The sequence below is a fragment of the Columba livia genome, chromosome 13 (genome assembly GCF_036013475.1).
Source record: "Columba livia isolate bColLiv1 breed racing homer chromosome 13, bColLiv1.pat.W.v2, whole genome shotgun sequence".
In the NCBI taxonomy this organism is placed as follows: domain Eukaryota; kingdom Metazoa; phylum Chordata; class Aves; order Columbiformes; family Columbidae; genus Columba; species Columba livia.
Window position 1 is genome coordinate 19177959 of NC_088614.1, and position 60948 is coordinate 19238906.

A 60948-nucleotide genomic window follows, 5' to 3' on the forward strand; every position below is an offset into this window, starting at 1 on the left:
TTTTCAGATACGTTGTTATTTACTTCCGTGAATGTATTTGCATAGCACACCAATTTGACATGTGGATTTGGGGAGTTCACTTTACTGTGCAAACAAAATGCACACGCACCATAAAACCCAGACCTTTTAGAAAGCATGAAAATGAGAGACTTTTCTAAATAATTGATTTCTAAACCAACAGTTGAACTCTCCTAATGATTAATTTGGGTATAGGGGATATGGTTCAGTCACTGTCTGTGCTAGCTGATAATATAAAAAACTTAATGGAAGATGGTCTTTCTAATATGAAAGTGAGACTTATAAGCAATAAAACTCAGCATGGGATGTGATTATCATGAGACAATATCCTTGGGCATTTTGCTATATAAAAGCTGAGTGCTTCCGATAAATAAGTGTGTCTCATAATAACCACACCCCTACAAGTTACCTGATTGATACAGAGTTATGATTTCTTCTTTTTGATTTAAATAGAGATACATCATCTTATTAAATTGCTTTGGGCTTGAATATTGTAGCAGTGAGATTAATAGACTTATGTGTAGGAGATGCTAATTGCTTTTTCTCTGATGGGTGATATTTAGACCTTCCCACCTCCATTTTCAGGGAAGTAAAATGGTGGTGAGCATTACGGTGGGATAAAATGAATCAGTGCCTTCTGAAGAATGAACAATCCATCAGAACTAGAACTGTTAGTGCTGTTGTTGTCTCTCATTTCTTATTTCATTGGTTACATTGTCATTATGAATAATGTAACTTTCTTTGAAACGCTGCAAACAAAGTAGCATTTTTTTCTCAAGTAAGTTCCCAAAATATACCACAATTAGCTGATACCAAAAGCCTTTTTAGGAGGCATAGACCATTATGAAGTCATTTTAGCAGGAATATAGTATAGATGTTATTCTCACATACATCACCCATCATTCTCTCAATCCCTTTCTCATTCAATTTTACATGTTCCTCCAGTTTCACAAACCACGCCAAGCTCTCCCTTCACTTGCATTGGGTGTAAGAGTGGCAGTGAGGAACAGATTGTACATCTTTATCTGTTACATAGTGAGGAGTAGATGGAAATGTGTGGCTTCACAGAGAGAATTTATCACAGCCTTTCTTCTAAGAAAGGTGGTTCTTCAGTCTGAGTAGGGATTATTCAGTCCTTAGACCTGGACATCCTTTCTGTATTAAGAGAAATTTCTATCATTTTGGGCAGAAGTCACCCAAGGCAGGAAGGAGAGGCTGTTCTCTAAAGTTTACTTTGATAGCAGACAAATCATGTGTAGCTCATGAAGCAACATTTCACGGCTTTTGCTGGAGGGGTTTTTATGGTGGAAGTACTAGTGAGCAGCCTGGGAATTTCTTGTCTTCATCTCTCAAACTAGAACAGGCACTTGAGGCAAAGCCAAGCCCTAAATACAGTTATAGGCGCATAGGGCAAGGGCGCTGAATGACATCAGCAAGCATCAGCATTTGGAACAACACTCTTTCCCAGATTACTCCATACAGGACTAAACTAACAACTTGCTCTAGGAGTATACCACGTATTCCACAACACTAGTTTGTTCTCCACTGAGAATCCAACCTGCCAGATCCCCAAAGTCTGCAACTAAGGCACAGAATTCCAACAACATTATGTCACAATAGGTATAATTACAGCTGAGTGTAAGCACTTGCTGTCACGTTTGTTGTTTTGTGCATATTAATTGGTTAACTTACTGGTGGCTGGACAAGTTCTTTGCCTGATCAAAAGGCACACTGAAATGCTGAGGGAGTATTGAAACAATGGACTGTATGAGTACAGCATCAGTAACTCAGCTCTTCTTAGAGAAAACACTAAGCATAAATTCTTACTGGAAATCCTTCTGGAATAACAAAGTATATTGGCGGATACATCAATTATTTTTCCACAAAAGCCTCTTTCTAAATAGAAAGAGAGCATGTTATTAAGTACAAAGAAACAGAACCAGTATTCTGAACAGTGAAGGAAGATGGAAAGTAGACAATTTCACATTTTTAGAATCTTCCTTATCTTTTGATATATTTATTTTACCATTAATTAGAAAATCCTAGACTGACTGGCATCAACTCACATGTAAATTAGCATTTCCCCCACTAAGTATATGTAATATACTTTTAAACTAACAAGGTTTAAAACTTCATTAGCTGTATGTTTTTTGTGCCTTCTTAAAGAGGTCTGGAAGATTAGATCTATATTAGAGGTAGTGGATGTATAAAATTACAGTATGGCAATTTATAGACTTTTTAGCTCATATAGCTTATGTGTTATAAAAGAGCTCAAAATAAAAACTACAAAGAACATTTTATAGATTTTCAAAATGATATACAGTGTGTGAACAAGCTATGTGGAAAATTACATACAGTGGACAACCTCCGGCTTTCATTGTATATCCATAACATCCATAACATTCTCTTAATAAAAGTTGAATGAGAAGTAGATTTAGTCATTCTGGTGGCAACGTTGCTGTGCACAGATGTGCAGTAGCAGGAAGTGGCATCTGGCCAATATATCACCTCAGTCTTTGTCTCTCAAGCTTAACTCTGAAGCTATTCTTGTGTTGTTATTGCTCTTGGGAATTGCTGTTATCTACATAAATATGCTGGGGAGGGGGAATGCTTTAAAATTATTTCCAGACCTCCACTGCTTTTTCTGACACTTTTTTGTGTCATTTCTGAAATGACATTACACCATTTGCACCTTCTTCCCATCAGACACTGGTTTCAGTCCTCATCTCATACCTGTAACTAGTACAAGGTGAAGCATTCAGAGTATTGCAACAGATCCCTAAGTATAATAGTGCTCACCTTAAAAAGAGCAATATTTTCCATTTATGTGTAGCTTTCTAATGCCCAATAAGCTATTTGAGTCCCTAACTTGTTTGTATAACTTCTTAAGTGTAGCAGATAGGTATGTTAATTTCAGTTTTATTTTTAAGGATAAGCCGTAACAGAATAGTATATTAAAGAAAAGCTATATTAAGAAATATTCCCCTTTGCCACTTGAAATGTTTGAGTTGTCACTTTTATTAATACCATTGAAGAAACTATTTCTTGGGTAAGAATGATAGACATAAGTGACTTTATGGGGACTTTGCTTTATCCATGGGAAATTACATTTGCACTCTGGGGTTTCTACACTGATGGAATATGTTCATTTCCAAGTAGAAAACAAAAATTCTAAAGGGAAACGAAAAAAAAGTTCAGTCTTTGAGGACAACACGTATTTGTTCTGTCTGTGTCTGTTTCCAATCTATCAGCTTCGAAATTACACAGCTGTGAACAAAGCCAACCATTTCTCAACGGTGACATTCTCCTATTGTCTCCCAGCAACTTCCCCCAAGCACACACTTCAAAATAAAGCAATAGCACATTGCTCATACACTTTTTGCTTTCTGTGACAAACTTTGTATCATGTTTAATGGCAAAATATACATGTAAACATGTATAAAAGATTGTCAGTTGCTTTCTTTGTTTAAAGATTAGGTAGTTTGTACTTGTCAGGGGTTTCTGCTGTTAGCTTCAATCATGTCCTTCCCACCTTGGCAGATTTAACTTAGTGGTATGCCTGGGCTAGATAATAGGAGCCATGGGAGTAACTTTATATAGCCAGGAAATCAAAGGCAGATGTTAAATACAAATTGTACCAATCAAATGGAGCTTACAAAAGAGCAGAATTCACTCCTGTAATTCTGTTTGAACAAACATGTCAAATACAGAATCCGGTAGAAATACCGTCTTCATCAGGTCCCACTCTCATCAGCTGCCCTGCATTTAATCCTTTCCCTGCTTATCAGTGATATTTCTCTGTTGTAAAATCACCTCTGAAGACACAATCAAGTTTAATGATCCTTTGCAAAGGGACAGCAAGCTCTGAACTGCCCACCAACAGCTTTACTGTGGCAATTTCCCTGATGACACCTTCCTGACAGATGACCTTAGTAGCACATTCTGAGTTGCCTATGTCCTCTTCTTCATGCCGCTCTAATCATCCAGTCAAAACTATGAAACATTCTGTGCTTTATAGCTGAAAATACTAAAGAGAGTGGACATGCTCCAGATGGGTCCCCAAACCTTCTTGCTAAGGCGACACTTGTATTAGTCTGGCAGAAGAGATTCTGGGAGTCAAGGCTGTATAGAAACCGTACACATACACATATATGTGCAGATTTTCCGGACAGGCTTTCACAAGCCCTACAACCCGCTGTCTTGCAGGCTGCAAACAATGTCGGCGACTTCCATTTCTAAACACGTGTCCTGTCTTCTGGGGCGAGATGGAGGGCTCTGCCTACTCAACATCCAATCCAGCCTGCAACCCGGCATTTACCAATTTGCTAGTTTGTCTTCTATTGTTCTAATAATGTTGGGTTTGTAGCAGGTTATTTATAATGGGAATATTATTTCCCAATAAATCTTAATTTAATAGCTTATTCCAGCAAAGGGTCATAGCTGAACTGACTTAGCTGGCTTTTTCCACAGTGATTGAATTAGTGTAGTCTTTAAAAGGCTGGTTTAAAGGCTACTGAAGTCAACAGAAAAATGGGCATTGAGTGTAAACAAAGCCAAGCACTGAACTGTGCAAACATCTAAATATTACAAAAGAGTTCTGTGTTTGGGTCACTCCACCTGCTACATTTACAGCATTTCTGAGGATTGTAATTGGGCCTGAGAAAGCTGGATAAAGCAGCACCAGCTTTTTGCCTGAAATGCATTCAAAATACAGGGGTTTTGCTTAACCTGAAGAACTGGCATAATATTGAACAAAAGTACTTGTGTTTAGAAACATGGAGACAACAGAAAGACAAATAATTTCCCGAGTATAATGCCACTTGGGCACTATGTAATAGAAGAAAACCTAAGCTATTCTGCATGTGTAGGGCTATAAAAATGAGAATACTGTTGTTTCATGGTATTACAGTGCACCCAAAACTTGAATTAGTATTCCTTTAGTGGTAATAAAAAGAAATTGTAAATCCAATTGGTTTTGGTAATATGAATGTTGCCTGTAAAACACTTTTGCTCTATTAAAAACATTTAGTAAAACAAACAAAAGGAAAATGCTTTCTCCAGAAAGACCTTGATAGGAATCTGATTTTGCACTCTCTTACACTGGCATTGCCAAACATGTAATTTCAGTTATTCCAGTTGTGATTCTACCTTGACTCTCTACAAGTGTAGCTCCTTTTATTTCGGTGGAACCATCTTGTTTTGTCCTCATTGTACAAAATCAAGTGAGGCAGATAATTTTAGAGCTTTATTTAAAGCTCATAGAAGTCAATAAGATACTAACCCTTGACATAAAGCAACCCAAATAATTCCAAAATTTGTTCTTATAGGTGATACTAGTTACAGCAGCTGTATATCTGCTTAACTTCATTGATTTCAAATCAATTTCTGACGATTAGGCTAATTATTTTTAGTGTGAGGCAAAGCTTTCAAAATCACCATGGGAAAGATAAGTTCAAATGTAATAGAAAACTGTAGTTAAAGAACAGATTTCTCAATTTTCTTCAGTTTTGCATCAGTCCTCATGTGACCTGCTCCTAGCACTTAATGCACTTAAAAGCCCACCTGGTTTCCCAGTGATGAAAGCAAAACAAAATAGCATAGAATAGATTTGCTTGAGCTCTGAGAAAAGGAAATAGGTAGTTTTAAAAACTCTGAGTGTGTTGTGTTGAACACATTGCATTTGGCTTTTTACCTCATCATTTTTTTCAAACTTAATAATGCTTATAAACTAAATCAATGATAGCTCTTCACTTTTAAACCTTTTAAAAGAAGTAATGTCTGTATGAGAAGCACTGCTTCTCAGAATAAGAATGTTTAGCTTAAGGCAGATATCAGCAATCTGATTTTTTAGGTATCTGTAATAGTGGAAAGGTGTCCCAAATACTAGAAATGATTAACAGTCACACCAGGATGAATTAATGATATTCGTGGTATAACAGGAGTAGGACATGGACCTGTTGGAGTGAGTCCAGAGGAGGCCATGGAGATGATCAGAGGGCTGTGAAGACAGGCTGAGAGAGCTGGGCTTGTTCAGCCTGGAGAAGAGAAGGCTCCAAGGAGACCTTGTAGCAGCCTTCCAGTACCTAAAGGGGACCTACAAAAGAGCTGGAAAGGGAATTTTCAACAGGGGCATGTAGTGGTAGGACAAGGGGTAATGGCTTTACATTGAAAGAGGGTAGATTTTGATTAGATATAAGGAAGACGTTCTTCCCCATGAGGGTGGTGAGGCCCTGGCACAGGCTGCCCAGAGAAGCTGTGCATGTCCCATCGCTGGGAGTGTTCAACGCCAGATTTGATGGAGCTTCGAGCAACCTGGTCTAGTGGAAGGTGTCGCTGCCCGTGGCAGGGGGGTTGGAAATATTAATAAATTATCTTTAAGGTCCCTTCCAAGCCAAACTATTCTATGGTTCTATGATATGCATAGTAACAGCCATATAGAGCCTGATCCTGCGGTTATGCTGGAAGTACATTCCATAGTCTCATTAGTTCATGTCATATGAGCTAAGGAGTGTACCTAAGGTACTGATCAACATTTTCAAAGACAGTATATCTGCAGGGTAGAGTCCACTCATCTATACATCACCCATTCTCACTTTACACCTGTGCAAAACTTGCATAGATGGATGCATCTGCACAGCTGCTCATCATAATGCTCTGGTTGTTTCAGTCAGATATGTAGAAAATAAGTCTGAATTTTGCTGTTAGATTTGATGAAAGTTTGTTTGAAAAATAACATTGCAGAAAATCTCCCTGAACAATAGGACACGGTCTCCCCACTTAAAATCCTTTCCTGCCCACCCCCTGCCTCATCCTCCTGTGTTCTTACTCTGGTATTTGTGTTCCTAAAAGTACATAGTGTTCTTAAAAGGAAAAGGTTATGTGTCAGAATCTGAACAGTATACATTGAAAACTAAAGATTTTGATCAATTCTGAATATGCCAGGCTACATTCAGAGTGAAGTTGTTCTCAGAATCGCAAAGCATTGACTCAGCTTCAGAAGAAGGCGAGGAGGGCCAGTGGTGTGCATTTTTACAGCTTCTGCAAACAGCACATATGCATCTCATCTTGATTCTCTGGGCAACTGCATATCTTACCTTTCTAAGCCTTCTGTAGCTTGCCTAGTAGAAGGTCTCTAGATAATGAGCTAGATAACCATTTCTTCCACCATGCAAAGTGTGAATATTCTTCCTTGCAATTCGATAAAGGTAAACATTAGGTGAGCCTGTCTAACAGAGAAGAATGGAACCTTTGTAACCTGTTCTCCATCTGCAGGTATAACTTCTCTTCACTTTGGAAATTTTTCTTGCACAGACATCTTGGGATTTTTCCCTTAAACAATGAATTGTACTCTCTTGAATGTCAATTAATGGTACCAGTATTTAATAATATATGTTCAAATTTTTAAAATTTCAAATGTGTCATGCTGGTGATTCAAGATTTACCTGGCAGATAGTTTAAAGAAATTACTTTGCATGCAGTGATTCATTTAAATTATAAGTACCCATTACTCTGTATTTCATTTTTAACAAGTTCTTCATCCACTCAAAGAAATACCAGACAGCTAAGGTTGGAAAAATGATTCATCTGGCATATGCAAAGATGGACTCGGTGCAGTTGGGGATTCATAATCAGAGCAGAAACATATTAAGGGTAGGTGTCATATTCCTTGATGTTTGCAAAAACTGTCAGAAGCCTGCATACATTACGGACTCTTTTTGTTGCATTACAGTCTTTCAGTTCCCAGAGCAATTTATGTGTATATGCAGGACCAGTTCCTGAGCTCTTAACTCAGGTAAGCCCTGTGGATTTCTACCTCTTCTTACCTGAATAAGGATGTCCCCATTCAGCCCCTGAAAGTAAAAGGAAAAATTCTCTGGACTGAATATTTTTACATTGAATAATTATTTAGGGAATTCAGTATTAAAAATATTGGTTTAGAACTATATGCACCACTGGAATATCGAAACAGAATCTGGCCAAATAATATTTATATTAGCTTAGCATTGATATTCTCATACACTAAAGAGATACGTGTTACAGCTTTTATTTCTTTTGTTTTTCTTTCATTCTTTTTCCCCCATTCTTTATGCTTCCTTGAAGAATAGCTTCACTCAGAGGGCACTAAGATGAAGTGTATTTGTTTAATCTGTGATAATATGATCCTTTCTGCTGTAGGTTTAAGGGAGTCTAAAACATTCAAGGAAGATTTTGAAAAGTATTTAGTCTCCAAACGATGTTGCTGGGCCCCTGGTGCTGGTTTCAAAAGTGCTGTGACACCCGACTCTCAATGATTGCTACAAAAGGCCCATCTTCACTGATCTCTTACTTTCTGTGTGGAAGCACAGTTCATCCTCCACAACTTCCAGGTGAGGTTGGGCAGGTCCTGACCTCCCACCACTGAAAGGGATGAAGGAGCAGAGCAAAACAGAATTGGTTTGGATTCATTGCAAGAAATGCCTGCTGTGTTTTTAGTTGCAGTTCACAACCTGCAGGATTCACCTTGTGTCAAGGTTCAGGAAAAACAGCAGCCTCCTTGTCCGAGATGGACTAATAATCATGTTATTGGTAAAAAAGAAAAAAAAGTAGAATTTTAATTAAAATTTCAGTCTTCACAATGGAGGATCATGGTCTGGCTTCATAAGTGCCTTCTCTGGCCAGGGTCACAGTGGTAGAAAGATGACCATGAGAGCAATGAATAACCTAGTCAAATCCTTTTGTTTGTAACTAGTTATTGTAGTAGTATTACACATGGTACAAACACCTCAGGGCACAGAAGCTATAAATTGTGCTGTTGAGTACATTCACATCTAGATTTCTAAGACTTAGTTCTCCTTGTTAGCGTAGTTTCTGGTTTTTCTGTCAATGACTTCAAAGTAACAGTCAGACCATATACTCACCCACATAAATCACTGTCTCACCATTCAAGTTAATGCCAATGTTCATTAGCTGAGGATGATTCTTCATAAGTAAAAAGCTATCTAGACTTTTAATTGCTTTGAAGACCCCTTAGAAGAGGATCAATGACAGAACTCACACAGTACCCTGCTGCCTTTGAGCAGAGCACTTGCCATTCCCCCATCTTCACTTTGAAGACCTTAAATTGGCAGCATGATCCTCATTTTCCCAAGGTGGAGGACTTCTGCAATCAGCCGTTTCTGTTTATGTAGACAACAACAGACCTGATCAATGACTAGCTCTTAGGCTCTCTTTTAAGACAGATCTGGTTTTGGCTGTTGCACAAAGAACTGCTTGGCACCATCTTCCTGGTGTGCTCCGGGAGCTCAGCGTTACCCTCCACAGCCCGACCGCAGGACACCATGGAGCCAACGTGGACTGTTTGTGCCTATGCACTGCTTCTGGTGGGAAGTATTTCCAGAGCCAGACCCACTTTCCGTGGAAAAACACCACAGACACAGAAAACAGGAGTCCTGCAATACTGAAGGAGAGCCCCAAACATTTTCTACTCAGGATATATTTAATATGCAGGTAGTGCTGCAGTATTAAGATACTCAGCTGTAAAAGCCTACATGTCAGATATTAGAATCAGCCTTTGATTGTAGTGCAGAGTTTTTCTAAAGGATAAGTTAATCCTGTAAGGAAGCTAACTAACATACCTCTCCACTATGGAGTAGCCATGGTTTGAATGCATAGCTGTATGTTGGCAAAAAGCAGTGGCTGTTTCAGTGATTTATACGAGTGCAGATGATAGAGCCAGTGTGCTGTACGTTGTCTGTCTTTCTGCCTATCTGTTGATCTGTCCATCTTCTTCTTTCTGTACCCCTCCCTCCTAAAGGAATAAGTCCAGAAAAAAACCCCACATACGGTATCATAGATGACCTGTAGTGTAATTCTCTTTTTCTGCAATTATTGATGCACTGGGTAGTCATTGTTTTTACTTGTGAGAATGTTGCAGAACGGACAGAAAGTACATGGCTGAAAATTTCAGATGGTATGATTTTGGTGGGTGTGAGTCCCTATTTAGACCCACACAGTCTTGATTTAAGGTATGTCCAAAATATATGCATAATTCAGTAGTCTTCGTCTTATGCCTTCAGCTACTGAGTAACTTGTCAGTTTTTATTCTTGGTCAATATATCAGGAATAATGATATTCTGCACATAAGATGAAAGCAGGATAAATTACATTTAATGATAATTAAAGAAAAAAACCCCAACCTTCTGTGGGCACAGCTTCTGCTCCAATCTGTTCTGGGTTTGCTTTTGGCAATAAAATTTTATTGTAGCTTAGGACTCCTCTTCTGAAACAAGTAGCCTGATTCATCTTGCCTCCTATTGACAGTGCCAAGAACAATTCTAATGGATAACGCAGAAAGTTAATTTCAGAGAGTTTACTTAAAAATAAAGCAGGTGGAGGTATACGTTCGAAAGTCAGTCCCTCTTCAAGACCTTTTGTGTAAAGCCACCACACCACAGCAGTTCAGGGTCACCCAGAACAGGGAATGCTGCCGCGGGTCTGTCGTGGCTGGCTCCGTACCAGGCTTTCCTGGCACGCACTTGGCAAAGGAGACACTTTCTGGTAGCTGTGTTCAGTTACAGGACAGAGGGCTGGGGCATCACAGAATCCTGGGCAGGTGGGGGTGCGCTGGGGTCTGCCCACAGGTTAAGGAGTAGGAAGACTGCATGAAAATATCATGTGTGCACTCTGCCTCCAGGACTGCTAAGAAATTTTCTCAGCAGACTGAAGACACTTGTGCTTTAAATCAGATAGATTTAATTTCATAGTGTAAGCAGAAAATCTTTAAAATCCGTATAGCTTTTGTGTGTGAAAATTCAGGGAAGGGCTAGAGAATAGTGACATATTTGTGATGCATCCACACTGATTAATTCCAGTTTTAGCAGAAGGTTTTGCTTCACTTCTCTTACTGCATACCTACTCTCCATATTATACTTTCTGGGGGAGATCTGTTAACATGATTTTAATCAGCAGTTTTTCAGGGCAGTGATAGAAACTTGAAAACTACTATTTAAAGAAAAAGTCTTTCTAAGAAAGAACACATTAACGTGGAATCTATCAAATGAGAGTGAAGTTACAAAGGAGTGAAGAAAGTGAAGTTAAATGTGTCTGCAGTAGGTTTTATTTTTCTTGCAAAGAAAGGTGGTGGCTAGGAAGGGAATAGCTCTGGGACATGATCCGTACAGGCTGTGTGTGCAACACCTGCATGTACATGGCCATACAAACATCATCCTGAACACCCTGAATAAAGACCAGGCTGATCTGCAGCCTCTACGATAGACTGACTTCACCGTGAGCTATTTATAAACCATTCTTTCATTCTCCACAATGCTTTGGCTGGAGCCAGAAAGGACAGAACTACCGGCAGACTGGCCCTTTGCCTAGTGTGCTGCGACTGACACGTAATCTGTCACTCCCTATCATCTGTGGGGTGGTGATAGGAAAATAATGCTCCTCAGCTTGCCTTAGATCACACATTACTCTCCTGAATACAGCTCCCTAAAGCTGTGAAATGGCCTTTAGAAAGTGTCTTTGTTCATTTTTGATATAGGAGAATGGGAATAAATGATAAACAGGCTGGAGGGAAGGAAAGCAAAAAACGCATTAGAGACGTGATGAGAGAAATTGGCTGTGACTGAGATTTCGGTGTGATCTGATGACCTTTTTGTGAAGAATACTCGTGGTGTATAACAGAGGCATATAGGGTGCAAGAGCTGGGCTGTGTACTGACTAGGGCCCTGGCTGTGAGTGGCACTTCCCGAGCTTTAATCGTGGTTTAACCAGCCATGTTCAATATATCCCTGTGAAATCAGTCTCCTTCCATTTCTCCACTTTTTACAACATAAAATTCCCAGTGTCACTTTCCTCCAATGCACACGTGTGGTGTAACAGCATCCTTTCAACTGGCGACTTGGGAATTACAATAATGCAAACACTGTAATAGTAATATACTATATAATAAATACAATAACCGTGTGCCTTAGTTACACAGATGTTTTACTAAAATATAATTTTTTGGATGAGTAAAGAATCATATTTCTTTTTAAAAAATGGCGCCGAATGTTCTTCTTTCAGGCCATTTTCTTTTGATGACTTGTTTACATTCCTCTTGTGTCATAAAAACTCTCTAAGAGTTACAGAGATGCCAAATGAACTTTTTTCTCCCTCACTCATCCAGCACCCTCCGGTTCCCAGGCACCGAGCCTCTTTATGTCGTGGTTTGTACACAGTGAAGTTGCTGATGCTCTTTAGAATATTATAATGCTCTCCCTGAGGTCTAACCTTGCTGCTTCAAATGACATTTATGTAAATTGTCACCAGAAGTTTAGGGCACATCTCTTTTCTTCCTTAATAACATGTCATACTGATGTGGCTTTATTTGTGTTTCATAAAGAGATGATTGATTAAAGAGGCCAAAATTAATTTAGATTGATATTCACTGGACTTCTTGTAGTGACATTGAAGTATGACTCCCCTATACTTTGCATTTTAATTTGCTTCTTGATAAACTTTGTGACTCCATGATCTCACTCACCCCTCTTAAGGCTTGATAGACAAATTCCTGAATGCAGTCCTTCAGTCTTTGTACCGTCTCTTCCTCTTACTCAGTTTGTTAATGGGGAAATAGAGTTCCAAGAAATATATTAGATGCTGTATTTGCACTAGTCGGTTCAAGCAGAAATTTGCAAGCCCACTGTAGGGTCATGATCTGTGTGATCCCATTCTGCCCTATACAGACAAGGCAGTGTTTCCACTGACCGCGTTGAAGGAAAAATCAAGACCATACCCATTTTATTCATGCAGATGAATGCAATGTCTACTAAAAATCTTTCTCAATTATTCATGTTTCAGTCTACTTATCCTCTGATCCCCTTTCACATTCTTTACCCTCCTCCCTGTGTAGTTAGGAAATACATTTTAGCTCAGATTTATACCAGCACGGACATCAAATCAGTGACCCGTGAAGTAACAGGTTGTTTCTTTTGTATCACAATAAAAGACCCTGCTTTATTCTCAGTTTACCTAGTAGGAGAGAACAAAATATGGAGGCTAGAACTACTTGCGTGCCTTCCAAAAATGTGCCTGATTTTACTCGGGTCAGTATCCAGAAGCAGTGCTTCAGATGTTGTGGTTTTATGGTCAATGTTCCTCTAACCCTGCACAGAGCTGAAGTATCTCAGGTGCTAAAACAATTTCCAAGATATCTAACACCTTGTCACAAAAACAGGGCTTCACAGGATGGCTGAGAGCAGAAGAAATTCTGCTTTAAAACTGGTTTGAATTATCAAAAAATAACATTTCCATATAGTAGAAGTTGGGCCACTTATGGAAGGCATTTATCATCTTTCTAGACACTGTTGACCACAGATGGAGGAGCCAGTAGGGCAGTTTGTGCTCGAGTTTGTGCACTTTTCTCTGCATTCAAGAAAATTCTAAAGTTTGCTAAAATGAGTATTTTACCTTCTCCCTTCCTTATTGGGACCGGTCTGCCCTCCATGCCACCAGTCCTATCAAATTCTTCCTTCCTCGTATTCCCCCAGGAAGTCGGAGGTTCCCTTTCCCTGCCCTGCCATGTGCGAGGGGCTGCAGGGAAGGGGGACCTGCCCTCTGCTTTGGGACAGCCCTGAGCAACACAGGCAGCTGCGCTCATTCGTAATGACAAAGCTGATCTCTGCTCGTGTGAATATCCCTAGCTTGAATAACTAGTTTGAAGACAGCGTGTCAATAGCTAGCATGCAGGAGTATGCAGCATTTGTTCCATGATTTGCAGGATAAATCAAATACCTTGTTTTATGCTTCATTGTAAAAGGCTTCTTTTGTGTATAGCTTTTCACGTGTAGCTCTTAGCGCTATTTATGGATTGTCTGAGGCCCTGTTACCACCTCTGGGTAAGGTAATGAGTGGATGCTGGAAATTCTCACACTACTGTGCTCATGTGTAACAGAACAAAAGGGTCAGCTGAGTTACTGTAGAGGGTTCCTTATGAAAGAGAAATTCTGGTTGTAGAGTCAGAATGAAAAGAGACCTACCAAAATGAAGTTTTACATTTGTTCAGGCTCCTTTCATTTAAAGAAAAAGACAAAACCCAGCTCTTTCCAGAGTCTTCAAGGGAAGGACCTACCTATTGTCACTAGAACCCACGGGTTAGCGTGGAGTTACCTCACAAGGAAGCTGGATGTTTTTCAAGTCACAATAATAAAAAGAAAAAAAAATAGGAATGTGATATTCTTTCAGAAATAGGCTTGGGGTATGAGTGATTTTACTTACAAATCTGTGTAGCAAGTGCTGACCCGCCCGTGCTTTTCCACGTTCTTCGTTTTTCTCTCTGTGTATGGTTAGCCTTTCATATCTCAAAGGGAGCAGCTGTACCCTGCCAGAGACCACAACCTTGCTCCCCCTGGGCTTTGTTCCCACAGATCTAAGGGGGCCCAGTTGCTCCTGATACACAGCTTTGAGTGAGGACCACCTACATGCTCCATTTGGATGATGCGTCATCATTCACTTTGACAATTTCGTCATGATCACAAGAGCTGAAAGCAAATTTAGCTCCCTTGGTGTCTGCATTTGAACTGTGTCACACCTGCAGGCACAGATTTAATCTAGGTTTTTGCTGTGGTAGGTCTGAGTGACAGAGATTCGCCATGCATTCTCACAAGGACAGTGCTGACTGCGTGTGCTGCTGAAGTGTCATGAACAAGGGTTTGTCATACGCTCTGTTATGTCTTAATGGGAACATTTTAATCACACATTTCATATTTATGACCCTATAAAGAATAATTTTAATTTGACATTAACATCTGAATATGATTGTCTGAAAGACAATAGCAGCAATGACAAATACTGATATAAATCACACCAACTGATTTTCAGTTTCTAATTAAAGATGACACTGAAAACTCAAGATAAGAGCCATATGGAGAGAAACACATTTCTTTGCAAGAGGAACCAAAACCATATGGGGAAAAAGTGCAAAGATACCAAGCTAAAATCTGAACTTCTTGGCATCTGAAATGTCAGTAAAGGGAATCACTAACTGATCATCCTCCTATAAAAAATCATTTATCAGTCTCTTCCACAAGCCACTGAGTAAGATGTGAGACATCTCAAGCTGTTCAGAACAACTGGGAATTGATTGTACGTAACCTACGATGCAATTGTTTTACCGGTTGAGACCATGAGACAGATGGCGTGAATATATTTAATGATGGGGACAAAGCTGATGTGACACCGAGCTGGATTACTGAAATGAACAGTGCGAGTCACAGATTTGTTATCAGATGAAAAGGACTTAGTTCAGAAAAAGTGGGTGCCAGTGTAGCCAGCGGTGTCCAGATGCTGGGGACTGGGAGAATACACTGCTGCTCCCAGAATCAGCCCCGCCATCTGCAATCCCAATAATCAAAACTTTTAACTGCTCCCTCTGTGCAAATAAGCCTTGAAATAGGTACGGCTTTCATCATCTTACAAAGGGTGTTTAAAATGTTCGCAGAGGACCAATAAGGAGCAGCCCAGTTACAGGCTGCTGATACAACTGTTCCATTCCAGGCTATTTCACAAGTCAAACGTTGGGAATTGCCTTATTAAAGTGCCACTGAAAGAGAGACAGAAATTTTTAAAGTTTTTAGAGGCTTTAAATGATCTTGTATAATACTGCAGTCTTAACTCTCCTGTTTGTAAAGAGCTTATACAACCTCAGAGCCTGATTTTTGTTGCGCTTTGGCATAATACCATTTGCAGTACTGAGATTCGCTTTTGCTGAGTTTATTGTATCATCAGCTATTTGTTTATATGGGATGGAAGATGAAGTGGTTAGCTCTACTGTTTGCTGGGCAGGAAACAACTCTATCTGTAACCTGATGTCTCAATTCCTTCCTCTAAATGTTCTCTTCTCTCTCTAGGCCTCTTTTTTTTTCCTTTAATGACAGTTTAAGCTGCAGCTTTAAAAATGAGTTAACTTCACATTTAGATTAGTTCACATAAACCTGATTTTTAAAGGGACTTGATTATCTTTGTTTGTAACATTAATTTTGTTGCAATAACTGAACGGCCAAATTCTGCCAACTCAAAGCCTAAAGAAAAAGAGGGCTAAAGCTGAATGGCTGGACTGTACCAGAACACTGAAGAAAAGCCCTGCTTTTATTTAGGTCACTGTGAACCCATTCACAGGAAAGAAAACATATTCCTCAGAAGACGGGAGTATCAAAGATTATGCATTAGCCTTGACTGTATGTTTTCTCTAAAGAAACTATCTGTCAAGAGAACAACTTGTTTTTACTGCAAAGTTGAGGAAACTAAAAAGCAGCAGTTAAGGATCATGATATCCAGTTGCCTCAATACGTGTGGCTTTAGTATATTGCCATAGAAGGGCCAATACAAAAAACTTCTTTCAGGTCACATTCAGTCAGTATTACTGGGTGCACCATGCCTCGCACGCTGCTGCACACCATACGGCTTTTCTGCTCTCTGCCTCTGGTTGCCACAGGTTTGCCTGTAGAGCACCAAAATGCCTTAGTCTAGACCAGGATATTGGGCTGAACCTAGAGGTGACTGAAAAGAATGTTCTCCAAGATCTCCAAGATGCCTTAAATTCTGTGACGATCAAGAGAGGGAGAAAGGTCAGTCAGTGTGATGTCTGTCTTTCACCTATGCAAGATTTTTAATAAACCCTAAATACATTTTTTGCATAAGTCTAGGACACTTTTTCAGTAGTGCAGTCTGCATCAACCTTCATAATAATGGAGTCAAAACTGGAGGCTTGCTGTTTTGTCTGTTCTGCCCCTTGTGCAATTGGCAGGGTTCTGCTGCAGGGAAGAAACCAGCTTAAAACGGAACCTCTGATTGAATGCGTATTTAGCATTAGACTATGCCATCAGAGAAATGTCTGAGCTCCACAGCACTGACCTAGGTCTTGCGTTTGCTTGCATTCCAGTTTACTTAATGACATGCTGCGGGAAATTTAAAGGAAATAACTACAGTGTTTCTTCTTTCCCATCTTAAGCATTATTTCAGGTTGCAAAGAATAAGCCATGTTCCACCACTTCATGAAGTTATGATGTTATATTTGTAAACATATAATGTCGTCTGTGGCACAAAAAATAGCACAGTTACCATGGGTAATTACTTACTAGTATTGACAGTGAAGACTCTTAAGCACTCCAGTGGAGCTCAGGACACTTTTAAAAGAGACGAAGAAGAAGGAAAAGTGAAGTAGAAGTTGTTCATTGCTTTTATTATGTGCTGGGAAAGAGGATCTATTTATTGCTCGGGCAGTCAGGCAGACTGGCTTCACTTCACTTGTAAAATGACAAGTTCATAGCCTGAGGCAGAAAGTCTGCATCATACCATTCTGTTATATCTTACCAGAATAGTCTTAATGACCTGGCATCCCAGATAAAACACATCCAACTCTCTTTTTACTCCTTTTAGTTCTCAGCAATTCCAGGGTCAACGTTATGTAATCTGATGGGTGAATAAGCATCTGTGAAGGAGTTTGATATGTGTCATCCTTGGTGTGTCTGGAATCAATCTCTGCCAAGTCTTCCTGAGACACTACAGTAGAATAATTCAGTAAGTCTAAGTCACACTCATGGCTAACAATTTCCAAAGTTGAAAGAAACCCTACTTTTTGTTTTCTGAAAACCTTGGGGAAGGCAGGGGAGGGAGGAGTGATTGCCCTGGATGTGATAATGGCAATAATTTGACGGTGTCAGGTGTTAGTTCTAAGCTGACAGATCTCTGGAAACATTGAGGTTAAGGCTTTGAAGATGGTTTCATAAGAAAAAAAAAAGGTACTTCAATGATCCAGGACTTTTTTTTCTTTACAAGATGAAATCCTGATAAGTCCCAGATGAAGGCACATAATCATGTTAATGTAATTACAGAGAAATAAGGACTTGCAAGGGATTGTGTCAGATGTATTAGAAATCACGCTGAAAGAGTGAAAACAGGCGAGGTTAACATATCCTTGTGCTAGTCGACATTAAAACTCGGCAGAAGCAGAAGAAAGTGACACTATTCAGTGCGCCAAGCAGAGTTATATCTCCACAGAACCATCACTGCAAGTCGTGAAAGCTAGTAGAAATAGGTAAAATAATATCATTTCTCCAGGACTTCTAATCTGTGCAAGTTCTGTGCTTTTGAATTCCGTGTCATGAATAGGAGTATAATTCATAGTGTTTCCATTGCTTTATCTAAACTGTGTTTTGCGATCAGCCTCAGTTTTTATCCTCATTGTACAAATGAATTGACATTTATTATCTTTCAAGGTTTTTTTCCCCGACTGCAACTGATTTACTGAAAGATCCTAGAAATATCACACCAGAAAAGAAGCTGGTTAAGTGCTGTTGCTACCAACAGTATAAAACAGAGACATCAACAGAGTCCAGTGCAAAAAGCCTGCAAATCTTTTTGTCAGTAAGAATTCGAGAGAGCATTTAGACATGTATTTAACTTCCCCAGATTTATGTGTCCTAACTACAGGCTTATTGAGGTGCCTGACATGTTGCCTGTGCCTATCACAGCATCTAAGATGGAGTATTAGTGAAATACACACTCGTACAAGAATAAAAATCTCAACAATTAAAACCTTAAGTCAACTAATAGGCAAAGAAAGGCCTTACTTGTTGAGAAACAAATGCAGATTATAGTATGAAGAGGTAGAATTAGAGACTTTGCTGAATGCCTAGACCCAGCAGGAACAGATCTGATGTAGAATATATTCCTTCCAGTTTAATAGGAGATGAGGGTAGAACGGGGAATTTGCTTTGCTGAAAACAAAAGTCTTGCAGCTTAAATGAAACTGGAAATGTTGCTGAGGGGTTCTGACAGTGTAGTCAATCAGTTTGTAATGGGAGAATACTGGGCGATCCTGGAGCACTGTGTGTAGAAGCCACAGCAGACTGGGTTTGAACTGGGGAGTGAAACTGAAGAGCTGCCAGCTAAAATAAATCAAAAGTAAAGGACAACCATTTTTGTTGGAGCCTTTCATTAAAATATTGGCAGCTGCTGATGCATAACAAAAGCTCTGCTTGTGCTATGAGATATTAGAGTTGAAAACCGAGGAGGCAAATGTTCTCTCCAATTGCAGTGCAGGAGTAAATGGCTCCCGGCTGACACAAAACACCTAAGAAAGGAAAAAATTCAACAATTTCCTGATAAATTACTCTAAGATTATCTTTCTCCATTTTATTAAGGAGCAGTAGTTCTCTTGCATTAACTATTTCTAGATTATTTTTATAGGTTTGGGCTTTTTTCGCCTTTTTAAAATTCCATTTTTAGCTTCTATTCCAAAATTGTTGTGTAGCTCCATATATACGTTGTAGGGAGCTTCTCTGTTATAATGATCACTTCCTGGATGAAATTGGTCACAACTAGAGAGTTAAAACAGAGTGGGTATGGCACCTACAGCAGGAGCTCAAACTCTTTGGTCGGGAAGTGTTAAGTTTATTTAATGACCTTTTCTGTCCTTAGCATTTGCAGATGTCTTTTAAATGTAATCTTTAAGCTGATATTTTTAGGTTTGCAATGTGTGGATGGGGGAATTAACAACAGGTCTCTGATATTTTATATACTTAAATACCTGGTACATGTGAATATGAATTTTATCTCCATGTGATTGTTCATCAGGAAGTAATACAAGAGCATAAAATACAGTAAAAGTTAACTTGCATTTTTGAAGATGAAAAATGTTTCTTTTAATTAAATTATAGGAAAATATAAAAAGAGTTTATTTTACTTTAGATATTACTAATTCTTACATTATGTCTGTGTGAGATAATTTCCTTTGTAAATTGTTTTTCTCCATGCCATGGCCAGAAAGAAACAGAATATGAAAGGCTGCTCATACAGATTCTCTGCTCATTTTGCTTAGCTCTCCAAATTGCTATCATAACATGTATTTCAGACAGACAGAGACCTCCCCAGTGTCAGCAGGATACATTTCCATTTACTCTTTGCTTTCATACGGCTTCTCGGCAGAGCAGGAAAAGCCCCGTTTCAGAGGGACGGCAGAGGGGCTTCCGCTGGGGCAGGAGGGCTGAGGTCATGGCAGGGAACGGGGACAAGGACGGAGGGTGTCACCAGCGAGGCTCAGGGTGTTTATGGCAGAGAGGCTGGAGGCGAGAGGTCTTCAGAATGGCTCTGACTGGAGGAGAGCTGTTGAAAGCGGTCCTCACTTCCCACCTGCTTTAAAGCGTTTGCAGTTCTCTGCTCTTTCCTTCCTGGGTTCTAAGGGAAGCAGCCTTACATCAGAGCACTGAGCACTTGAAGTGCGTCCTAGGCTTTAGGGAAGGAAAGGTGCCAAGCTGGGGAGGCTGCTGGAGTGGGGCTTTGGGTGGCTGTTGCTGCCAGGAGGGAGCTGCAGGGGGGGCTGCCAGCGCTGGCAGGGACTGTGGCCTGTCCCCAAAACAGCACGTCCTACACATGCTTGATGGCAGAGCAGCATCTGCCAGAGCAGTTCAGGCTGATCCGCTGTTAAAGACTGGAATAGACAACAGCCAAGGAGCGTCTGACACTTCTTTCAGTCTGTCTTGCTTGTGTGATACCTTGAGCAGGCCTTGCGTTCTGAGCCTGGATTGACGGGAGCTGCCGGGGGCTCCACTCTGGGGAGGGCAGGCATGTTTCTTCAGCCTCACCCAAATGTGCGTGAAGGCAAACTCAACTTGTTCTATTTAATTTCAGATCATCCCTGTTTTCATTTTAGTTTTCAGTTTATAAAAGAAAAGAAGTGGAAGTAAGATTATACAGAATTTAGAGAAAATTATCACTTAGATTATTCACCAGACATTACGAAAACATCAGCTAAGCTAATGAAATGATGATATTTTAATGTCATCTGCAGCATCTACTTTGACATAGAATGTCAGAAAACATCCTATAAACGATGCAAAATTCCTTTTCCTTTTCTCCAGAAATCAAATAGTCCTTTCCATAGACTGCTGATCCCGAATGAATATTCTGAATCATGATAGGAAACATTTCGAACAAGTGGTTTCCATTCAACAATTCTGACAGGGTTTCTCATGAGACGCTCTCATGGAAACTAAGCTATCAAAGCATCAGAGGCAAGGTCCTCTCATGTATTAAAAACTGGTTAAAAGATAAAAAATAAAGGGTAAGAATACACAGACAGCTTTTCTGTTGAAGGGAGGGACTCCAAGGCTTTGAGCCAGAATCTGTACTAATCAGAGATGCTGGGAAGGAAGTTCATGTGTAGTGGCAATAAGAAAATTATCGGGGTAATCAAATAGAAAACTGAAAACCTTAGACCTCAAACTCACAGAACTAACAAAATAGCAGATAAAAGCACTGAGAAGTCCAAAATAGTGCGCAGGGGTGAATACTGCAACAGGAGTAAGGCAACAAGAATGCTCAAAATAGGAGGAAAGATCACACAGATTACAAGTCTTTGATTTAGAAAACAATTGAAAGGGGATGCTTGTGAAGTGGATAAAATCATAAACAATACAAGGAAAAAGCATCAAGAATTATTAATTTATAGCTTTTCAAGATTGATGTACAATAGCATAACCAGCGATCTTACTGGTAAGAGTGTTTAACAGAAAGAATAGGAAGTTTTGTCACAAACCGCACAGTTAATTTGTGGAACTCATTGCTACTGGATTTTTAGAAGATAGAATTAAACATGGATTCAAAATCTGATTAATCCCTAAAAAGACAAGCTTATTAGTGGCTAGTAAAAACAAGTCTGCGCTCCAGTCTGAAGACTGTGAATGGCTAAGCCCAGCAGGAGAAGCATTTCCCTGTGCATTCCCATTTCTTATACTCTCTCCTTGGTCCCTCTCGGAGACTGAGTGCAGAACCAGGTGGTCTTTTCACCTAATCTAGTGCAGTAGTTCTCAGTGTCTCTGGAAGTCTTCAGCACGGCATAACTTTTCATTGGTTTTCCTCTGTTAGGGCTTTTTTCAGTGTATTGCGTATCAGGCAGGTCTGTCAGTGCGTATGCCGATTGTCTCTTGGTGAGCTAGACAAGCACATCGAGCCTTTCTGTTCACAAACATGCATACCTGCTGAAGAGACAGACGCCCACCGATATGGATATCCGTTTCAGGGTAGTGCACTTTATTCCATTTCCTGACCTAATTATTATTATCCCATAGAATTGACAAATAAAGATTGTATTTAAAATCCAAAACTAATGGCCTGGAATCAAGCACATGGGGAAAGTTAAAAGTCCAGTATCTGAATGTGTGCCATTTTATCCATGAAGCTCAAACCTTAGGTTTTCCTTTCTCTTCTGCAGGAGTATATGATTGTCTAATCTTCTTTTTAAATGGCCTTTTAGCAAATATATTTAGAGATAAATATATTTTAGTTTCCTCCTGTGAATTAGGGATTACTGTAAAGGGATTTTTGGCACGGTTGGAAGATGATGCTGTATTTCCCACTGTAATGATTTCATAGTAGGTCTGTGCTTTGTAGTGCGAGCCAACACTTACAGGTGAAGCAAACCCATCTGCTAGCCCTGGAGACCCCGAAATGTACAGGCATTTGGGAGTGTTCCAGGGGTGGGAGCAGTGAAGCCAAATGCTCATGAAATGGCTCTGGAACAGGAGAAACTGGAAAAGGAAAAGGGTTCTGCTGACCTTCCTAATGGCTGCGTATTTGGCCTGAATTCAGAGGTTTTCTGGTATAGGGTTTTTTTGGCTGGTTTCTTTGTTTATGATGTTTTCAATCATTTCCATTCACGGATGTTTGAATATGCAGCTATTTTTCTTTGCTTGCCGTGCTCCTTTCTCATTGCTTTCTGTAGCAACACTTGTGATGTTCACTGCAGAAGCAGGCTGGTTTGGACACAGTGAGGAAGGCCGTGAGTGAGGGGCAGAGGGGCATGAGGATAGAGGGACAGAGGGACAGAGGGACAGAGGGACAGAGGACGGGGCGCTGCCAGCAGGGTAACACTAGGGATGCAGACCCAGTGCAAAAGGTTGGCAGCAGCCAAGCCGCTCCCCTATTGTGTGACTCGAAGTACACACTATAGAAAGAGGTTGCAAGGAGAGGGAGAGGTGAGGACAGCCCCTCATATCCTGTCCCAACCTATTTCTGCAAGATAGGTGTATTTTCCTCCTTTCTTTTGTTATGCAAAGTTTATCTCATTTTCTTCAGTTTAATTAAATCCTTGTCTTTGTGCAACTGTCAAAATCTGTCTCTGCATCTCCAGCTTCAAGAGAATGAAAATAACTGGCTAATAAACCCTTTGTAGCTTCCAATTGTAAATAGATCATCTGATTCTGTTGTTTGATTCCTCTCAGGTCTTGTGTTTGTTGCTGTCTTATGTAAGTTTGGCCACTGCATGTTGAGGAGGTCCACACACTGATATCCTGATTTCTCTGCTGATGATAATTGAAGAAATATTAAGCATATCAGTGCTCCAAATAGAGCACTATCAGCCAGACCAGGCCTGTTTTCATCAGTCAGTTTAGCCACCTACTGCTTTGCATTGTCATCCTAATTCCGTGGAAGGGACTGCCATTGATTAAAATCAAGTGACCCTCACTGCTGGTGGAGGTCAAGTGGGGGTTTATGCGATGAAATGCATGTAAATGTCTGTTACAATAATGTTAGTGAGGTTTTTTGCCTACTTCAAATCAGGAAACTGAATAAAGTATTATGTCTTCTGTTAATAGTTTGCGGATGAAAGCAAGGGGGAAAAAAGAGACAAGATGAAATGGCATGTCCAGAATTACTGGGCAGTGATGCATCCAGGTTTCCTGATACTCTGCCCTGAACCACCTGCTTCTCCCTTATTGCTAATGATGTTATTGCTACTAGTAGTATTATCAGTGTGATTATCATCATCATTACTTTTACTCTAAGCAACTGCATGCATGCATACATGTTTCACTTGAAAAAAGTAACTTATTTAAATAGTTATCTAATTGGGACTTCTGATGACATAGAAACTCCAACAATTATCTACAGCATGTGTGAATACATACAGCCCTGAACAAAAGCAAATGGGCCCATCCCCAAATTATTCCATCTGGCAGAGTCAGTACCTGCTGTAGTTCACACATGAATAGCATCAATTTGCATGTAAATAGAGGCCTACATGCTTCTGTGGAGCTAAAAGCTGTATTTCAACATTTCACAGTGGAATTAGGCAGTGGGCACATCACTACATGATGGTTCAACCTTGTAGTGACGTGCCAGCTAAAATCATTTTAAATGCTCTTCTCCATATTTCCCGGCAGGATTATTTATTGAAGTAGTGTGTAAGAGCTCAGAAGAATCCTCTATTGAAATGCTGCCAGCTCCCAGCTACGATTCTGACATTGATGTTGTCAACTGAGATTAAGCATTGGTCTTAATGAATGCTGACAGTCATGTTTCTTAGGTATGGTCTTTCAGGAAAGAACCAAAATAGAAAGGCTGGACATGAAGAGAAAGATTTAGTAGCCCTTATGCTTCTTTAGCTTTGTTTTTTCTCATTTCTGCTTCTTTCCTTGAGAGGTGCAGCACTAACAGTTAAGGTTTTCATATGGAGATGTAACAGCAAATGATGCTCTATCAGTTTCAGGTAAAATAAATATATGTGCTATGTTCCTCCAGCAATGCTTTCGAGAAACTGGGAAATTCCAAACTGCCTATACAGAATAAAATTAGACCATTTTTCCACTGTGTTGATTCAGTATTTCCTTTGAGAGGCTGGTTAATATTTCATTCTCCTTGCCCACATAAATGTTAGGTTTGATCACGTTTGTCTTTTGACCCCTTTCAAATGTATATTGGGTTGGGATTTGTTGACAGTGTGCCCTGTAGTTAAGTCCCAGTGGTATTTAGACAGGTGCTCAACTGAGACTCAATTTCAGAGCCTGAAACTTTATGTGATTTTAAAGGGTTTTAGTTCACTTGCACGTAGTTCTTGGGACATCCATAGTCTAGAAAGCTCCTTGTCTGTGACTGCAGGGAATGCTTTACTTTGTCATTTCACAAACATCATGTTTTGTTACAAAAGGGAGGTGAGGCTGTTAAATTCAATAGCATCCCTTTCATGCCAAAATCCTCCTGAGCAAAACCTCATGACTAACTCTAGTTACTGCATATGAAAAAGAGGCAGGCAAACAGTGATAGAGACTAGAAGCTGCAGAGTGCAAGGAACTTTCCTCTGGGGTAAACATCAAGGGTGTTTCTGCTCTTGAGGGAGCAGGCGGGCCCATCTCTGAATGGCGGCAGCCAGGCACGCTTCACTGGGGAGACAAAAGGGCAGTGAAGGACGAGAGCAGCCAGGAACACATCCACCCGGGTTGAGGGGCAGGGAGGGATCAGCCTCCAACAACCCACAGTGTTCCCACATTCTCCTTCACTGGGAAACTCAAAAAGAAGTTGCACTGAAGCACCAGGGATGTGTTTCCTTATAAATGTTTATTGCAGCTTTAAGGCAGAAATCAAGCAATTTCAGCAGTGGCAGGGTTGAAACCTGAGTGCATAAAGTGCCCTTAATACTTACCCAACCCACAGAGGGTGGTACATGCTCTGTGTGTCAGTTCCTGAAAGTGGATCAGGGCAGACTTTAAGGTATATCCCTTTAAGTAAAACAAATAGATTGTGCTTGTTGTTTCTGCTCCATTGCCAACGTGTTATTAACAGCTTGCATATTGAAAAAAAGAAAACAGTGATGGAGAAATAAAAATCAGGCTGGCCTTCCAGAAACAGGGTAAAGTTTTGCTGATGACAAGAAAAAATGTTCCAAGCACATGGCCTGGGCTTCTTAATGGTTTGCTGTGAGATTTGCAGCCCTGTGTCAGATAATAAGAGGTAACAAAGAGTAGACAGCAGGATCATCATGATGGGAAGTTAGAACTAAAGGACAATCAGAGTCTGACTTCCATTTGACATTGAAGTGGCAGTGGTTGAATTTGGGCCGTTACTGTATTTCAGTGAGTACAAAAGCCCTCCTCTCCTTCCCATTACTTTTCTACTGTCAGGAAAAAAAACCCTGCATGGTAAAACCTCATCAATTGGCATGCACAGTTACATCTGGGTGCATACCTTTCCTCCAGCACATGAAGAATGGGTCAGTATAGTGTACCAGGTTAATAAGAGTGAAGGGGGTTGCATGAAGCATTACTGTCAATAGGCAATTGACCCCAGACTGCTGTTAGTGCACTAACACAAATGGCATAAAGTGACACATCCTTGGGAGCAGCTCGAGAAACAAATGCCCCACCCGCAAAGCTGCTTCTGTTCCTGTTTATTGTCATTGCCAATTTGTTTCAGAAAGTTAAGTGGGTGAACGAAATACCCCTATTGACACTTATCTTACAGGGATGCCATCACATTTTCGTATTAACAAAATTCCTTCAAGTGCAGGGCAATTATTGACAGTTCTTTAATATCTATCTTGGAGGCAATCTCCAGGTCCTCACTTTGTTTTCTTTAAATACACCATACTATTGCAGAGCCAGGCTATTTGCACAAAGAAATGAGTTATACCTTTATACCAAGTGCTGTTAAATAGGATTATAAATAGGCTTTAGACTACAGACTATAGCTTTGCTTTACACTTGGAAAAATACATCAATCACCTGGCTGAGACTAAATCCTAACATCTCACCTTCCTAACAGATTTTAAAGGTCACAGATGTATAGAAATGTTCAGCTTAATCTTAAATGCATTGACTAGTCTGGCAAAAGCATTTTAGGGTCTTTTCCTTTTTATTTTCTGCTAGCTATTTAAATTGTGAGCAGAGTGTCACTTCTAACCGAAGAGTGGATCTTTAAGGGAAGGCAGAGTATCAGGGATCAGGCTCAAATCTTGGAAAGGTCTCTGCAGCTCTGCTCTGCTTCTCAGTCAATCTGATTGGTGGTGTTTACAGATTGCACTGGTTCACCCCCGCTCCCTCCAACGGGTTATCAGCAATCAGCTACATGCTGAGGACAGAGAACAACTTCAAATGAGGTCTGGCCTAAAAATAGCCATTTTCAAATTAAAATTTGGAATCAGGCAGGAGAATGGGTTGCAGCTGGGACATCTTTGCTTATGTCACTAACGGCAATCACCTATGACAACAAAGCCTCTTCTGCATCCTAAAGTTGTTGGGATTCTCCTTATTAAATGCATTTTATTTTGAAATGATGTAATAGAAACACAAATTAAGCTGCAAGATGATTTCAGATGCCTGACAGTGGAATAAATAGGGCAGTTTTCAGTCTACATTCATCTCAATATAACTATGATTAATGTTCAAATTTACCCCACAAAACTGACATCTAGGTAAGGAATGTACCTGCTGTATATATATTGCTGTATGCTAACAGAAATCAAGAGGCACCCAAAGAAGATTCAGAGCCTATTTGAACTGAGGTCTCCTCCAGTGGTGTATAACTCACTGTTGACAGTATAATGAGACCATAGGTAACATCCCTAAAGTTCAGGCTATTATTTTCAAAAAAATCTAGTGAGAGACACAAGATAGATCTGAGATATTTTCATTATTCTTGTCCCCTGTCATTGTGCCTTTTTCACTCCTCTTTCCAATCTCTGCTTCACTTTTTAAATTCCACCAGTTGCAAAACCATTTGGGAAAAGATCCAAATGGGAATGATGCCTTTTGTAGATCCTCTTGCTGACTGATTTCTTGGTACTCTAGTCATAATTTCTGAAGAAATACGTATCTCATTGGGTAAAGGTAGAATTCTGGCAGGGGGTAAGGGCAATGGTACATGGGAGTAGTATGTCACAACAACCTAAGTTTACCTTCACATCCTCAGTGGATTAAGTTCCAGCAATACGAAATGGAATAGAAGATGGCTTATTGGGCTGGGTGCCTAGCCTCATAAGCATTAGAGAATGGAAGGAAGCTGGATGCCCTCCTGAAAGATATGCTATAATTCAGGCATAACTTACTGGATCTAAGGACCACTTACGTGGTAGGAAGCAATAATTCATTTGACAGCAGGATTTATTGGATGAAATTCTTTGGCCTGAGCAATGCAAATCAAACTGGATAGTCATAATTGTCTTTGCTTACTTTAAAATCCATGAACCCTGCGGGCTGAATCAGCTGGTGTTTGGTGAAGTTGTGTTAATTTCCTTATCTCCAAGGCTTGCCGAAATAAGACCTTAGGAATGGACATCTTGGGCTGCATGTATTTTAAAGATTGTGTAACAATCATTTAGGAACAGAGATTTACCTCCCTTTATCTAAAATTCCCTCTCTTTTCAGTGTTGTTTCCTTTATGTATCTCAAAGGTTTAGTGACGGTAACAGTATGTATCTGTTAAGAATCTAAATGAAAATATTCAAAGCCAAACTATATCCTATTTAAAGCCAAGTTACATAGAGTAAAAGTAACAAAAAGTATACTTCTAATAGTGTCGGTCTGTCTGCTTATTCAGGAGTAATTTGGCTGTGATGGGTTCTCACACTGCTGTTTCAAAATGGGATTTATTCAATACCAGAGATTGGTTTTCACAAAGATAGTTTTCACGTATCCTTTTATGAGCACAGGATCAGTTAAGCTGCTAAGATGGCAAACGATGGCAGGACCATCATGTGAGCATCCTCACGGGTGCAGGGTCCATCTGCCTAACTGGTAAATGAACTACGAACAAGCAACAGTCATTTGCTAAAAATGCAGTTTCCGATTTCTTTCACATTCAGAAGATTGTTTGCTTGAAAAAGGAAAACTTTTCTTACATTTCAGAAAACAATAATTTGAATTTGTTTATATATAAATTTACTTAAATGTCGTTTAGATGCTTATGAGAAAAAAATCCTGAAAAATAAACCCCGAAACACTTGTGTTTTGAAATGAACAAAATGTTTCAGTAGATTCAGAGGAATTTTCTCATTTTGAGAGAAAAATCCCCACACTCATGATTTACAATATTAAACTAAACTGGAGAAGCATTTCCTCCTGCTATTTCTATTTGGTTAGGATTTTGCCAGTGGTGGAAGAAAAGAAGGTAAAGGCTGTGTAATAAGGATGACTGAGCAGTATGAAAACCAGAGGAAAAACAAAAATACAAGGATTTGTTTGAGGAAATCCAGCTTCCTTGAAAGGCAAAAACAGGCTGGGGGAGACGTTCACGGGGTAAAGCGACTGCTGCTGAACAAAGAACGTCTTGACCTAAGGACATGAAGGAGTGTAAGTTGTGTCCAGTCTTCTATGACTGTGAGGCAGCGCGTCTCACTAGCCATGCACTGGAGTGTGTCATTAGATAAGAATAATAATGTAAATAACCTGCTTGTGTTTGGTTTCATTTTCACGTGCTTTAAATTTTTGCTGCACGTGCTTAATAATTTACTTGCTTGATAAATATAATATTGGTAACAGGATCCTGAGGAGAGGAAAACACGTATCTGGTTTGACCTTCATATATTAATCAATAAAAACCAGGGCATATAGAGATCCATATGAAAAATGGAATACCTACACTAACAGGGAATAGGTGCAGCCACAGAAGTCAGGAAGGAGATGAGAAGGGTAATTATTTCTATAAGTACGACACTTTACTAACAGCATATTTAGAATATTTATGTAAATAAGTAGTTGTTTAGATCCCATCATTTTCCACAGTGACCTCCCAGCACTATTAGTTCCTGGTACATGCATGGAATAAATATGGATATAGCCTTGAGCTGCCATCAGTTGCCATTACACTTGGAGAACTGGCATTTGCTTTGCAAAACAAAAACAACATTGCAGTGCCCTTGGTTACCCTTGTAACCATTGTACTGTACTTGGGTTGAAAAAGGTAGAAAGGCTCCTTTTGAAACTTGTCTTCTCTTATCGCGTATGGATTTCGATACCTGGTAGTGCAGTATGTGGTAAGTCTATGTATCAGGTGAGCTGCTCATGGAAGGGGAAAACCACTTGGATTGACCTAACAAGCTTAGTCTCCTGGCCATGATACAAACTGTGGCATTATTGTCTGCTTGTTCTGTGGCATATTCTGGACCAGCCATTCTGAAATAAGACATGATGCTTTTTACAGGAACAACGTCTCTGAACCTTAGAGGAAAAACATAAAAATAACTCTCCCTTCCCTGCAAACCCTATTTGCATTATATAACCAGAACTGCACTTGCTTACTAGATACCTCTCATGAAATAGAGCTCTCCTCTCTCTCCTCTCAGCTGGAGTGGTAACTTCAACACAAATCCTTTTCCATGAAACATCCTGTCTCCAGAGTGAGCGGGGTGGAAGATGAGGGTAATGTTTAAGGGATAGGGATATAACAGTGAAGTTTTTCCATCATCCAGTGCGCTGGACTTGCTGCTGTTGCATGTGGACCAAAAGACACCAAAAGACAGACTTGTTTTTTACTGAGGTAAAATAAGGTAGATGACTCCTCGACTCATAATCTGCGGGACTTCAACATATACAAGGCGTGTGCTCAGTGATCCACTTAATATAGCCAAATTATATACCAATGACAATGGATCCTAAATCAGATTTTAAGTTTTTTGACACCTCATCCTAAGTATTTCTCCAGTTCATTCCAACAACTGCTGGTAAAGGCTATAATAAGGGGATAAAAAGAGGGAGAGTGGCAAGGGTCTCTAAGAGCTGAGGTGACAGCCTTTTCCACTCTGTCATGAACAGTCCACGGTCACCTCGGTGCCTGGGGGAGCACACGTGGGCTCCTCTTCTTCCTGCCATGCACCAATGAATTCCAGCAGAGGAGAGGCTGAAACTACCTTAGTTGCCACAGGTTAATTTAGAGCCGGTGGTGACAGTGCGGTGGATCTCTGGGCAGGCTCTCTGGCAGGAGTCAGCCAAAGACACTGAATTATGCGGTAAAGAATTTACATGCTTCAGTGAGCAGATGATACCCTGAGCGTGTCCATGGCAGAATTTGCTCAGAAGCTCAGCTCTAACCACTGTTTTGTGAGTGCTAACTGAAGGTGCAAGGCAGGATTTCTTAATGTGTGAGGAGTGGGAAAAATGCTTAATAAACCAACTAGTTGAGAGATGTGCAAAAATATGCAAAATATTATACAGATTAGTTAACCCATACACAACCTAAAATGTAAACTCTGCATTAGTGAGTGGGATGATAACATGAATCTGTTAAAAAGATACAGCTTAATGGACGTCTCTGTTGTAGTAAAGTGGCTTTTTTCAAACCCTAATGCAGCTGGAGTCAATATGAAAAGTCCCACTGCCTGCAGTAATTCTTGGATCATGCTTGGAAGAGTAATGCTGTATTGCTTTATCCAATTGTCTTTAGCTTTTCATTACAATAGTGTCATATTATGTAGAGGAAGAGAATGATCTCGTTTGTGCACTTATAGAGAGAAATAGTTGAAGTTAATTGCCCTATTAAACAATTAATTCAATAAGTGGGTGTTATACACTAGCATTCAGGTTATACGAGGTAAATTGTCTAAAGCATAAACAGAAACTATGGTCCAAAATAAGAGTCATACACAAGCACTCCAAGAGTGAGAAATGACATAAACAGAGAACAGGTTTAGAGAGACCTCTAGTGTTTCTTAGCAAGAAAATGTATTACACAGTGCTGTTCTTTTAACAATCAAAAGTGCTCAGCATAACCAGATCATTGGTTCTATTAAATCTCATTCAGCATTCCAGGGTATTTTTAACACAATGCATCAAAAAATAGCTATACACTCTCAAGTATATAAATATTAGCCAGAACTCCCATTTCTGCTGTACTGCGTAAACAGCACTGATGATCTAAGGCTGTTGTATCAGAGTAGTCTAAGTGGCCCTAGGGTAACAGAGAATCAGACATACGTCTTTTCAAGTAGGTCTTCCATTTAATGCGCAATCTTAGCATGAATACATTATTATGGCATCTTTCTTTTGGCAAGCCATCAAATTATTGTCTTGCTAGGTGTGGGTTTTTTTCAGTTTAAACAATTGCAGTATCATAAGGATTATAACACACATTTCTCAGAGCATTTCATTTTTAAATTGTAACTTTGCATACTTTTAAGACAGCTAAAACTCGTGATCTTCGTACTGCCTGTAAATGTGAACAATTTTCTGTGTACGATTTATCTTGTGGCATTATCTGCGTAAGAAAACTTGCATATTTAACTATTATATAGGCTTACATGGAAGCTATTAAGACCACCTTGCTCTAATGGACAATAATGAATGTCTGTGTTGGCAGTTTTCAGAATTAGTCCACCTCCTCCAATACTCTGCTGTAAATTAAAGGTCTGATATTAGGCAAGCAGTGGAAGTATTTATGAAGAGGGGCTAACTCAGGTGATCAACATGTTCTTTCATGTTCAGAGGGCAAATTGTTTCCCTTGGCCCTTGCTTATTACCCTAAGCTGACGGGGAGCGAGCAGATCACGTCTCGCTGAAGGGAGAAGACCCCACGGGCCCACTTGTCTCCGGGCTCTGTGGCAGACGTGCTTTCTACTGGAGTACAAGGTCTTGTAAACACCCACCAGTGTGTCCTCCCGCTTAGCGCAGCATGTCAGCGGTGCTGCCCCCTTTGCTCCAGAGGTCCCCTTGTGAATCTCCTGATGCGAGAAGACGCTTCCATGTTTGCCTGGCCATTCAGTTGCTGAGAACAGCTGGCTAGAAGAGATTAGACTGGCTTTTCCTAACTGTACAAACTGATAGCTTCATATTGCTGAAAGCGATAAGAAAATGCGTACCGAAGCCCTTGTAAAACGGATGGAGGAGGTGAGGAGTTTCTTAAAAGCAAACAGCTCTCCAGGATACTGTTTAGGACTGGCTGTTAGTTTTCAGCCCCAGTAGTTTCTGCTAATTCACTTGCTCCCACAGCTGAGGTTTCAAATTACCCAGAAAACCTTCAGGTCAGCAGAGTTCCTCTACTAGTCATGTTCTGTAGTCTTTAACAAATGCTTGGTTGACCATCCCAGTTGACCATCCTCATTTTAGTATAAAGTCAGTTAATTCGATCTGAAGGTGAAAAATCCCCTTGTGCCTTAACTCGCCGCTTCTGTGAACACCCCAAGGATTTGTTTCTTATCCTTCAGAGATAACTGCATTTAAATAAATCACTGAACAGGAATAAAACTTGCTTGTGATGCAGTTCCAGGGGATTTTCTTAACCCACCACAGACAGGGTGTTCTGCTTCCTCAGAAATGTGCAAGTATTATAACAATTGAGAGAAGATCTGTTACAAAGAAAGAGAATGTCACCCTAATATTTTTCAATAGGCAATTGGTATGTCGTGGAAAGTGAAGATGGTTTTGTTTGTACTAGCCCAATGGGGGTTTGGCGATTGGTCACCTCCAAAAACTGATGAAGCTCGGCCGAAAACAAGGCTGAGACACCAAAAGAGTGAGCTGTGACGTTACCTGATCTCTGGGGAACAGTGAGGAGCTGTTGCTACTCCAAAGGCGAGATGTAATCAAGCAAATTTGGCTATCTGTGTTTCTAAGAATGTGTTTTGTCATGGGTTGATTTTTGATCTTGAGATCTCTCCTGTTCTTCTCATGTTGCATTTGTGGCTTTTGTTCTTTTCATGCAGGTCTAGAATTTCTGAAGTGTTTGGAGCAGGAGGTATGTGGACAAGAAGTGGTGGCATTTCCAAACAAGGTATTTGCCATATCTGTTGTATGCCTCCGTAACTCCAGCTTTCTGCCATTTCTGCTTTTAAATATACTATTTTTAGTAAATGAATAAGCAATTGTGAAGATTAAAATTTTTTTTCAGAGAAGAATATGTTGAGGGCTTTTTCCTTTTCCTCAGTTGTTTCTGGTGTGTTAATAACTCCATCTACAGTTCATCGCTGAAATAGTTCCAGAAGTACTGGAAATATGAGCCTGAACCAGCTCACTAATAAGATAAAACCTGGATTCTGTTCACATTTTAAACAATGGCCTAAGTGAGGAGAATACAGCTTTCACCACCTTTGGAAGCTGTGGGAACTCTGTGCTTCTGAGATCGTTATTTTGTAGGAATCCAAACGTGTATTCCGGTATCTTAATTACTTCAGGTTCCTCCATTTTTTTTTTTAAATTTATCAGTCAAACCAACTGTAAACTTACTAACCAAAGACTTACATAGTAAGTGAGCTGCTTAAAAAAACATCACTGTTAACAAATTTAGGCGGACAGAAATATAAAAATGTTTTCTAAGACCAAAAAGCAAGAAGAAAATAGAGCCAGGGTATCATGGTACTCATGTGGTGGTTTTTAGCATGTTATAAACATAAATACCTTTTCTGCCACAGCAGGATTTTGCAATAGGTACCATGTTGTAGGTGCAGAGGTTAGACCGCTGTAAAAACCGTGGCCCGATGCCTTTCATCCTTGTGGCTGGTGAATTCTCATGTTGCACCATCTTCTTCCTGTGTGGTTGTCTTTCAACACTGCTGGCAACTTTGGCAAAAACCTTATGACAAAAAAACTCTCAAACCAGTATTTGAGCGAGGCATTTAAGAAAGTAATATAATTTATTCTAAACAATCATGATAGTTAAATATTTTCTTTCAGAATCAATTTTTTCCTAGTGTTATTTGCTCTTGAAATCCTTGGGAATTATATTCTAGTGACATCTGTTAACACTGCTGCACTTAACACGTAATTAGGAAGGGAAAAAAAGAAAACAGAAAACAAAAGCCTATGCCAATCTAAATGTGCTTGAAAGGTGCCAGATTGATAACTCTGGGGAATGGAGTCCTCTGTTTATCCTCTGAATTAGTGCAGCAAAATCAATAGCGGCACAAACTTACAGGTGTCACCCTGGCAGGTCTCGTGCTGGCTCAGCTGTGAGGGCAGCCTGGCCTTGGTTTCGCCGGCAGTCCATGGGCTGCCAGTAGGGATGACGTGAAGGATGCCGTCCTGCGCTGGAAGGACTGTACTGAGAACACTGAACTCATTTACGTACATTTCTGACTGTCCATCGGAGGTCAAACTTTTGGCTGTACTTTGCAGTTCCAGCATAGATTACAAATGGTGATTTTGAACTAAAAGGTTTTATTGCACTTTTCCAATCTTTAGCCATCTAATCCCCTGGTGTGTTTTATTTAATGCATAAACTTCCATTGACATGACAGAACCAGAGGCATTACAATCTATCATGTCAAGACTTCATACATTAACAGTTCTTGTTAGCACGCATTGGCACAATACACTGTAATAGTTCTGAATTATGCTAATGATCCATGGATAATGGGTCGCCAGGAGATTTTTGAACTGTACCTTTAAACCAACGCCACAGTGCTTTTAGGATGTGTCAAAGTGCACGGAGGCTTGGCACTATAACACGCTTTAATGCATCTTCAGAGCACCTTATCTTGTATGCTTTGCTTTAATTGAGATTAAATGGCTTTGAAGGACCTAACACAATTTCAAGGACAATGCAATATCTCATATTCTCAGTGAAAGGTTTTTAATGTATTTCCTGAAAACCAAGACAAATATTCCATACAAACACATTACACTAAACTGATGTTAAAGGTCTGTCTCAAACTTAGAGAAGCCAGCACAATTTGAATTAAAAGCGTGGCATAGTATTCCTGAGGATGTCACTAGGATGGGGTGAGAACATTGCATAGGATCTTGAGTTCTGCAAGAGTCCCAGTTAGACAAGTAGCAAGAACGCAACGCTTTTTGGAAAGCAGAGGTGCTTAGGTCCTCTTGCAAGTCAGACTGAATTTGTGCCAAGGAAAGCTTGTGAGAGTTTTCTTCTAGGGGTATGTACTCTGAATTCAGTGCACGGTGTCAAGGCAGAAGCAAAGCCATCCTGAAAGTTTGGTTTAGTTTGTCCCCCAGTCTTTACTACATTCCTGTAATAACGGTTTAAGAAAATTTAAAGAGATGTCATATGAAAAGAGAAATAATAAAAAAGAGACTGTGTCCTGTCCCCCCCCCACCTCTTTTTGTAGTTTCAGTTTAATACTTGGCATTTTATTTAGTTGCAAACTTGTTCTATCAGCCCTACTTCTGTAGTGATAAAAAGGTGCTGCAGTGTCTTGGAAGATGCTGTTGTATTCCAATAACAATAACTGTGTAGTTTCATGAACCTCCTGAGCCTACACTTGAGGACTCTTTGGAAAAAAACACCATCATATCACAAGGATGTCAAGGGTAATACTGCCAATTTTTTGAATTATTCATTAGTTGGAAGGAAAAATAAGCAAAAAAAGATACAGGCTTCCTTTTATTTATGGTTTTATTAATCTTTATGTTTATTAAGTGAAGGGAATACAAATTTTCCACCTTTTCCATAACAACAACTGAAAAAGCAAAGAAAATGTGTATGCTTGAAAAGTTGGGATTTCTGGGAATACGTTTTCCTCTTTTAACTCACATTTGAACACGAGGTAAAACATTTTTTTGACAAGGTAAGTAGAGTAAACAAAGATCAGTGAGAAAGCAGGAATTATTGAAGTACTGGAAAAACTGCTGCAGGCTACTTTTTCACACATTGCTGCTCAAGTCAGGATTACGCTATGACAGTTCTAACTCTCCTGCTGACATCCTTATAGACTCTGTTACATTATTTACTTCTTGTAAAATAACATTCTATTACAGCTCCTTCATGTCCTGCTGCTATTCCAAGTTCAAGGGGAAGAAATTCTGCTCAACCATAATTCCTCTCTTCCAGCTCGTTAATACCGCTCAGAGGAGATCATTATTAAAAAGACTGATATGCAGCCTCTATTTCATGCCCCATTTTCTGGTGCAGCAACAACTGTATTTCTAGGGTGTTGGTCTTCACTTAAATCAACAACACTGCATAAGATGCATTAGTCTGTGTCTCGAATATCAGATGAAGCATGCCCACCCTGTGCTGAAGATAGAATGTCATTTTTCTATCTGTAAGGGAGAAAGCTTTCAGATATTTCTCTTGCTTTTTCATTGCAGGGAAAAGCAAAGCCAGGCATGCAATCATACCCAATTTCAAAAGAAAAGGAATTGATTCTCAGTAGACTTGCCAGGAACATCTGTGGATAGACCAGGGTTAGCAGCAGACAGGTTACTTGAACACCAAAAACTGGCTTAGGTCTCTTTTCCAGTGTCAGCAGATAATCACGCACTTATCACTGAGTCCCACATAAAGGGTCTGTTGAAACTTGTTTTCTGGGAAGACATACTTATTAGTACCCAGAAAATGAATTTGCCTATTGTCTCTGAATTCCCACTGTAAATCCCATTAGCAGCTAGGCGTACCACTAGCAAAATATTCCTACAGTGGGGGAGAATGCTCCCAAAGCACCGGCCTTTGAAAAGCAGCACTTTCATGACTGCCTGAAATCACCCTGGCAAGTCAGTCATCAGCCCTGCTGCTTGCAGTGTGAATCTTGAAAGCAGCACTCAACACATGAAGAACTGGCATCAAACCAAGCAGCAGTGACCACACGCTTTGAGATGGTCAGAGGACAGGGAACCCCTGGCACTACACACACAGCTCAGAGCAGTGCACTTTATCAGCTTTCAAAACCCATGTGGACCATCCCTAATGAAATTTAGGTAGCATTTCATCAGTAATAATACCGACAACATGATAATTATCTAATTATCCAGTCCTTGGGAAGAGATGCCTAATAAACTTCCTAGCAAAACGTGAATCATATATGCTCTTTCTTCAAGGCAAACACTGAAACTGCTACAAAATCAGCACTGGCTACAGCAGCATTGCATTATGTATGTGGTGAGTCCAGATAAGAGCAGTGCAGAGCGTTCGGCCGTGGATCTCTGAAGTTTGGCAGGGACTGTGTGGGAATTAAGGGTGACGTTTGCCATGTACCTCTACCTGAACCAGGACTTCAGTCACTCTCTACTATTTTCACAGTTTGTTGCGCAGTGTAGAGTTCTGGCACTGAAATTGGGACTAAGGTTACATACATGAGTGTGCTGGGTTAGAAGGTGGTGATTGTTAACTCTGCATGGTGATGGCCATGGGTAATTAAATACCTCATTCACCAGGAGGAGGTTTTCTGATGATCATTCCAAGAGTCAAGAGGTGGGAGTTGCCAAAGGTCCAATTTCAACAATGTGGGTACTAGTTCTCCTAGAGTAATCAAACGGGATAGATACTTCATGTTTCTTTCAGATATGGGGCTCTTAGTCAACCTGAAAGAATTCTTTAGATTCCTAGTAGCCTTTGATTTCAAGGGAGTTTGGGACAGATTCCCATTATTTTGCTTCACAACCTTCTTTGTGGGTTATTCTGTGGAGTCCCTGGGTGGGTCACATAAGCAAAAGTGGCCACATATTTATCACTAGCAAAGAAAAAAGCAGGTTGCTTGCTCGTGCTTCAGAGTTTCATTTCCCTTAGGCATGAAAGATGATCCTCTTCTTCATCCACTTACCTCTCTATCTCCCCAGTGTGACCCGCTTCTTCTGTAAGGAGGGTTGATTCTTCTCTGGGAAACACATTTTGAAAGAATTTCCGTAAAAATACCATGAATTTCGGTAAAAATACCACGAATAACCAGCCGTTATAGCCATTTGGTTCAGTGTTTTTAAGATTAGTGTCCTAGCTCAGTTTGCACAGTCAATCCAGTCTCTGAACCAGGGAGTCATTATGTTTATCTGTTTGGGTTGGGTTTTAGATACTACCAATTACTGTTATCAAAACATGCTGAATTAAATGTGTTCTAGGAAAGCAGATAATTTCACTGTAGACTGGTAAATATCTGTTTATAAATGAAGCTACCTTTTATTTATTGCAAAGGCTAGCACATTCATCAGCATGCCTAATTAAAATTTAACAATTAATAAGCAGTGGCAGACCCTGTATGAAGGTCAGTAACAACCTAAGCAAACTTATCAAAAATGCAAAGGGGTTTAGAGTTTTTGAAAAGTTCATTCTGTCCTTAATTAACAGATCTAATTACAGCTCTGCCATAGCGAAATGCAAAATGATCTCTTCAAAAGACAAGAAGCCAAAGGTTGAATAGTGCAGATAACCTTCTTCTTCAATACACAGCGACCCAAGTGTAGAAGGGAATTTTACCAAGCAGTCAGCAGAGTTGATTGGATGGCTTTGACAGGAACTGAAGCCGAGTAATACACAGAAATCCCCAAACAACAAAGGAATTGCTCAGGAATAAAAACTCTTGTGTCTTGGGATTTGAAATAACACCAAGTCAAGACTTTGGATGATCTCCTTTCTTAGCAAGTTGTCATTGTATTTATTCTGTGACCTTTGCTGGTTAGTTTTGAATAACGCTTTCTGTTCCATAGACTGTGTTTAATTATCACCTCATTTAACCAAAATGGACATTACAAAAATCAAGCATAATCTAGCACAGTACCGCTAAATACAATTGAGAGAAACACTTGAGATTCCTGCAGTTACTAGTCAGCATTTGGGAGCTGAAGGGCAGCTTTCCAAGTGTCACGGAAGGGTTTAGTTCTGCATTACTTCTTCCAGGAGACCAAGAAAAATCTGAGCGATATGTTCAGAGTTGTGCGGGAAGAGGATGGAAAGGAACAGAACTGGATTCATCAGTAAGCAAATTAAATCTTCCTGGCTGATTTATGGGGGCAAGGGTCATTACATGTGGGTAATATAAAGTGGCTGAAAGAAAAATTAGGCTGCTTAAAATTAGTAATATATAGCTGAAATGAATTGTTACTATTCATCTCTACGTTTGGATTAGCAGAAAGAACACCAGTATGAGAGACGAGGTCTCTTCAGGGAAACCTGACCTGTGTGAATATCCTGATTGTTTCTTTTCAGACCCCGCCAATGAGAAAGTGAATGCAGACCTACAGAACATAGGTACAGAAAGTAGAAACTATTGAATCTCAGTAATTATCTTGGAGAGGCTCAAAAATACAGGAGCCATATTCATCTTTTCCTGGAAATGAAGTAAATTATAACAAATATTTCAACCAATAGGCTCATTAAACATAACATGAAAACAGAGAGTCTTTTCTGAGCATGAATTGTCCTCTAGCTCCACAGCTGTACCATCCTGACCTGGATTAATTCCATGTGGCATGATAATTTTCTGTTGCCTGTAGAAGGAAAAAAATGAAGCTCACTCAGAATCATGAGCACTTTAAGACTTCTATTTCATTGCTTTTCTTAAAAATCAGATAATCTGGTTTTTAACTGTCTGGCTTGAACAGATAGGTAGCATCAACCGTCAGTAACGTGCCATGCTAATGTGGCCTAACGCTGGTCTTCTGGCGTATATTTGAAAGCAGAAATGGTGGGGCTTTTAAGTGCAACAAACACATTGTTTTTCTGCTCAAAGGAGCCAGATATCCTGTGTGGCCATGACATGATAGCCACCTCACCTTTAAGGAAATTATAGTTATCTGTCTAAAATGTGGTTGCTCAAAAAGAGTTTTAACTGCTATTTGGTCCTTCTCTGCAACCTGCCTCAGCAGAGGAGACAAAACGGGTCCTGCTACATTGCTTAAAAACACAGATAGCAGAAAACAAAGAAATAAATGTGATAATGTGGTGTTAACAATTGCTTTAAGATAAGAAATGAAAATAATTACTTCAGTTCTGCTGATGGAAATTAAAATCTAAGAGCTAGGCATTGTTACTGTTGTTATTATTTTTATTATTATTGAAGTGGTAGGAAGTGCAGTGCTATAAAAAATCTTCTAAGCAATGTTACTCCTCCTTACAGACCATTAAAGGTTCACTTCACACTTATATCTCTTTTTTCCAGACTGGATCCTGAATCGTTAATTTTGTACTTGTTCCTAAAAGAAAGCTTTTTTGAAGCAAAACCTTCTCTTGATGTCTGAACGCACCCTGAAGATGTTCATCACCAGAGCTGTAAATTCAAGACAAAAAGCCATCCAGGTACCTTGAATTTACTGAGACTTGAAATCAATAAGGTGCAAAGACTTTTGTTTTATTTTCTAGCACCATACAATGTCCAAGCTTTAGACAATATCCTTTATTCATAGCAATCTGAGAAAGCAAAGCTGCTGAAAATAATATATGGCCCAAGACACTATATAAAAGGGTGATAAACTATATTAATGATTAAAGGGAATCAAACCTAACCCTTCCTCCGCCGCCTTGCCAAACTCAGCTTACAGATCAAGTAGCTTTAAACATACAACTTAGAGAGTAAGGGTAAGTACAGTCTTTGGGTTCTACAGGTAACACACCCCTAACGAAGAGATAATTTGGTGTTTTTTATATTCTACCTACCTCTGTAAACTTATTTTTATTCTTCTCTTTCTCCCTTGATTTTCCCATTTTCTCTCTAATTTCCTCCTTTCCTTTCCTTTCCTTTCCTTTCCTTTCCTTTCCTTTCCTTTCCTTTCCTTTCCTTTCCTTTCCTTTCCTTTCCTTTCCTTTCCTTTCCTTTCCTTTCCTTTCCTTTCCTTTCCTTTCCTTTCCTTTCCTTTCCTTTCCTCCCTCAGTGCTTCACCAAGATCCTAATTAAATTCAGAGATCTTAAAATCAGATTTAAAGGATTTTGACAAGAGTGAGATACTAAAAATTTTCTAAACTGTCTATAGTCATTTATCTACATCTTTCAAAATGAAATATCTTTTAACTGTGACCCTAATCACTTTCTGAGGAGAGTAGACCATGACATTCCAGTGCTGGGTGTGTTATATGACACTTCTAAAACCCATTTTGCCAACATTTTTATGTGTCTCCTTGACCTGTCTACAAGAAATTAGTATTCAGACAGCTTTGAGAGGATGATTTAAAATCTGATCTTCAACAAGTCACTATTTTTCTAAAAAATTGCAAATGTCTCTAACATTTCATGCTCTGAAACTCTTTTTTAAACGATGCTCATAACTAGGTTTTTATGGTGAATCTTTATGATTCAGAGAAATCTAATCTCAGAGTGATTTGTGCCCCCCCCCCCCCCCCCCCCCACCTTAGCTATGTTTATAGCTTTATAGTAATCTTAGGACGTGCACTAGTTGTCTCTTATATTCAAGGTCCATTAAAAGATTTATGTCTGAAGCCAAATGGGTAAATGCACCGCAGGTTGCACAGTTTCCTAGTGCATCATGAGGCCAATTGTCTAATGTATGTGGCTGAAGCGAGAGGTTTTCCAGACAGGAGTTCCACTAGTGCCAGGGAAGACTTCAGAGCAGCCACAAAAACATCTGAAGATTTCCTTCATAGCCCACAGCAACTGCAGCCATCACCGTTGTAAACACTTGTCTCCGTGGAGGAATCTGTTGGGGTAAGCACAGCAGAGAGGCACTTGGCATAGCTCTTCATGTGTGTTAAACACATTTCTATCAATGTGAGAAGAGACTTCACACAACCCAACAAAAGACACAGTGTGGAAATAAGCTCTGGCTGTTTGCTTTCTGTTGTGAACAGCACAGCTGTACTGGCTGATACTAATGAAACTGCCAGCTGTGATTTCTGAGCAAAGGAACCGGCATGGTGCACAAGCTCCCTTCATCTGCTGGCTCTGGGACACTGCTGCCTTTGGGTCATGACTGAACTTGTTGCACTCCTGTTTTACTATTGAGCCATTCACAGTAGTAGTGTACGTAAGGAGGATTGCGCCTTTACCTCTAGTTTGAACTGGACATGAAAAGGATATTTTTCATGGTCAGAATGCAAGGGTTGTTTAACTTTGGGGGGACTTATTCCTTAATGTTAGCATAAGCAACCCAGACTGGAAGGTGGGCTGCTGGGGGAATGCAAGAAAATCCTTTTGAGTTCAGAAAACTCAGAGGTCATTGCTTGCACCTGCCTGTCCCTGTGTTCTTCCACTCCTGCGCCAAAATGGAACCACGGACAGTCATCCCTTCATACTCATTAGGTCTGTTCCCTGCGTGACTTTTTCCTTTTATATGTCAAAAAATCCTTTAGTCCTGTAGAATCAACAGAGTGGTAGGGAAGTAGTTTGGATTATTTTTTTTCTCTCTTACATTAACAATAGAGTTTTAACTAATACGCCACTTCAAAAGAGTAGTAATGAAATGCACAAGTCAAGAACACAGCTGTGACTTTCTGAGTTTGCAGGGCTGTCAGCGAGAGAAGCCGCATCTTTACCTGTAAAGTGGGAAAATTTATTCTGTAAGACTTTGAGAGAAAATAAATTTGGAACTTCACAATGCTATTTATTCAGAGTCACTTTTCAGCATATAACTACTTCTTAAAGTTCTCGTAATAGTCGGTAAGAATCTCATAAGCATCTCAATGCACCTTACATTCTTACCTCTGTCAAGAGCCAGCAACCAAGTTTATAACAAGACCTATCTTCTTTTATTTTGCTGGAGAGACTCTTTTAATCAGTTCACAGCTGCCTGGTATGGGTCTAATTTTATGCAGGAAGAAGATGAGCATATCCTTACTGACTTAGCAAGTTCAGAGGTATTTTGCTTTGAAATTTACAAACAGATAGGATCCATGACTGGAATTACAAATGTAGATAAGCATAACGCATTTAGAATTGTATTGCTTTTCTTCTAAATTGTTTCTCTGCAGCTTGTCATTGCTTGTGTAACATATCAGCAGATTCAGGACAGGCACAGGAACACAAATGTCATTGGGCCACAGTCAGAGCAGGATGCAAACTCTGCTTTCATATATGCAAATACATATTTTAAGATTGTTCACATTTTAAAAGAAAGCTGTACATGAGATATATGGGAGAATAACAAGGAAGTAGAAAAGTTCAGCTTTAAATGTATCCTACCACTATGTCTGGAAAATCTCTACTGTATTCTGTAGAGTTTAAATCTGTACTGAGAAAATAATACGGCCCTGGAAATAGCACAGGACTACATTGTGTAGGTCTAGCCAGGAGCATGCTGAGCTGGAAGAAGAATTGGGTCTGTGTGGTTTCAGACCGTAGTTTCTGCCTTGAGCCCCATAAAGCAGAACGACAGCTAAAAGCCTGTATTAAGCATCATTCTTTAGCTTAGAAGCTAATGTCTTAAGGGTTTTGGTGGTATTACGTATACCTCCAAGCAGGTACTTAGCATCTAATGCATTTTAACGGAAGCAATTTGATTCAAGACTTTAAATGTGAAGTGGTAGCTCATATTGGGTTTTGAAGGTCCAAGTAGCTTAAGCCTTACTAGTTTTGGTACCTAGGGTCAAGCTCCTCTTCGTGTTCTCAGAATCATACCTGTCCTTCGTGCCTGTAAGGTGTGAACACAAGCGTGACCTGGTCTCCACATGCTGGGCTTCCTCTAACTGGAGAGCAAGAGGGTTCAATATGGAGGGCTGTACCTCTTAGGGTTTGGGTTCACACCCTCTGAGGTACATGGCCTTCAGCTGGCACAAGATGCAATAGGTAATAGGTGCTTATCTTTATTTAGGGTCTATATCACAGGTGCTGGAACCAATTAGCTCCTTAAATCACTGCTGAATGGAAGGTGCAGAATGAAAAACATTTTACCTTCAACATAGTCCTTTCCAAATTAGGATGAGATGTTTGCTAAGGATAGAAAATAGCTTGACCATGCTGTAGTTGCACTATACCTGTTCCATAGCTATGCAGAGCACTCATGGTGCTGGCATCTCTCCCGGACTCTGCGCTATGTTCACTTTCCGTTTCAACCAGTTTAGTAGAAAAGATTCTTCTTTGGCAGTGGCTACAAATATCAGAATTCCCACTGTGAGGAAACGTTTAAATATTCAGAAATTCCCTTTCAAAGCATTAGTTGAAAATCACTATAAAATATTCTGCTCTTGTCTTTGACTTTTATCTTGTGAAGAAAAGCAAAACCATAAAACATGAAGAAACAAAACCTGTCTTTGACCTTGCCCTTGCTTGGATTGAGCACACACATATATGGAACTAGGGTACTGTTAGTGAGCAACCGAACATGTTTGCAAGTTTAATGATGCGGTGGCCAGCCTATTCAATTACAATAACAGAGCTTAATCACACTAATATCAAGCTCTTAGAGACCTGAAAGTCATATTCTGCTCATACTTGCAACTTTTCTTCTACCTGTTACAGAGCACTTGGGCATCTGCTACTTTTGGCAAATTCAAGGTGACATTGTCTCAGAGAGGCAAGAGAAGAACACAGCTGCATGCCCTGATTGTCATTCCCAGAGAACCTCAACTGGGCCAGCTGTGGAAAATTGAGGCGCTTTCTTGGTCCTGTGCAAAAAGAATCTGGTAAGTGCTGTTCTTGTTGGCTGTTTTTAGGGCAGAAGGGAGGTCTTTAGGGAAAGCCCTTAGGTAAAAACACTGTTAAAAAAAGTTTTTCAGAAATCTTTGAGTTCTGTGCTTTAGTTCTTGATTACCTTTTTTAATGGTCAGGCTGAAGAGCTGTCCCTTTGTTCTTAAGCCCTGTGTTTAGCATACAGGAAATTACTTGTCTTTCTAAGAGGCTATAACTGTAGGTATTGAAACTGTAGTTGGCTTGATATGTTCTTGGCTTGCTGACTTTGCTTTATCCTCTTAACAGAATAAATGATCTCATGTAATAGCAAACCTGACAGATCTTCATAATTGATCACTATTCCTCGCAGACAAAGCGCACAGGATGCAAGCGGAATGAAGCAATGTAAGTATTGTGCAATTTAAGTATTGATTCTTTTAATAGCAGTGCTGCTTTCCTCTGTAAGTGCTCACCTCAGCAACAAGAAATTATGGAGGGAAAAATAGAAGTGGGAAGTAAAATTAGACTTAAATGAAAAAAAATATGTATCTGATAATTCAGTGAAAGCCTGCCAAGGAGTCTCATTGCCTAAGGGTTCAGCTTTACAGAAGGTCCTTAACTATGCTGATAGATTCCTCTTGGACTAGTGAAAGCTAAAACAAGTATAAGTGGGGGAGGAGTAATAAATCAGCCCTGCTTGTACTAGACACAATTTAGTAGTGTTCAAAACCCCTTTATATCATTAGAATGATTTAGAGATGAGTGATTGGCATGGGCTAAGAGGTGCTGTGGGTAACGGGTAGTGTGGTGTGGGGAGGGTTGCTCACACCTCTTACAGCAAAATTATAATCTAGCAAATTGTACTTTCAAAGCCTGATATCCTTGATAAACAAGAAATGGCAATACTTATTAAAGCGTAGTCCAATCATTGTTATACCCTGACACTGGAAGAGACAGGTGTCAGGTTCTGTTACTGCTGAAGTTTTCGCAGCATCCCAATGATGTCTTTTGAGGTGTGTGAGAAGGCACATTGGCACATACGATGTGCACACCTATTCCCAAACCTGCGAAACCACTGCAGGAGCCCTTTAACCTGTTCCTTCGTCTTCTCTTATACACCACCGTTGTCTCGCAATCTGCTCCCACTGAGCATGCTGCAGTTGTCTAATGAATTTCACATTCAGATGGTTGACTCACATTGCACTCCACAGGGTCATATAAATGTTCTGAAACTGACAGTTGTGATTACAAGTTAGTTGGGTAAGAAGAGGACCCCTGGGCGCAAATCTCTGATGTACCTGAAAATCTTTTTGGCAGCAGTGACTAAATCTATCCCAAGCCTACAAGGTCAATTTGCAGCTCGGTTGCCATCTGTATTTATCTGCATCACACATTGAAATTTTACTCTGACAGTGATTGGATCTCTAGGAAATACCTCAAGTAGATTGTTTCCATGGGTAGCCTGTAATCCTCATTCTCTTGAAACAAGCTTCCAGGATATGTCATTCTCTTGATTATGTGAAGTTTGGGGGTTTGTTTTTCAAAAATTACAAATCTCAGTGGCGTGTAACTTGGTACAACTTGGTCAGCAAGTGTGGGCATTGTTCTGCTAAACAGTGGAGGGAAGGGGTTGGCTGCTAGAAGGGACAAAGAATACACTGCAAGATCATTAAGTAACTTAAATTTCTCGTGTTAGTTGTGAATCATATTGTGAGGGCACTTACAAATAGAAAAACATGGGAAACGAGGAAAATCCAGTTACACATACAGTCTCCTTTCTTCTCGGGATCTTCAGTTTTTGATAATCTGTCATTAGGAGTTTCTGCTGAGAACTAATATATTTAATGAGGGTAACAGTGAGACAAAACACTAGATAACTACAGTTACGAAAGCAATCATTCCTATGTGTATCGTGTGGATTTTAGAAGCAAGTGGAGGGCAGAGGAAATCAGACTCTTGAAACTGGTTTTAAAGCATTGGGCAAGTTTTAAAGTATTTAGCATGAGTTGTTTGAGTTTTCAGATGAGTCTCTTGAGAGAACCACTTGTCTTGGTCCATGATCAAGGCCGTATGTGGCCTTCTGTGGTATAGGGGCATGCCTGACGTGGAAGAAGGTTTTCATTAGGATGTTTTAATTCACAAAATGAAATGGCTGATCCTTTTCAGCTCTCAGCACAAGCCACTTCTGAACTGTTAAATATCGGAAAATCTGAGACAGTCGTTCCTTTGAAGTATCTGTTTGATATTGAGACAATGCAGCTGGGCAGCTGGTACTTTTGTCTGGTGTTTTTGGGGGAGGAGGGTTTGTTTGTTTGTTTTTTCAAGAACAAAAGGGTGTAAAACAAGGGGGCTGCTCAATGGCTAGGAAAAAAACCTTTTTTTTTTTTGTGGTAGACTGTAAAATGAGCACAGAATGGGAGGGAAAATAACTTTTTCTAGCTCTGTCTTATACATGTTCCTTAAGTTGTGAAGTATCCGTGTAGCATGAGGGTTCAAGAACTTCAGCATTCAAATGCTGTGACTGCAACTAACTGCACCAGGGGCCTAGTATAACGTGTGCTGAAGTCAACAGGACTCTTTCCATCAGCTAGAATGGATGTTGGATCAGGTTCAACACAACACAGAAATGCAAGCCCTGCAGCTCTTGCTCCCAGAGGAGCTCTCTATGGTGTCAGCTGAAGTAAACTCTCCATTAGCTAAGTTCATATTGTCATCTGCAATACTGGACACAGACAATTCTGCAAAATAAGCCATGTACTAGGAGGTAGGGATAGGCTCTAGATGTAGGTGAGTATAATACATGTCTTCAGAAACACCATCTCTGTGTGTATGTGCTATGATGTGCATTATGCAAAGTTGCTGCTCAGCAGAATTAGTCTTTATTATTACTTTTTGATATTTAATCAAAAGACTGTATTTTATAACTAGTCAACCAGAAGTGTTCCATAAGATAGGGAACTAACATGCAGAGAGATGGATGTGCAAAGGCTTTTTCTGTACCTGTGCATTGATGTCCTTCATGACCCAACGCAAAATTGCTGTAGCTTCCTCCATCATTATTCAATTGCTAAAATAGCAATAAGGCTTAACTAGGGGGCACAAAATGCTACCAGTGTTCTAGTGTGATCGTGTCATCTTGCTGTTCACAACCTGGAATCTTAGTCCTGTGAAATTTTGCTTTTTATTTACAGCCCTCTAAGTACATTTCTAGGGCTGGATAAAACAGTCTTTGTCAGAGTTACAAGCAATAAAACATTACTATATAGCTGGCATCTCTGAAGCTAGAATACAACCCAATCAAACTGACAGAACTGATAAAATTCAGTGCTGCAACTCTCACAAAGTGTTTGCAGCACCCTGAAGTGCTTGACTACAGAGTGGTCTTGAAATCAGTATGGTTTTGCCGTAAAAGCAGCCAGCATCAGTGCCAGAGAATAGTGTCCTTCATGGCACTGAGTTAGATCTTCAGGTCAACCCCGTTCTCATCAGGAACTGGTCACCAGGGACAACTCCAAAGTACTTTGCTGCTTTCATGCAAGAAAACTGAATTAGTGGAACATTCGGGTGGAGTTGTATGTTTTCTTTCGCTACCAGATATCCCTCTGTCCTTTGCATCAATAAAACCGATTGATTGTAAATTTGATGATCCTGTTGAAAAAAAGGTTTTATTGTACTCTCTTCAAATCTAGTAAATGGGAATGGAAAATGATAGTTACAGTAGATGGGGTGTCATGTAGATGGTGAGTCACAGCTCCTGCAGTCCAGCATGTTGGGGTGGTGTCTTGTTTGAAGAAGTAATCTAAGGCTATGTTATAAATGTGCCTTCAGCACAGAGTATTCTTTGTCACTTTTTTCTTAAAAAGCTAACTTTATATTAGGTAGCAAAGTATTCATGTGCACAGGAAGAGGAAGTTTTGGTCTCATACTATCACTGCCCATTTGACGACAAGAGAAAATATTAACGGTGTGCATCTTTGAGGTATCTGTGGTGATATGGTACCCAGAATCACAGGTGCCACTCCTCCTCTATACAACTCATTAAAGAAATTCACTGATTCTTGTAGCTTATTGAGCCTGAAAGCCCATTCAGTAGCTGCATGGCTTTTGACCACTTGGATTTTTTGTCCTCTCTTCAGCCCCACGGGAGCAGCATAAATGTAAATGAAAGATGATTCATAGTGTTTAGAAATAACATGGTATATGTTAACTTGTAAGTGTCAAATATCATTAGACTTGATGGGAAGGATGAAAATGATTGTATTCTGTGCACTGTTTGTGACACAAGATTGCAGCAAAAATCCCACCCCAGCATGTTTCCTACTGCCTTTCCATTTTGCTGCAGGTGATACCAGAGAGTTAGACAAAGAGAAACAGATTTTACTCTTTCTAAGTCGCATCTTTCCTTTGTTCATCTCTTCTCTGCTTATCTCTCGCTGCTGTTCAGATCCCCCTCTAGGAGGAGGATTAAAGAACAACATGGAAAAACAAAGGAAATAGCAAGAATGTTTTCTTTTAAGGAAACTTTTCTCAGAGTCTCTGCTCTCACGTGCTTACCTTCAGATTTTAATTTTGCTGTTTGTTTTTTTTGTGTTTAAACACATTCCACTCTGTCATAAACACTCCTCGTGCTCTTTCCAGCGTCAGGAAGGGAAATCTGGGGCTTGAATTGATTGTGTAAAGATACAGTTACAAGGAGAAGCAGATGGAAGAGAAAATGTTGGGAGAGATTTTTTTGTCTGTCCAGCCACCCGTTCATTTATTGTTCATTTCCATCTGTCTTTGCCTGGATTCCAAGATTGCATCGTGTATGTCTCTAAGTGCTGCTAAGTGCCAGAAATTTGACTAAGTGTGGCACCCATGCTACCCTAGCTTGCTTCAAGAAGAAATAGTATTTAGTTATACTGAATTGGGTTTGTGTTCAGTGGTTTTTATAGCATATATTTTACACATAGTTGTTCATGGATCTGCAGAAGACTTTTGTGACAGGTTTATCATGTAGCCCATTTTAAATGAAGATATGTTGCCTACAACATAGGAATGTGCTTCAGGGTTATTATCCTTCAGTGCTCATATCTTTATTTGTATTGAAACTTTTTAATCATTATTCTACTTTTTCCAGCTGGATTGCCTCTTGATACTTTTTGTTATTTTCTTTAAGATTTATTCAGCAATATACTTTGAGACTTTGTTAGCCTGGGGAAGGAAAGGAATTCAGCAAGGTAGCTGGGATTATATACAGGTTTTAAGGTGAATTTCCTGAATTCTAAGCAGGTCCAATCCTATTGGTAGGTGTTACTTTAGAAGGCACATAAACTGGAGCATGGAGATGCTAATGGTGCTTTCTCAATGCCAAATGGCCGGTTGAAAAGGATAGTTACCTAGTATTAACTGCTTACTGTTCTACACACTATGTTGGTAGTTGTAAAGCACTGCAGCCTCAAACACTCACAAAACCTGGTGGTTTTAAGCCCACTCGACACTTTGTTCACATAAACACCAGTATATTACATGTAAAGTGAAAATCTGTGTATGTGTATATATCAATATGCTAAATTCATTGTTCAGATTACCAGCAGCTTTGGATTAGAGAACTGAAATGACCCAAACCAAAACCACTAAAATGCCACTTAATCCTGCTTAGAATAACGATGGAAATGTGCAGTGAGCTGCATGATGCAATGTTAACAATTCCTGGGTATAGAAAGTGAGATATAGCTACTGTAAAGTCAGCCAGCCAGAGCTAATGGCCAGGGGCTCATGTCGGGAGCTTTTAGGGAGACACAGGTCAGATCTGCACCTGAGAGGGGATGTGTGTTTTGGAGGCAAGATCAAGGGCTGGGGGTAAGGGTACTTATCTTCAGGTCATCACAGCAAAATGGTGGTTTTAAAGACTTAAAAATACAAATTCTGACATCTTTCAAAACCTACTGCTTTGTTCTCGGTCTGGTTCTCTTTTAACTCTTCATTCAATCGTTCATCTTTTCTCTGATTTCTTGTCCTGAAATAACAACTGTGTGAACTGACTGGAAAACACAAAATTACATAAGGCTCTAACAGATCCTCAGCCTTCTGGGGTGGGATCCTTCTTCCTGTTTCCACGATCCTTGTCCTCTTTCCTCTTGAAGATAGGTGCACTGATTTCTTCTGTTAGCTCTGTTTGTGGAAGAATTAAATGCTGCATTGAATATCAATGCAGAAACAGCTCAGCTATGATATGCCACACAACCCTATCAGCAATTGCTAAGCTGTTGTGAAAAAAACGATCATATGCAGGTTCTTTCTCAAGTTTGTCTCAAGACAAACATCTCACTTACTGTCTCAAGACAAACATCTGTTTCTTTGTGAAGCTTAAATATGTTACTAGTTCTTTTCATTATTATTTTTCCCTCACTTGAGAGTGCTTCTTTATGCAGTAAACTTCAGTGGAAGCCATTTGAGGAAGAATTATAGGATTAAGAAACATAGGATTAGAAACTTTCTTCACAGAAAAGATTGTTGTTTTCTCTCTAAGCAATTATTTTTTGGAGTTCGACTGGAAGTTCCCCAAAACCTCATACCTGCTTTTCTGAAAAGAGTAATTCACTCATGATCATTTCCATATGCTTTATAAAAAGAAATAGCTGTCTGTACTCAATTTGCTTCAGCAATAGGCATTAAAATATTTGTTATATATTCATAGTGGACATAGATACAACATATATTTTTATGTCTTGTAAATAAATATTGTTTTCTGTTTCCTGGCCAATTTCTTGGTATCAGCCTTTCTGAGATAACATGTCAGCTAAGGTTTCAATAGGATGGTTTGTTTCCTGCCTTTTTATAACAATTCAGTAGTTTGAGACTTCAATTATAATACATTCCTCAATCTGATTAATTTTGTTATTTTATTTCTAAAGTTGCATGGTGACCACAGAGCTGCCTCGATGTTCAGAGTGTCCAACTTGTTTTGCAAACTTGGCAACACAAAATTATGAATTGGTGTTGGCATGTACTGTTCTTTAGTATTCTCAAGGGAGTTTCCTGGTATGAGGAGTCTCTAGTCTGCGTAAAAATACCACAACCAGCTCCTTTGCCATAGAGAATGTGAGAACATAGAAATATTATGTCTAACGTCTGCTGAAGCACTGCATTCTCCTTAATTGTTTATGAAAGAGGGAGATACAGCTGTTACACTGCCATGTCTTTCCAACCCCACAGTTATCTGGCAATAAATACCTGGATAGGAGTAAGATTAAGTTGTGAAATTGAATCATATCTCAACAGATAGTCATAAGCAGCCTAAAGATGAGGTGAGTGCGTCATACGTTTGACTTGACTCTGAGAGCAAAATTTGTACAGTTATATTCTACCTTTAAAGGAAACACCTAAATACCTTTGCTATTCTAGATCTGTACTACATTAACTCTAAAAGACGCACAATATCTCCATTGCACTCTAAGGGAGATTATTGGTTCTTCTGAGCCAGAGGACATGTTAAAAAATGACAAAAGGGAATAGGATCCTATTGAATTTACCAGATCAAGTTGATGAATTGTAAGCAAAAAGGGAGGCTGGAAGTATAAATATGTTCTACATCCTTTCCATGACAGGCCATGGAGTATTTATTATAAATGGAAACATAAAGCAGGAATAATCTTCCCCATGACCTCACTGTGACAAACTGGCTTTCTAATTCTTGCTGAGTGCTGATTATTACTTGGCTAACATTCTGAGCTCAAGATGAAGCATGTGCTAACTTGCAGGAATTCTTACAAATAGGCTGAGCTATTTTCAGAAGGGCAATTTTAAGGACATATTCATGTTTTTACTTGAAGGACTATTTTTTCTTAAAGCATATGAGTAGATCAACATATGTGCAAAACCTTCATGCAAACAATATGCATGCAATTGCTCACTTACATATTGTGTTTAGTGTCTGGTTCAATGAAGCAGGTTTGTGAAGTGGGGGTTAGAGAGTTTGGTTACATGCTATGAAAGGCACTCTTATGAAACATCTTCTTGGAGGTCTATATTAAAGGAACAGGTGAGGCATTAATACAAACTGTGAGAGAATGCTACTGGCAAAGGTAGTTTAGAATAGATGGGTGTAACTAGAGTTAAGAGGTTCCATATTAAATTTTGTCACTTGCTGGCAGCAACTGGACTATACGTACAGACTTTCCTCATGGAAGGAAGCAAGGATCCTTCTTCTTGTGGCACTGTGGCTGTTCTGCCATGTGTTTCTATACAGTGCTTTCAGAAGGCTGGAGAGAAGAAATACAGTGGAATCACAGAAAGAAATAGACAATCATTACTAGTTCTGTGAAATTAAGAATTGTGCCATTCTTCATGCAAGGTTTCCCCTATGTACCATCTTGATGATTTTATCGTGATCTGAATTAAGCCAAAGCTGCTTCTGGTCTGTGCTTTGCAGGTGGCAATGACCTTAAGCACAGACTTGCCAGATCTGTCTGACCGTCTCCTCTCCAGACCTGTAACTGTAGCTATGAGGAGCCAACCGTTCTAGTGTGCTCTGAGCAGTGTAACATAGGCTTTATACTGCTTAGGTTTAACCTGGACAGAGTTTAATCTAGCAAGCAGGTCAAGCCAGTGAGATCTACCTAAACAGTTGTCTTGTTGTTCCACACCTCTTCCATGTTGCATGATGTGCTCTTCCAAATCTCACACTGACCTTTGATCAATTCCTCTTATACTTACATAGCAATGAGCCATAGTCGGGGGACCTCTGCAAGACCTTCTTCCCATGTTTTCAGAGCCTGTTAGCGTTAACCTCTGTGCAGTTTTGTTCTGCACCCTCTGGATGTGTAGATACAGGAACAAGGGCAAAAAAGGTAAAGAGTTCTCAGGTCTTACTGATACCGAATAGCAAGAATAGCACGCTTCTGGGGATGGTGGTTACAGCATTTCTTCTAATAACGTCCAAAAAGTGTTTAAAGAAAGAATTTATCATTCATTTTGTAATATTCTAAACACCTGTAATTTGCTTTCGAAGTTTTCCCATGTGACATAAGAGTTTCTCTACAACTTACTCTACTATCTCACCATGCAGTCTGCTTCTGTGATACAACACTTCTGTTCTGAAATTAAGACCACTAGGAGAGATCAGTGGAGAGAATTGTCTCACATGAACAGAGTGAAACATCAAACAGAATGAGCAAACACCTCTTTTAAGTTCTGGATGAGCTGTGGGAAGTTTTTGCTTCTATGAAGTTTCACACACGGATTTTAAATCTCTTAAATCTGTGAAAAGAGAGAGGTGGTTTTGTTGTCTTGGTGTGTTGTGTATCTCATGTTCACAGGATAACACAAAATCCTACATAAAATATATTGGAGATCTAAACATATGCTTGCGTAGTACTGTGGGTTATCCTGCGGGTCAGATTTTTAAAAAGCGTAGTAAAATAATTTCTGGTAAATGTTTAATTTCATATGCGTGAGAGTTATGTTGAGAGTGTTATGTCAATGTACAGTGTTATTCCTGTAAAATGGCTTTACTCTGGCTTAAGAGGTGCATTTCAGTAGTTCCATGCTTCAAGTTCTCACCAGCTTCAGCTGTAATTTTTTGGTCTTGCCTGCCTTCAAAACTTAAACAGAAAACCTCTGGTTAGTAAATTGGGGATAGAAACAATAAAATAATCCAACCTCTGTGTTTTGAAAGGTCTATGAAGTTTTCAAAGGAATGTTTCTGTAGTTAAAGATCTGGAAAGCAACAAAAATCCACCAAATTGTCCTCTGTGAGAGAATTAATGGTTCTAACTTCGCCAGCCTACTTAGAATGTTTTCCAGAGGCTTTTGGGGATATCAAATCTCCATTTACAGGGTAGTTCACCTGAGAGAATGGTAGTATTTCTTTTTAAATTAGAAGAGCCCGGAGAGATATTTTTGCCCCGAGTCATTAAAGGTTAAACACCTGATCACAGAGATATTCACTCAAATCCTGCCCTTATTTTCAAACCATGGAAAGGTGGACGCAGCTTAATGGTCGTTGATATGAGATGTTGGATATTTTTCCAGGGGCCACAGAAAGTTGGTCTGCTCTCAGTTCCTTGGGTCCTTTCAGTTCGACTTTTCACTGAATATGGCAGGACAGTGGTATTTAACAAATTGTCCAATGAATGAACCCAAGTCCTCGAACAAAATTGCAGGTTATGGCTGGACCTATATGTAGGCTCAGCAGTTGTTCCCATCATTGTTGCTTCAAGCCTAAACTCTGCAGTGTCTTATGGCTCTTAATTGGTACCTCGTGGGGTGATTCCAGTTACAAGGTTGTGTCAGAACAAAAGGTCGTGGTGGGGGGAAACCTGAATCAGGCTTCAGGGGAGAGATGTTTCTCCATAGCAGATGTCTATAAACATGCAACACTCAGCCACCTTGCAGGAACAGAGGCCAAGTACTCAGAAAGGGACCTCTAGACATGTCTGCTCCAGGGGAACACGAATATTTGGCTTGTGATACTTAATACAGGATATGTTTGAACCCATAGTACAAACGCACACACAAAATCAAACCAAAAATCTGTACTTAAATATACTCAGGACCAGGAAAGGATAAATCATACAAGAACAAACTGCAGGACTTTGTTAACTATGACAACCACTATGTGTTATACTGAAGAGGCTGAAGTAATTCTAGTATTTGTAAATATCTAGTTGGAGCAAAGAGGATACGCATATCATTCCAATTCTAGTGGAGTATAATTTTCAGTACTTACTATTAATAAGTATGGCTGGGAAAGGGGGAGGGGGAAGAGACTACTTTAGAGATGTCCTGGTTCTTTAATGCCAGAGCCTTAAGTTTGGGTTGGAACTGGGTGACTGAAAAGTGCTTATCTCGCCTGTCACAGAACACCACAGTGTCGTGGCACAAATTCCTCCCTGGCTACACAAGAGATGAAAACTGAGGCTTGTGGAGGGAGGTGGTGTAAGCGTGCGTTTGTCAGCATCTGTTGTGGCAGTGGTGGTACCCTCAGTGATACCCTCAGTGTCTGCTGAGCTGTCACCAGGATTTCCGTCCTTTTGCCATGTAAGGAATGCAGCGAGATCTGAGTTTGTGTTCCAGTGGCTGGGCTGATGGAAGAACTGCTTGTGCCTGTGGGAGGATAAAGGGGCTGTAACTCTTATCTGGGATAAATAAATACTGTTTCTCCTCCTCCACCGATCTTGTGTGGAACCTGTGTGCATATGTTCAGCTTCTGCACAGAAGCAAGCCATATGTGCAGGGTAGCTCTTCCTCAGGTACAAAAAATAAGAAACTGGTAAATGGCAAGAGCCCCACATGTCTGGGGAGTCTCAGAACTGAAGCTCTGAAGGCTGGATGACCATAAATTCTCAAGGAACGGGGAGAAACTGGGACAGAAGAGCAGCAAGCAGTGCGAAAGGGAAAGGAGAGGCCTGAGCACAGCGTGTGATCTCGGTGTGACCGAGCGTTGCGTGGTGAGCTCAGCCATGTGAGGCCAGCAAGATATTGAGTGAGACCTCATTAAAACCATCTGCGCCTCATAAGGGAGAGTTCTTTTTCCTTGCAATTATTTTTTGTGTGTCGAGGATATTTAATTAGGCATGCAGACCTGATGTTTCTGAAGGGAATTTGAAGTGCACTCACAGCTATTTTTAATATATTATTATGTTGTTTGACCTGGGGATTACAAACACTGCAAGTCTATAAGAACAAAGAAACTATACGTCCAAGGCTGCAGCAATGGTTCGGGAATGACTTGATCCGTAGCTATGGCAGTTATCTGTGTGAGATTTTTGGGAGGCAATGAATATACAAGTAGAAATTCTACAGCATCCCCAACAGAGGAGCACCTGCAGGGTGTAATTGTTTCTTCTTTGAGCTTCTCACTCCCCTGCAGCTATTCTGTGACATATTAATAGTAGGTGAAACTTTGGAGAACCATGGTTTTGATATCATTTTCCATAGCATCTTAATTTTTCATTTCAGCTGATTTTTATTTTTCTTTTAAATAACCACACTTATAAAAAGAGACCATCTCAGAGATTTCTTGTGTGTGATCTAGTGGTCTTCATAACAAGAAGTATTTCAGCAAGCAGTGATTAACGGGCAGCTGCTGGAATGATGAGGTGCAAACTGGCAGCTTCATTACACTAGCACACGTTCCGCATCTTTCTATCATGGGGATGAAGTTGCACGCTGTGGCTCTGTGAATGTCCAGAGCACTAGCACAGATGTGAGACCGTCAGTGTGTAACTTTGTTGGACTTCTCCCCTGAATAACTTTGCAAAGGCAAGCTCAGAAATCATACCTGAATGTTTTTCTGTGCACTCTTTAGGTTGAGGGTTTTTTTTCTTCCATTTGTAGAGCTGCAATTTAGCACGCACAACTAGTCAATGCAAATGCTGCTCCTGATATGAACTGGACTTATAGGTTCTCTTATCTTACTTGAAAGACTTCAAATTTAGGATAGCAGAAATGGTAGAATACAAACACACCAGCAAAGTGTGAATTCCCAGGGCAGCTCTGAGGATCTCTCCCTCTGGACTCTGCCCCTTTTGTTATATTGCATGGTATAAGGGTTTTCAGTGAATAGTAGTGTTTTGATTTAGAAATGAGTACATAAGAAAAAGGTTAGGTGAATATATATATATACACGTATATATATGTGTATATATATACGTGTGTATATATATATATATAAAAGCATACACGTATACTTGTTTCTAAATGAAATTTTGGAAATCACTTAACCCTCAGACATTACTTTTAATACTTGAACTCTCACCCAAACATTCATTTCTAGAATTGTAAAATGATCAAGAATCTTGTGTCATAACTGTTAAGTAATTCAAGGGTCCTTCTGCTCTCCTACTGTATTTATTACGAGGTAGAAAGCCTATCAAATCCATTGCTGACTTGGGCACTGCAGTTGTAATGCAACTCCCGTCTCTGTAGGAGTTCACTGGATTTCCTCGCACACCTCACTAGATGGCTGTCTGAGAACACACATAGTCTTCCACTAGCTGAACGGCATCTCTCTCGCTGCGGTGCGGTTCTCTGGTCCCACACTGGAGAGCAGCCTCTCCCCAGCCACAACGCCGGCCGCTACCGGGCACGCTCTGGCCTGAAGGAACCCGGCCCCATACCCACTGGACACAGATCCCTTTGACTAAACCTCTCCTGTTATTCAAGGCAGAATTGTTTATATCAACTAAGCCCAAGCCTCACTTGGACGACTTCTTGCAACACCAGATTTTTGAATTCTATGCAGTATTGAAGTGAGTTAGGTAAAGACAGGGAATAGGTGGACTGTTCATAACTGAAGCCAGTTTGTCCTTCCAGTAAGCTGGAGAGGAGTGAGGCAAAGCAGCTTCCAGAATCTGGAAATTGTGGTTTGTATGTGAAGGAATAGATTAGGAAAAAAAAGTGCTCATTGCTTCACAATCCTTTTTGTTGTTAAACTCCTTATTACCAGATGTGGCTTGAGTTTGGCTCATATGCAGTGTATGGTTATGAATCCTTTAGCTTAAGGGAAATTATTTCTGATTGAAATGAAAATTGGACCCCAAGGCTCAGGCTGAACTGAACTTTGGGCATGTGTCTCAGTTTTCCAACGCTCTTCATTGGAAACCCTGACTGAAGAAGGAAAGTATGCATGGATCTATCTCCAGTCTGTGTGTCATCCTATTGTCTGCAGTGCTGCAGAATACAAAGCAGGGAATAAGACCACACAGGACTGCATCTTTCTAAAGCAGCTCTCAATCTTTCTTGCAGGGTTTGTGTTACTCTATACTACCCCAGAAAGATGAGGTAGGGAATAGGCAGCATATGGTCTCCTTTAATGTGATAGCAGCAAAGCGGAATCGACACATGGCTGGGAATGATCTGAATTGCTTATGCACGGAGAAACAAAGGGGAAGGTGGGAGAATAGTAGGGACTATAAATGTTATCTGTACTTAATCAGTTCTTTTCCCATCACTCTGTTTTCAACAGGATACTTACATTCCATAAAACCATTTTTCTTTTAGTTTAGCCTTGTTGAAAAACCTAGATTTAGCTGACACTTCAACAATTTTCAGTTGGAAGCACTGAAACAAGATACTTAGTCTGAGGGCTGGGTCAACTCCATATCTTCCAGAAAATCTCAGACTGTGAAATACTTTGTTTCCTGTCATCAGGACAGAAAATGCTGATTTACAGCTCTCCAGTGCCTTCTGGGAGTTGTAATTCGCTTGTTCTCTGCCCAGCTCTGGTATTTTTTGGCACCTTGCAACTGCACGATACCTTTTCCACATGAAGATAGATACATAGATTTAAACCTTCGTTTGCCATAAATCTTAATTTGCATATTGCAAGTTTAGCTGAAATAATAACAAATTGCCAAAGTGTTTCTGCCTGGCCGTAAGGCGAGCATGAAAGCTTGCATTCTTGGCTCGGAATCTGCGGGATTAACATGAAATGCTAAAACATTATGATCAAACCGTGCAGCCTACACCTGAGGGGAATTTTTCTCATGGAATTCATAAAAATGTCCTTATTTTCTCCTGATTAGATGTGACTGTTAAGGTTTAAATAGAAAGCAGCAACTCGTACTTGGACAGCAGTGGGAGCTTTGCTGTTCCAAAGCCGTAACTTTTAATCAGCGCTGTTCCCTGTCAGAGCAGATTACCCCAAGACACTTCACAACCCGCTCTGCTCCGCACCCCCCGGTGGCTTCGGGGGGAGCTGTGCAACGGGAGGAGAGAAGCGGTGAAAAGGGGGACGCAATTGTCCGAGAGAGACGGAGCTACGTGCCAAAACGTCTGAAGGTTTCAGGGCTGTATGATTCTCACATTATTGGGACTTTATTTTTTAATCGACTGCTGTTTTTCAAAAGGCAAATCCACTGTTTGCCTTCCTCTTCTCTATAGTTAGTATGCCACAGTAACACAATTTGGAAACTGAGGTGTAAACTCTCCTTTCAGGAGTTCTTTGGTAGCTGAAGGATGCTGGCTGGGGTCCATCCAGTAGACACGAGGTTCAGAAGGTTAATGAGAAGTTCAGGGAAGAGCATTTACAAAACCAGCCCCAAGAATAACCCAGTTCTTGAAGGACTCTGTTCCTGGGCAAAGTTTGATTGTGCAATTGAGGAAGCTGGGAACTAATTTACTCTGGCTGTTTCCTGAATAAGGAGACATAGAATACATGAAATAGTGTTGGGGTTCCTTACATATTAAAAAAAAGAGCTAGGTTAACAGCCTGGAAGGATTATACAGTATGTATTGTATAAACGTGGGTAAGAAGAGTTTGAGTGGCAGATCCCAAAATTGGTCTTGTTAGAGGAATCTTTACTCTGAACTAAAAGAAGATCTTGAATCTCCCTTTGTCACGATCTCTCAGCAGATTGATGCTGCTATCAGTACCAGTCAACACAAGGGCCCCGTTGCATTTGCCTTCCTGCAGGCATGAGGGGTGAGTTGTGCCTGCCCTAAATAAAATTAACCATTTAACCAAACTAATCAACCATCACCCGTTATATAACCAGTTCTTTGAGCTTGTGGCGCTGATGAAGTGTTGTCAGCGGCGCTCAGGACCAGCCCGCAGCGTGGCACAGGGACCTGGAGCCTTCAGCTCTGCCTGACGAACAGCAGCGTGGCTGCTGAAACTGAGCAGGGTTCTCCAAAAATGTACAGTCTAGGGTAGAATCACTGTGCTAAGGAATAAATGAAATGGCTGATGAGTGTCCCAGATGTTAAACGTGTCTCAGTGAGTTACATGTTTTATATCAGCTACCTGAGAGCTGCTCTCGTATGGTCTCGAATTGGTGGGGCTGATGTAACATAGGTGTAGTCCCACTTAGCAGACTGTTTCTGACACGTGAGCAAGCTGCATGCTTATCTCAACAACAAGCTTATCACAAGTTCATGATTTTCATCACAAGTTCATTGCAATTGAGAAATAAAATTTAAGAAGTCAGCATTAGATGTTAAGTGGCCACAAGGCACAGCAGGAATTCACATTCAGAAGCCGTGTATCACAGCAGCCCCTCACG

At 40.1% G+C, this 60948-nt stretch overlaps 1 long non-coding RNA gene across 1 annotated transcript; it reads left to right on the forward strand.

Annotated features, from left to right (window-relative positions):
- The first annotated feature begins 33442 nt into the window (after window positions 1–33442).
- On the forward strand, window positions 33443–45364 carry LOC135575314 (uncharacterized). The gene is made up of 4 exons (XR_010465831.1): window positions 33443–33513; window positions 40565–40701; window positions 44810–44973; window positions 45266–45364. It is a non-coding gene; the product is annotated as an uncharacterized LOC135575314 (long non-coding RNA).
- Window positions 45365–60948: the final 15584 nt, after the last annotated feature.